This window comes from Gossypium hirsutum, chromosome A05 (genome assembly GCF_007990345.1).
Source record: "Gossypium hirsutum isolate 1008001.06 chromosome A05, Gossypium_hirsutum_v2.1, whole genome shotgun sequence".
NCBI classification, from domain to species: Eukaryota; Viridiplantae; Streptophyta; class Magnoliopsida; order Malvales; family Malvaceae; genus Gossypium; species Gossypium hirsutum.
Genome location: NC_053428.1, coordinates 40,849,835 through 40,921,923, shown reverse-complemented (window position 1 = coordinate 40,921,923; position 72,089 = coordinate 40,849,835). Strand labels below are relative to the sequence as shown.

Sequence of the window (72,089 nt, the reverse complement as noted above, 5' to 3'; positions counted from 1 at the left end):
ACAACACCCAATTAAAACCCTATTTTGATGAGATTGATAGTAGGATTGAGGAGTATAAACTCCTCAAACCACCCTGACCATTCACTAGAGAGGTAAGTCGAGCTTAGACTATAAATAAGCGCTTCTCGGGAGGCAACCCGAGTATTAACATATTTTGATTTCTTTATTTTAAAATTATAACACTTTAAATCATAAATTTTATCTTTGAATTGCAAAGTTTTTCATCACACACTGTAACACCCCGTACCCGAGACCGTTTCCGGAGTCGAACACGAGGTGCTAACCGACTTAATTCATTTACTTTCACAGTCCATTTTAAAAATTTCCAGGCAGTTGGCTAACTGCGTCACTGTCACCTCAAAAATCATATCTTGAGTTCCAAAGCTCGAAAATCAGTTTCGTAATTTTTCCATGAAACTAAACTCATATGTCCATCTACATATTTTTTTCTATAATTTTTGGTCAGGCTAATTAGTACAGTTTATTAGTTAAAATCTCCCCTGTTACAGGGTGTGACTACACTGACCTTCATGCATTGCGACTTGGATATCTCCCTGTACAGGGTTTCAATACTGATGCTGTTTGTTTCTATTGAAACTAAACTCGAAAAGGAATCTATACATATATGGCATGACTTCTAATTATCTCTGGTTAATTTATAATGAATTTCCAAAGTCGGAACAGGGAATCCAGAAACCGTTCTGGCCCTGTCTCACGAAAACTTTAACATCTCATAATATACTATTCATATGAACGTTTCGTTTCCTTCCTATGAAAATAGATTCATCAAGGTTCGATCACATAATTTATCCACTATTTAATTCCATTCCTACTATTTTTAGTGATTTTTCACATCCACATCACTGCTGCTGCCAGCATCTATTTTTAAGGTAAACTTTACCTATTTCATGATCCTCCATGGATCAACTAGAGTTTGTCATACATATGCCAAAAGTGATCATGAATAACCATTCCCATGGCTAACCGTTACCAACATTTCCATACCTCTCGACGGACAACATACAAAACGATTATAATGCTATGATCAAAGTATATTTAAGCCATTTTCGCATGGCTATCCAAATTTACACAAAACCAAAGGGTCAATGACCAACAACAAAACGGGTAGTCCTATACATGCCATTTCAAAGTTCAACCAAAAGTATACCAAAAGGAGCTTTGATAGTGTGGGCGACTTCGACTTCAAAATCCTGAGTTCGATAGCTGAAGAACCAAAATCTATAAAACAGAGATTCAAAGAAACGGAGTAAGCATTTAATGCTTAGTAAGTTTTGAGCAAAGAATTTAAGCACAACTGAAGTATAGCATTCATATAACTAAACGGATAATTCCATATATACATATTCTCAAATCATTCCTACTTCACATTCCAACCCCTATATTCATACATAAGGGATCATCTTAGCCAAATACCGGAAGCTCATTGCTCGACTGAGCGAATATTATTCGAAGGGAATCAACTATTCCAATGCACATACGAAACATACCTCATTGTTGGGATTTTACAAGCGTATTAACTGAAATTTTTACAGCAAGATCGCTCATTCCCGAATCACGTACCTTCGAAATTTAACCGGATATAGCTACTCGTTCAAATGCCTTCGGGACATAGCCCGGTTATAGTAACTCGCACAAATGCCTTCAGGACTTAACCCGGATTTAGTAACTCGCACCAATGCCTTCGGGCTTAGCCCGAAATTAGTAACTCGCACAAATGCCTTCGGATCTTAGTCCGGATATAGTCACTTAGCACAAAGCCTTCGGGACTTAGCCCGGACATCATTCGAATAACCATGCACATTTATCAATAAATCATGACACATCCGTATTTCATTTTCATTACCAAAGCTCAAACACAAGACACTTATCACACTTGCAATTTCGGCTCAATAGCCACATACAAAGAGCATGATTTTGATTTGCTTAAAACATGATCTAATCAAATCATAATCTAAGTTCCATTACTCGAAAACTTACCTCGGATGTTGTCGAACGGCTTCAACGGCTATTCAATCACTTTTTCCTTCCCTTTATCCAGCTTTGTTCCTCTAGGCTCTTGAGCTAATTCAAACAAATTTAACTTATTAAAGTCTCATTATGCTAGCTTATGACCGAATATGACAAGGAGTTTAATAGGTCATATGGCCACCCTTTAGCTCAAATACACAATGGTCATGCGCATTTTTAATCACATTAAGCAATTTAACACAATTCATTTGAACATCAAAAGAGGACCTCAAGGTACTTAGCCCATATATACATTAGGCATTAGAGTCACATATATATGGAATCATGAATCAAACTCAACATTTTAGCCCACACTCTCTTTTAGCCGATTATCTAAGCCAAGATAAAAGCATCAATATGCTTGCCTCTAACCGAACACATACAACACAAATCTATTTCATGTGGCCGAATATACATGTCTAGGTTGAGGCCGATTGCAACACTTAATACATTCTACAAGTATGGTCACTTGTATTGACTAAACACCATTTTGTTTCAAGTTCAAAACTTGGCCAATACACATATATACACTAGTAAATCAAACACTAACATTTGCACTTCACCTTACTACCATTTTTCATCCAAATAACGTGAACAACAACCATATTTCTCTTCTACTTCCTACCATGGCCGAATGCATCACAACACCATACCATTTCAATTTTGGTCATGGTTAAACAAAGAACTTAATGTCTCACTCAAAAATGCTAAAAAGAAGATTCAAGAATCATCAATCCACCATCACATGCATCATTACAAAGCTTCACTTTTAGCATGCAAATGATATCAACACAAATCCACCTTAGCCGAATATCATCTCCATGACATAGTAAAGATTTGAACCATGGGCTAGTTAGAACTCAAGCTAGCTACTAAAAACATGCAAGAATCTCATGGCACAACATCAAACATACCTTAGTCTAGCAATCTACCATAGCCGAATTTTCTCAAGCTCTTCCCCCTTCTTCTCTTTCTTCTATTCGGCCAAGAACAACCAAAGAATGAAGCCTTTTTTTTCTTTTTTTTTCTTCTAGTTTCGGCAAAATGGGGGGGCATGGATGAGACCATTTTTTTTCATCACTCCTCCCTTTCATTATTTAATTACCATGCTCCTTATTTTATTTTTCCTAACATACATCACTAACATAAACATGTTTGTGACATGTTTCCACCCATAGCATGGCCGGCCACTATGCTTTAATTTGGCTAATTTGACATGCAAGGATAAGCACTTTCCCACATATATTAATAGGCCACTTGAACACTTGCCTAGCATATTTCTAAATTGTCTCACATAAGTCCCTACTAATAAATTTCACATACACTGACCAAATTAAAGTATGGAACTATCACACAAGCATTTACGCACATCATAAACACAGAATATAACCTTTAATTATTTATAAGACTCGGTTTCGTGGTCCCGAAACTACTTTTCGACTAGGGTCAATTTAGGGCTGTCACACACACGGCCAGGAATACGGGCATGCCTAAAGTTGTGGCCAAACAGGGGAAGAGACACGACCGTGCGATATGACCGTATGGAAGCAGGACATGATTTCCCGAAAACACGGGATGCAATAAATCCCCATGGCCGTGGGTGAACTTGATAGGTGAACACGGGCGTGGGAATATAAAAACACGAGTGTGCCAGGGGCAAGGCTCGATTATGTTTCTTTGACACGGGCGTGAGACACGTCTGTGCCGTTAAGCCATGGACAACAGTACACGGGCATGATACCCTAACACACAGGCATTGGAGAAGCGAACAAAGCTAGGCACGACCATGCAACATGGCCGTGTGGCACACACGCCCAAGACACACGGGCATAGGATAGTAGCCGGGCACGACCTAAACCATAAAATTCAAAAAACACAGGCTCGCCTTCAGAGTACACGGGCGTGGCCATAAGCCGTGTGGCCCTTCCCTATATAAGCAAACCATTATTCATCTTCTTCCCCCTTTCAAAACCCTAGCCGAAATCTCTCCCTCTCCACCCCTTAATCCCTATTCCGGCCACTATTACCCAGATTCTCATTTCCCCAACCCTCAAACTATCCTAAAATCCACTCCCCCTACTTTAATCATCACTTTCCCATCTTTTTTTCCCTCTATTTTCCCTCCACACGGCTGTACCCCCACGCAACACGCCCGTGCTCGCCTCCAACACGCTCGTGCGCCACCTTACAACAGCTTTTGGTTCTCTTTCTCACCCTTGTTTTTCCAATCTGTGTTGCTACATTGGTATTCTTTATGTCTTACACAGATATTGTTACTGTTACCAATTTGTTCTGAATAATTTAGGAATTTGCTTTAGTATTTTCTATATTTGAACTGTTTTTAGGATTCTTGCTTAACTACTGATGCATCTTTGATTCCAGTAAATGTTTCTGAATAGTCATAAAAAATTTTCACCTCTCGCTTGATATCGTTAAATGTTAACACATCTTGGAACTACTGTCATAAGATTATATCAATGCTTATATATTTTCAGATACATTATGTCATCATCGAGAGGCAAAAAGGCTGCGGTCCCATTCTCAAAAAGACGTAAGGGACTGGGTTCTTCCTCGGTACATGCTACAGCCGAAGTTCGGCACCCGTTCATTGAGTTTCCGCAAGCTTTGCAGGAGGAGCTATTTCAGATATTACGCGCGTGACCCCTCACTACAGGTCGTTACATCGATTGAGCTGTCGTGGAGCAAGTCCAGCTAGCTGATGCCATCCGCGCCCTCCTGTCCACAGACCCATGGGAACGGTTCTTCGCTATTACTGAACCCACTTATTTAGAACTAACTTTAGAATTATGCTCTACTTTTCATCTACAGGTAGTGATGACGAACAATGATGACCCCGGCACCATTCAATTTTGATTAGGCAATCTAGTTCACGCGATGAGTGTCCCAGAGTTTGGAGTCACTCTGGGACTTTACACCGATGAGTTTATGGAGGAGGAGGACATGAATGCACTACCACACAATATCCATATTTCTCCCTCCTTGTGCTGGAAGGCTTTGGCATCACTCTCTTCCACTTACGACCCCAGCCGCTTGAAGGCCTCAGCTCTCGCCCTTTCCCTACGCTATCTCCATGCTATATTGGCACACACCTTAACTGGAAGGAGAGATAGCACCGGCGTCGTCAACATCCACGACTCCTAATATTTATGGTGTATGGCGAATGCACACGTGACTGACTTGGCATACTTCATCACTTTTGCCATTCGTCATCAGACTGAGCGACATCGGATGGGAGTAATCTCTATCGGCCCCTACGTGACGCACCTCGCTAGACATTTCGGCCTCCCCAACACCGTGGCCCAGTCATCAGCGCTTACACTGATAGGTCAGATGTCCCCACAAGGTATCACAACTATGTTACACATGAAGATGATCTAGCGCCAACGTGGGACTGATCCTCCTCAGTACCGTCTCACTCATTCCATTGACAAGGAGGATCATAAGGATGTTCCTGATGATGTCCCCCCACAGAACGAGGAGCCTTCTAACACACCACTTAGGGAGCGACCAGTTCACGCGGCTGCTTCATTAGCACACCTTTCTGACTGACTCGCTCACTTCGAGCAGTATTGCACTACACAGTTCGAGATGATTCACGAGCGAGATCGGCGACGTGATAGACAGATGGACGACATGCAAGCCATGATGCAGCAGCTGTGCCAGCACTTTCACATCGCCACTCCAGCGCCACCACCTGAGGGCCCCACTAACGAGGATCATTGAATCCTCCTATCTTTTTTATTTTTATTTTTTTTATTTTCATTTCAATTTTATTATTTTCTTTTGAAAGACATATCTATATTAGTAAATTTTACTTTCTTCATTTTTCTGGTATTTCTAACAAGTAATCCCACTACGCTCTCTTCCACACCCACTCTTAATAAAGCTCTTCATGATTCTACAGACTTTCAAGCAAAGCTGCTAGGAATATCTTACGAAATGAGGAAATAAATAGGGAACAATACCTCACGAGTGTCATGTTCAACGACCTAATTTCTTCATCCAGCAACGAACAGTGGCATCTACCACTTTCCCCAAACACTCCAGCTTCAGAATCGAGCTCTGCATTCATATAACAGGGAGTTTCACCTCTTTCCCTCTTATGATTTTTTTTTATTTTATAATACCTATTTTGTACATTGAGGGCAATGTACATCTTAAGTGTGGGGAGTATTTATTAATGATTGTCTTGTTCTCTTGAAAAGCTTTCATATCGTATTTAGGATAAATTTTGATTGGTTTATGATTTTGATTGATATATCTTGAATTAAAACATAGGGATTTATTCATTGATTGTTTAAACTTTAAGACATTAGAAAATCAAGCATGATAAGTTGATTTTTAAGAATTTAAAATTATAGGTTGTTTTCCCCAAGTCTAGGTATTACTTTGAATTGGAATTCACGAGTCTAAACATCAAAAGCCATAATTTTTGTGAGATTTTTGAGCCTTTTGAGCATCTATTCATCCTTTCATGCTCACTTTTATTATTGCTTTGAGTGCGTCAGTACTGAACTGTTATTTTAGAACTTGCTTGATTATGCATCTCGAGACCATACCATTTGATTTGATATATCAAAATGATTAAGGCACTTAGGATTAACCCACTCATGCCATGAAAAGCCTACCTCCACAATTAACCCCTAGTAAACCCCCATTGAGCCTAACAAGCCATTCCTTGTATTAACCTCAATATTAACCTTTAACCCATTATTGTTGAAATCCCCTAAATTAATCCCTATTTTTGTCAAGATTTGAGTTGAATGGACTGCCTAGCTATGTTTTGTTCTTAATAGTTAGTCTATATTATTTAACTTGTTTAAAAAAACTATGTATGCATATCTGTAATTTCATATTATGAGAGAAGCTCTGTTGTACACAAGTGAAGATTAACTCTTTTTCTAGTTAGGCAACTTTTCAATTCAATCTTGATTCTAACCTTTTCTTTCAGCTTGTGACCGCACCTCCTAACCAAGTCTCATTACAACCCTCTAAAGACCTTTTGATTGATGTATCATCTTAAATTATAGTGGTGGAGATTTGATTTTCAGCAAGCCTATGGTAATAACTTTTTATTATTAACAATTGAGTGCTTCATTTATTGGCCTTGAACACCTCGAGTGATTTGAGTGAATCTTCAGTGAGGATGTGAAACTCTGTGATGTTCTGAATCAAAGGTAATTACTTAGATGCGGAGAGACACCTATGTTTGCATGATTAAATACTCAACTTGGAATGATTGAAACTTTTATGTTCTTTTAGTTAAATTCTCAATGTATGATTACCTATGGATTAATTTGAGATATTATTGATAGAAATTATAAGTTGAGAAGAATTTATTTTGATTATGAGTGAAGGATTTTGCTTGAGGACAAGCAAATGCTTAAGTGTGGGGTTATTTGATAAACCGTAATTTATACATATTTTTCCCCATGTTTAACGCATTTTATGGATGATTTTCCATTAGAATTGCTAAATTTGATGCTCCTAATGCTTTAATTTCATGTTTTACACTTAGGAGAGCATAGGAGAGCGAAAGGAACGAGAAACGAGACAAAAACGGAGAAAATCAAAGTACAAAATCAACACAGGCTGAACCTCTTTACACGGGAAGACCACACGGCCGTGTCAATCTGGTAGAATTGGAGCACTACTCACACGGGTATAGCACACGGTCGTACCATTCTAACAGGCTCGAACATGGCCTGAAGTAATCGCACACGGGCGTGTCCCTGCCGAGCCCAAGTTAAGTCCAATTCAGAAAAGGCCACTTTTGAGGACTTCTAGGCATTCCAAAGCCTATAAATACACCCGAGAAGAGGAGAAAAATGGAGACAAAGAAGGGGGAGTAAGGAATTACTCCAAGGAAGCTGATTGATCCATCTCAGAAGCCGAATTCATCATCAAGAATGAAGATCTCTCCTCAATTTCCCTTCAAGAATTTTGGGTTTTCTTTATGTTTTGTATTCTTTATTCTTCTAAGATGTTTTCTTATTTAGTTATGAACTAAACCCCTAAATACCTAAGGGGAATGAAACCTAAGACGAATCTTGTTATTATTTTCTAAATCGTATGATAAATATTTAACTTGTTCTTAATTATGTATTCTTATTTCTTGTTTTGATATCCCAGGATATTGTTTCAAGATATGCTCTTATTCAGAGGAGGAATAGACCCTGTCTAAGAGTACATTTGCCATAATTAAGCGGAGTTGATTGCGCGCCTAGAAATAGGGTGACAAGATTTTGTCAAATTAGGGTGAAACCTAATAAGGGAATCCATAGATCGAGTTAATACAACCCTAGAGTGTTAATTAGAGAAAAGTCCTGGTTATTCAAACTAGGGATTAGACGTTATTAGTCTTGAATAGGGATAATAACATAACTTAGGGATCTCTATAGAACGAGTTGAATGAATAAATCGTCCGGTTTGGAGCCAAAATAACAAGTCTAGGTGGATTTTCCCTTAAGTATTGTTTTAAGTCAATCGATTTTTCCCAAAAGCAATTCCCCAATTCTTTTCTCTGTGCGTTCTTAGTTTAGATAATTAGTTAATTAAAACAAAACCCCATTATTCTTAGGCTAGATAATAAAAAGACAATCATTACTAGTACTTTTAGTTCCTTTGGGTTCGACAATCTGGTCTTGCTAAAACTATACTACTGTTCGATAGGTACACTTGCTTACATCGTGATAATAGTTAGTTCAAGAACGAGTAATTATAAATATTTAAAACCTATCACGAAATCACGCGATCAGTGTGCCATCCATACTCGTGTAACCTAGGTATAAATGTTAATTTTACACAAAATAATCAACATTTATTCTATTTTTACTCACCCTAGCCGTTCCTCCCCCTATTCTCCGCCTTGATCTTCAATTTTTTTCTTTTTTCCTCCATTGTTGTCGTCACCTACACCTAGTTTTGCTATCTCTTTCTTTTTCCTTTTGTCTCAAGATTTGTTAACATCTTCTCCACTGTCTTGCTGATATTTTTCCTCATTAAAATTAGCCCCAAATCTGAAATCTTGAACTTTAAGATTTGCTATTTTTTCTCAACTAGTTTAGGTAAGATCTCTTTTCTCTTCAACTTCTTGGCTAATCTTGTCAATTAAAAACCAAAATTTCCAGATTTGGAATTTGGGAGGTTTTAAATGTTTTTAAAAGGTATTTTTCTAAATTTTAATTATAACACCCTTTAACCCTAATCCGTTGCTGGAATAGGTTTACAAAGCATTACCAGATATTTCAGAACAAATACGAACAATCATATAATATTATAACATACACATCATGATTTAATCATAATGTCCCTTTATTGAGCCCTTGAGACCCAATTCATGTGTTAGAAACAAATCAGAACTCAATCAAAAACTCAGAGAATTTTTCACGAAATTTCATAATTTTCCTTAAATGAAGGGATCACACGTCCGTATAGTCAAGGGACATGCCGTGTGACCCTATTACATGCCCGTCCTTTAGGCCATGTCCTAACCCGTTAATGCATGATATTCGTGACAGGTTTTAAAAATTTATAAATGAATCGTTCTTGAGACTAACTTATTATCACGATTAAGGCAAGTGTACCTATCAAACAGTAGTATAGTTCAGCAAGATCGGATTGACGAGCCCAAAGGAACTACGAGTACTAGTATTTACTTCCTTTTTATTATCTAGCCTAAAAATCAAGAGGTTTGGTTATCTAAACTAATTACTAACTAAGAATGCACAGAAAGAAAACTTGGGAAAATACTTTTGGGAAAATTCGATTGATTGAGACAATACCTAAGGACAATTCCACCTAGACTTCACTTGTTATTTGACTCTGAATCAGACGATTTATTCATTTGACTTGATTCGTGGAAATCCCTAAGTTATATTATTATCTCTCTCGAGACTAATAACGTCTAACCCTAGGTTGAATAAAAGAAATCTCTTTCTAATTAACACCTTAGAATTGCATTAACTCGATCTATAGATTCCCTTATTAGGCTTCACCCTAATCCGGTAAAATCTTGTCACACAATCTCTAGGCGCGCAATCAACTCCGCTTAATTATGACATTTTTACTCTTAGACAAGATCTATTCCTCCTCTGAATAAGAGCGTTAACTTGAATCACTATCCTGAAATATTAAAACAAGAATTAAGAACACATAATTAAGAACAAGTCAAATATTTATCATACAATTCAGATAATAATAACAAGATCTGTCTTAGGTTTCATTCCCCTTAGGTATTTAGGGGGTTTAGTTCATGATTATAAAAGAGAACATCTCAAAAGCATAAAGATAACAAAACATAAGAAAACCCAAAACTCTTGAAGGTACTTGAAGGGAGATCTTCAGTCTTGATGGTGAACCCGGCTTCTGAGATGGATCAATTGGCTTTCCTTGAATAATTCCTTGCTTCCTACTCTACGTCCCCCCTTCTCCTCCTCCTCTAGGGTGTTTTTATAGGCTTTAGGATGCTTAGAAACCCTCAAAAGTGCCCTTTTCTGAATTGGACTAAACTTGGGCTCAGCAGGGACAAGCCCGTGTGTGATTACTTAAGCCCGTGGTTAAGGCTGTTAAATAGGCACGGGCGTGTAATCTACCTGTGTAAGTCGTGCTTCGATCTTACCAATTTGACACGACTGTGTAGTCAACTTATGTGAAGAGGTTCAGGCCGTGCTAGAGCCTATTGAACCTACACGGGCGTGTGGTATACCCGTATGGTGAACTCTAGGCCGTGTTGATTTTCCATGTTGGCCCATTTTCTCCGTTTCTGGCCTATTTCTCAGTCCTTTTACTCTCCTATGCTCACCTAAGTATAAAACATGAAATTAAAAGATTAGGAGCATCGAATTCCCCAAATTTAAAGAGAAATCATCCATAACATGTGTTAAGCATGGGGTAAAAATATGTATAAATTACGGTTTATCACCCATGTAACTCCTAGACTTACCTCACACGACCAAACCACATGCCCGTGTGCTAGGCCGTGTGCTTCACACAGCTGAGACACATGCCTGTGTCTCTACCCATATGGTAATACTTGAGCATTCTGTTTTAAATTTTAAGATGCAAGAGACACACGACCTAACCATACGCCTACGTGTAAGCTGTGTGTCTCACATGGTTTGGTCACACACCCGTGTGCCAGGCCATGTGGAGTCAAAATGAGCATTTTTCATCAAGTTTTACCAACCCTGCAAACTTAAACCACAAGCAATTCAGCAACCAATTTTTCAACCGAACTAAGACACAATCAAATACATCCAAATCATGCTAAATAATCAACCTATTCATTCATAAATACTTCACATATATTATCCAAATCAATCTAATAGTATACTATTTAAACCAATTCTATTTTCACACTAATTCAAACCAAAACATACCATTTGATAATATTAAAACATAACAAATAAATCCATATGTATTCAACAATTTCATATTATAACATCATTTACAATCATTTTCCAATATGACTTACACAAAAAACCTAGGTACATGTCATATACCAAAAAGAAAAGTACTTCACCACAATGAGTTCGAGATCAACCTTGGACGCTGATTCAACATTCGAACTTTAACCTAACCTGTGCACGGACACAAACCGTACGCTAAGTATAAACTCAGTGGTATTTCTACAATCTGAATACTTAATAAACAAGACTTTATGATATTATATGTTTAAATTCACATAACGAAAATTATTCAACTAATAATCAATTTCATAAACAATCATTTATAACATTTTCAATACCCATCTCTTACTACTTCAATCTCATAATTACTATTCAATAGCATTTCTCAATGGAATACACATATCATCTCACTATATCAGTAACCATTTCATGAACTCATAATTCATGCATTTCATGTGCATATTTCAATTCACTTTCTCATTTCAAATCACATATAATATCATCCAATATCAATCATAATGTCATTTCATTTAATTACCCCTATTAATAAAACTCGAACTTTGACGGATACACGGATCCAACCAAAACACACAAGTATGGCACCTGGTGCCTCATTGGATAATTAGAAGTAATAGATTGACACCCAGTGTCTTATTAGCCATACCGAAGTAAATTGGTACCAAGTACCTCATCGATTTTTTTTGAAGTAATAATATGACACCTAGTGTCTCATCGACTCGAAGTCGAAGTATTCCTGAACACTTCCAATCCTATGGCATGCCAACTATATCCGACTCAGCCCAATACAGTTAATAGGGTTTCAATTTCAATTTCTCAATTTTCAATCAATACATATTTCAATTCAAATAATTACATATATTCATAATTCAATTCAATTCAACTCAATTCAATTTAATTTAATTCAATTCAATACCATAATACTCACCTCAATTTCACTTACATAAATATAATAATAAATACAACAATTAATAATTAGCTTCGGATTATAGAAATACAAACCGTAATTTCCAAATCACTCTTCGTCGACTTTCTCTTTTCCTTTCTTATCCGAGGTCTCCAGCACAACGTTAGCTACGAAAATCGAAACAATTGAAATTTATCAATACACACAATTTCACATTGAATATTTAAATTATACTCGACTTTTATTTAAATTCCAATTTAGACCTTAATTTAAACTAACTCTTTTTCTTACAAAACTAATTTCATATTTCATTCAATTTCTACTTTAATCTAATTTCAACTCTCTACTTTCACCATAAAACCTTAGTTTCAAAATTCTCTCAATTTAGTCCTTATTTCTCAAAACTAATGATTTATTTTACAATTCAATCCTTTTCTCAATTCTAACTTAATTCTATCAATTTAACCTCTAATTCTTCAATTTATTCAACATGAGCAACATCTAGAAATTCACTAATTTTCAAATTTTCAACTTAAATCAAGTAGCATTTTATTCTAGGATTCCAAAAACATAAAATTCTGAAGAAAAAGAGGCTAAATTGACTTACCAATTAACTTTTGAACTTGAAACCCTAAATTTCCCTTTTTTTTTCTTTTCTTTCCCTTTTTCCCCTATTTCGTTTGCTATTTTGTTTCTTTTTCATTCTTTTTGTTTTGTTTCTTTTATTTTATGTTATTATATTATTTTATTATATTTTTATAATTATTATTACTTAAATAATAAGTAAATACACATATGTATTGCAAATGTATGTATATATTTATCACACATATATTTTACAATTACCATACAATTGTATTTGCTTTTTAGTATACAAGTGTTTCATATGGTTTATTCACTAATTTAGTCCCTTCACTTTTCTTTTAATCTATAATTAAACTTCCACACTTTATTCAATTTAATCCTTATACCTAATTAACCTTAATTCAAACTAATTCACCTAACCAAAACCTAATTAACCACACAACTAACTTCGTAAATATTTTTAATAATTATTTACGAATCTGTTTTATTAAAACAGTGACCTGAAAATACACTTTTCTGATACCCGTAAATTTTGGGTCGTTACATTAATGAGGTCTCAAACCATTTTAAAATTCAGCCCTAATTTTGGCCACCATGGGTGGTGGAGCGTGCATATATGTGTAGAATAAGGGGCGGTTTTGTTTCTTGAATGTTGCCCATTAAATTCTAGCCATAATTTGAGTTTATGAACCCTACTAATCATCTATTAAACCTATTTCAATTAGGGGAAAATGTTCTAGATCGTTTGGGCATTCAAATTTCACAAATCGGGAAGCATAAGTGTAATTAAGCATAAAATTAATTGTTGTTTTGACATAATTGTAGGGTAAAGGTTATGGATTGATTAAATGAAGGAACTTAATCATTATTATCTACTGATATTATAGTATATTATTGAATTAGGTGCTGACCCAAATGCCCTGAATCAACTGTAAAGCTGAAGAACGATCGTACATACGGTTCACATCGATACAGGGTAATGAATTAAACTAGTTGAATTCGTAAAATAATTATTAATTTGACGATTGGTTTGAACCCGTAAGTGGGTAATTGGGAGTTGGTTAAAGGGTAAATTGATTGAATTTATACTAAATTTTATTTAGGATCATATAAAGGATTATTAAGGAAAATTGGAAGGTTCATTAGGGTGCTGCGAGAAAGTGAAAAATAAGGTGCGAGTCCTAAACTCAAAAACTTAATTAAAAATGATAATTTTTTTATATACTTTATGATTTAGATTGCTGATTGGATTGGCTTAATAGCCAAATAATTAATTTTGTAAGTGGTCGAACCACGAATGTTTTGAGCCCTAAAATATTGATATGTTAACAAAGTTGCTAGTTTGACAGTGTGACTGTGTATGTAACAGCCCATTTTTAGTCAAGTTAGAACAGTGGTTTTGGGACCACAAATCTCAAGTCAAAATATTTATTTTATTCTTATTTTGAGGTCTACAACATGATAGTATGATTGATTGAAAATTCCGTTAAGAAATTTTATTGTTTGAATGCTCAATTTGACAAAAAAGACTAAATCGCATAAAGTGTAAAACTTGAGTTCTAATAGCTAAAGGTTTCTAATAGCCATGGAACCTTAAAGTAGAGGTCCTTATGTTGTAATTAGACCATTAATAGTATGATTGGACATATATGGACATATTATTAATTGTTTTAAAGGCTGTTTATTAAGGTTAAAATTGTAATATAAATAATAAACATAGTAAAATAATAAAAGCAAAAGTGTTGTCTTCCTAATATCATCCATCCACCAAAATTTTAAGCTTAGAAACCTCCATGGAAGCTAGTTAAATTTGACAAAGAAAAACTTGGTGCATGGTGAATATTTTTCAATTTATTTTTAATAATTTATAAGTTTTTAAGATCATTGTAACTTAATCTAGCTAGCCCAAGGACTAATTTGCAAATATGTTAAAAGTCCAGGGTTTTACCATTGATGAATATGTCTGTATTTTGATGTTTGATGATAGAAATGAATGGTTGTTGTTAGATAAACAACATTTGTTAAGTGATTTTTGATAAAACTATCAATTAGGGATTAAATTGAGATATATGAAAATTATATGGTAAATGTGTGAAATAAATGGAATATAGGGCTTGCTAGGGACTTAATTGATATTCGTCTAGCATGGGTATAAATTGAATTGCATGAATTTGCATTTTTATGAGTTAAAAACTAATTTGTAAATATGTTAAAATATTAGGGGCAAAAGTGTAATTTTGTCGTAATGTAATTTTTGGGCTAAATTGAATAGAATGATAATTAGATAAGTTAAATTTCTTATTATATAGATCAAGAAAAATGAAAGTTTGGATCTAGATCAGGGGAAAAACAAAGTGTTGGATTAGTTGATCCATTTCATTGTTTTTGTGAAACGAGGTAAGTTCGTATGTTAATAAACATTAATATAATTGTGTTTTAAATGCTTTATTATTGAAATAATTGTGAGTACAACCTTACGGATATATTCAAAAAAGATTCAGCAATGAGAAATCTCGGTTGAACTTTAAGAGTAGATTAGGATACGAATAACATGTCATTAGGGGTTATGTGTTTTAGGTGTTGGTTTGTACATCCTACCGGTGGCTGAGTTATCCAGCATGTGTTGCGGATTCTCGTCAACTTGTGTGAGCAGCACTATGTAGTTACATCTTCACAGTCAGCTTCTGCGAGCAGACCCATTGATAGCTCAAGAGTGAGCATTATGTGAGATATAAGGTTGAGATAGCTTCGACTATGTATTGGCACTTAGGGTGTGAAATTCCCGAGTATCTGATATTATTCCAAATGGTTCAACAAGTATATCAAGGATATGGATAAGTATGTGATTGATACAAGTTGATACAGGTATGTACATGAACCATACAAGTATTGAATCAAAGAAACTTGTGAATTTCATTTCTAACCTTGTGAATGAATACGTGATAGGTTTGTGGATCAATATAAGTTATATTATGATATGTTTAATTTCTTGAATTGTGTATATATGGTAAGTTGAGTTTATTACTATACAAACTTACTAAGCTTTATAGCTTACTTTGTTTACTTTTCCGTGTTTTATAGTGAATATTGAAGCTTGCTTGGATTTGGGAGTCTTTGGAGATCTCATCACACTATCAAGCTAGCATTTTAGTACTTTTTAACTTATTTTTTAATTATATGACATGTATAGGAGTTTTGGTCAATATGATCTTTATGTTAGTAATGGATTTAGTCATTTGATTTGGTATTGTAATGACAAGTGTTTGGTTATGTGTATAGCCATGTGATTTGACTTATTCTGGTATATTTGGTGATGTGTATATATGTGGAAATATTATTTTATTATGTGGTTGGTATTAGCTATATGAATGCTTATTGGTAATTGGTATTTGGAGTACCAAATGGTTGAAATTTTGAGATTGATATGCTTGTGGTTTTAGGTAATGTGATGTATAGTTGAAAGTGATCGTATTGATGATTTGGGAATGTGAATTTGGTATGAATTGAATGGCTTATTGTGAATACTTGTGTGTCATGTGGTTAATGGAATGGAATTAGCATGAATTAGGCTCAGTTGAGATTGGTTTGAATGCCTATTTATGCCATGTTATATGCCATTTGGTTGGAGTAGGTGAATGCAATTTGGGTGAGAAAGATGGCTTGGAAAATAGCTTATTTTTGTCCACACGGGTATAGACACAGGTGTGTATTGCAACCGTGTGTGACACACGGTCAGGTGACACAACCGTGTGTCCCCTAGTCTTTATTTGGAAACCAAGTCAGTATGTTCCAAATGGCTTAACACATGGGCATGTAACTTGGCCGTCTGGTATAAGTTAGTATACCCTAAAGATTTCACACGGCCTAGCACACAACCTGACACACCGGCTAGCCACACGGGCATGTGTGTTGGCTGTGTGACCTAAGTCAAAGAGTTACACGGGGTCAGACACGGGCTGGGACATGGCCATGTGATCTCATTTCGAATGTCCATATGGCCTGTGACATGGGCGTGTGTCCCCTGTATTTTGAAAATTTTTCTAAGTTTTCCAAAAATTCTCCTGAGTTATCAGTTTGGTTCCAAACCACTTCTAATGTATGTTTTTAGCCTCGAGGGCTCGTATTAGGGTTTATATTATTGATTGTGATGATCTTTATTTGAAATTGGAAAATGAATGTGAAATGTATGATTATTTATGAAATAAGTACGATGATACTCTGCAACCCTATTTCGGCGACAGATACGGGTTAGAGGTGTTACATTTATTAGTGTCAAAGCTACGGTTTAGTCAATTCTAAGACTAACGTAGCGATTGAGAGTCTAGTTATACATCCTATATATAACATGTGATAGTGTGATATCTTCTAATAGTTTTAAATTGTGTTTTCATATAGTAATGGATCCCAGTCGAGCAGTGGCTGATGATGTTGAGAGTAATGCGCCAGCCTCCATTCACGGAGTAGCACAATCTGAGTCAAGACCTGTACTAGGTAATCATGGAGGAAAGTCCAAGAAAGCCTTTTTCCAAATGATGAACGAATGGTTCACTGAGTTTGTCTGAACTAATCCAGCTGGTCAGCAACCTCCACCTCCACCTTCACCTATTCCTCAACTGACCCCCGTAGCTGGAACCTTTATGCTTAAGTAAGCCACCTGTTGATAAAATTTGGAAAAATGGGGCTGAAGAGTTTAGAGCTACAGTTGATTGCAATTCAGAGAGAGCCGAGTTTTGGCTTGAGAATACAATTTGGGTATTTGATGAATTGTCTTGTATGCCAGCTGAATGTGTTAAATGTGTTGTATCACTTCTGAAGGATACTACATATCAGTGGTGGAACACTTTGATATCAGTGGTGTCAAGAGAAAAAGTCATGTGGGAATTCTTTCAAACTGAGTTCAGAAAGAAATATATAAGCCAGCGGTTCATCGACCAAAAGTGCAAAGAATTTCTAAAACTGAAACAAGGTCAAATGTTTGTAACTGATACGAGAGAGAATTTGTAAGACTCAGTAAATATGCTCGATAATGTGTCTCCACTGAGGCACAATTGAGGAACTTGGCAAAGAAAAGAGAAAAGCTAATTTTGAGGCTAGAGATTCGATAAAGAGATTGATGAATAAACCTTTTCACTCTTCGTCAAAGAAATCACTGGATTCATATACTCATTCGAGTGCTTCAGTGGGGTACTCTAATAGAGATTGTGGAAAGCAATACACGAGTCCTAAAGCTCAAGGCACTTCAGTATCGAGCGCTGGTAGTGTTAGAACCAAGAGACTCAAGTGTCAATAGTGTGGAAGACAGCATTTTGGAGATTGCTGGATGAATAACAAAGCTTGTTTCAAATGTGGCTCGCAAGATCACTTTATTCGAGATTGTCCTGAGTTAACCGAGAAAGACAAATTTTAGAATGCAAGACTGAGTAACACAGCTGCTAGAAAGAGACCTCCTAGAAATACGGGAAATGTGACTAGTAGTAAAGGTGCGAAAAAAGAATCTACTGTAAGACCTGAGGCTCGAGCACCAACTAGAGCTTATGCTATTCGCGCTCGCGAATATGCATTATCACCAGATGTTATCACCGGTACATTTTCTCTCTATGACACTAATATAATTGCCTTGATTGATCCTGGATAGACTCATTCATATGTTTGTATGAATTTAGTGTCTAGTAACAGTTTACCTATTGAGTCTACCAAATTTGTGATGAAAGTATCGAACCCCTTAGGCAAGTATGTCCTAGTTGATAAAGTTTGCTAGAATTGTCCTTTATAATTCAGGGTTACTCTTTTTTGGCAAATTTGATACTTTTATCGTTTGATGAATTCAATGAAATTTTGGGTATGGATTGATTGACTCTACATGATGCTGTTGTGAATTGTAGACGAAAGAATATTGAATTGAAATGTCAGAATATTGAAATTCTTTGTATTAAATCCGATGATTCTAGTGGATTGCCTGTTGTGATATCGTCAATGTTAGCTCAGAAATATGTGAGAAAAGGTTGTGATGCTTACCTTGCGTATGTGCTAGACACAAAAGTGTCTGAATCGAAGATTGAATCAGTGCTAGTGGTTTGTGAGTATCCAAATGTGTTTCTAAACGAGTTACCTGGGTTGCCACCGGTCAGAGAAGTTGAGTCTGCTATTGAATTAGTACAGGGAACATCTCCGATATTGATAGCTCTGTACAAAATGGCTCCAACAGAATTGAAAGAATTGAAAGCTTAGTTGCAAGAGTTAACCAATAGAGGTTTCGCATGACCTAGTTTTTCACCCTGGGGCGCACCAGTTCTGTTCGTAAAGAAGAAAGATGGATCGATGAGACTGTATATTGACTATCGTCAACTCAATAGGTTACGATTAAGAATAAGTATCATTTGCCAAGAATTGATGATTTGTTTGATCAGTTGAAAGGAGCAACTGTATTTTTGAAAATTGATTTGAGATCTGGCTATTATCAGTTGAGAGTTAAAGATTCAGATGTGCCAAAAACTGCATTCAGAACAAGGTACATACATTATAAATTTCTTGTTATGTCATTCGGATTAAGTAATGCTCCTGCAGTTTTTATAGATTTGATAAATCGAATTTTTAGACCGTATTTGGACAGATTTGTTTTTGAATTCATTAACGACATTCTGATCTATTCCTGAAATGAATCTGAGTATGCTAAACATTTTAGGAATGTGTTACAAACATTGAGAGATAAGCAACTGTTTGCTAAATTTAACTAATGCGAGTTTTGGCTCCAAGTTGATCCGAGTATGATTTCAGCAGTTGTTGACTGGAAACCACCAAGAAACGTGTCCAAAGTCAAAATTTTTTTAAGATTAACTGGCTACTATCGGTGTTTTGTAAAAGGGTTCTCGCTGATTGCTACACCGATAACTCGATTGTTACAGAAAGATGTGAAGTTTGAGTGGTCCGAGAAATGCCAACAGAGTTTTGAATAGTTGAAAGCACTATTAACTGAAACACTAGTTTTAGTTCAACCTGAGTCAGATAAAGAGTTTGTAACTTTTAGTGACGCATCATTGAACGGTTTGGGATGTGTTTTGATGCAAGAAGGCAAAGTGATAACTTATGCTTCCAAACAATTGAAGCCGTATGAAAAGAATTATCCGACGCATGATTTAGAGTTGGCTGTTATTGTTTTCGCATTGAAAATTTGGCGATATTTGGTGAGAAGTGTCATATTTTTACTGATCACAAGAGCTTGACGTATTTACTGTCTCAAAAAGATTTGAATTTACGATAACGAAAATGACTCGAGTTGTTGAAAAACTATGAATTAGTGATTGATTATCATCTAAGGAAAGCGAATGTAGTTGTGGATGCTCTGAGTAGAAAATCTTTATTTGCTTTGTGAGCAATGAACACATAATTAACTTTGTTTAATGATGGTTTGATTTTAGCTGAGTTAAAAGCTAAATTGTTATTTCTTCAGCAAATTTACAAGGCTTAGAAGTGTGATAATGAATTGCAAGCTAAAAGAGTACAGTGTGAGCCGATTACTGATTCAGACTATCAGATCGGATCCGATGATTGTTTACTGTTTCGAGGTAGAATTTGTGTACCGTGAAACTCCGAGCTTATTCAGAAAATTCTACACGAAGCATATAATGGTTGTTTAAATGTTCATCCGAGGAGTATTAAGATGAATAATGATTTGAAACAATTGTACTAGTGGTCGAGCATGAAATAAGACATTTCAGAATTTGTATCAAAGCCAAACATCAAGTGCCTTCGGGACTATTACAGCCGGTGATGATACCTGGATGGAAATGGATAGAGTTACGATGGATTTCATATCGGGATTTCCCTATCTCTGAAAAAGAAAGATGCTAACTAGATTGTTATTGATCATTTGACGAAATCGACACATTTCATTCTGGTACGTACAAACTTTTTGCTTGATAGGTTAGCTGAATTGTACATCTCTGAGATTTTCAGATTGCACGGGATGACAGTTTCTATTATTTCAGATAGAGATCCGAGGTTTACGTTGTGACCTTAGAAGAATTTGCAAGAAGCTTTGGGTACATGGTTGAACTTTAATATTGCTTTTCATCCTTAAACAGATGGTCAATCCAAGAGAATTATATAGATTTTCGAAGATATGTTTTGTTGTTGTGTTCTAGAATTTGAAAGCTACTAGGAAAAATATTTATCGTTGGTTGAATTCGCGTATAACAATAGTTTTCAATCGAGTATAAACATGGCACTGTATGAAGCATTATATGGTCATAAATGATGAACTCTACTATAAACATGGCACTGTATGAAGCATTGTATGGTCATAAATGATGAACTCTATTATACTAGACCAAGCTTAGTAAGAAAAAGATACACGGGGTAACTGAAGAGAAAGTAAAAGTAATTCGCGACACTTTGAAAGCAACTCAGATGGACAGAAATCATATGTGGATTTGAAACGTAAAGATATCAAATTCCAAATCGATGACAGAGTATTTTTTAAAGTATCTCCGTGGAAGAAGATTCTTTGTTTTGGTCGTAAAGGAAAATCGAGTCCGCTATTTATCGGGCCATATGAGATTATTAAAAGAATAGGACTAGTAGCATATCGACTAGCTTTACCGTCAGAGTTAGAAAAGATTCACAATGTATTTCATGTGTCAATGTTACGATGGTATCAATCAGATCCATCACATATCATTTTTCCGGCAAAGATTGAAATTCAGTTTGATATGTCAAATAGTGAAAAACCGATCAGAATTTTAACTCGAGAGATTAAAGAGTTGAGAAATAAAAGCATAGCTTTAGAAAAATTTCTATGGAAACGTCATGGTGTTGAAGAGACTATGTGGGAACCCAAGGAAGCTATGAGAAAACAGTACCCTAACCTATTTTCTGGTAAAATTTTCGGGGACGAAAATTCCTAGAGGGAGAGTTGTAACAGCCCGTTTTTAGTCAAATCAGAATAGTAGTTTTGGGACCACAAACTCAAGATTCAAATATTTATTTTATTATTATTTTGAGGTCTACAACATGATAGTATGATTGTATGAAAATTTTATTAAGAAATTTTATTGTTTGAATGCTCAATTTGATAAAAAGGACTAAATCGTGTAAAGTGTAAAACTTGAGTTCTAATAGCTAAAGGTGTCTAATAGCTATGGAACCTTAAAGTAGATGTCCTTATGTTGTAATTAGACCATTAATAGTATGAGCGGACATATATGGACACATTATTAAGTGTTTTAAAGGTTATTTATTAAGGTTAAAATTGTAATTTAAATAATAAACATAGTAAAATAATAAAAATAAAAGTGTTGTCTTCCTAATATCATCCATCCACTGAAATTTTAAGCTTAAAAACCTCCATGGAAGCTAGTTAAATTCGGCTAAGCAAAACTTGGTGCATAGTGAGTATTTTTCAATTCATTTTTAATGGTTTCATGTTTTTGAAATAGTTGTAACTTAATCTAGCTAGCCCAAGGACTAATTTGCAAAACTGTTAAAAGTATAGGGTTTTACCATTGATGAATGTTTTTGTATTTTGATGTTTGATAAGAGAAAATGAATGGTTGTTGTTAGATAAACAAAACTTGTTAAGTGATTTTTGATAAAATTGTCAATTAAGGATTAAATTGAGAAATATAAAAATTATGTGCTAAATGTGTGAAATAAGTGGAATACAGCGCTTGCTAGGGACTTAATTGATATTCAGCTAGCATGGGTATAAGTTGAACTGCATGAATTTGCATTTTAATTAGCTAAGTTCTAATTTGTAAAGATGTTGAAATATTAGGGGCAAAAGTGTAATTTTACCATAATGTGATTGTTTGGCTAAATTGAATAGAATGATAATTGAACAAGTTAAATTTGTTATTATATAAATCAAGAAAAATGAAGTTCGAATCTAGATCGGGGGAAAAAAACAAATGTTGGACTAGTTGATACATTTTGTTGTTTTAGTGAAACGAGGTAAGTTTGTATGTTAATAAGCTGATAATATTCTAGAACGTCATATTTTTATGTGCTAATTATATATTTATTTTGAGTATGATGCTACTAATTTGGGCTATTTATGGTCTTTTATCTTTTAGGGACTAAATTGGAGGCAAGAGGAAATTGAAGGGTAAAAAGTGCCAATTTGAAGATATAATGGGCCAACATGCAAAGAAAGAGAGAAGCAGTGCCAAAAATGCAAACATGGAAGACCTAAGGACTACAATGCAAAAGAAGAGATTTTATAGGACAAGACTCTATTTTAATTTCAATTATATTAGGATAATTATTAAGGATTTTTATTTAGATTTAAATTTTAAGATTTATTTTCATTTATCTTTATTTATCTTTAATTATATTTATTTATTTGTATTTATCTTTTAGAATTTCATTAGGAATAGACTAGGTTTTCTAGTACTATAAATAGGGAATGGAATGGCACATATTTGACATCTTTGTTTTCCTGTAAACACTCCCTCTCCCAAAAACTGTCTTTTTGTTCTCTCCATATTTCCTTCAATAAAAATCCCATTTATATTATATTTATTTTTTTCCCAAAAATCATGAGCCACTAAACCAATCTAGCCGAAGGTTGTCAAAATTCCCCAAAAAGGTTCATGCGGATTAAAACCCGCGTTTAGCCTTCTCAACAAGTATTCATTGCTTCTCCGCATTACGGGGCTGACGCTTCCGTCCATGTCCCTTAATAGGTGATCTTTTCAACTTGTGCAAGGAACGACTGGTTTGTACGTTTTGGGAAAATTACACAGTCGGTTCGTTTGCTTTTTACGTTAAAGATTGGCAAATCTAAGAGAAAAAACGGAGTGGTATTCGCCGTTGGGAAGTGATGATCTAGCAGGAGATAGTCCCACAAAAGCGATTATTGGCTAGAGTCAGGCTCCACCAAATTTTAAGTCTAAATTCTTGGAGCTGGTGGTCGTAGGCATCCTCTTCCACTATAACTAGCTTATCCTGCTTGAAAAGGGTCACTTAAAAGTCAAGGATTGAACCCAAGGCGGAACGAGATAATCGGAGGCTAAAATTTCGCCACATAAGAAACTTTTTTTATTTTCAAACTTTTTTTATTATTTTTCCTTTTTAATTTCTGCAGTCTATTTAATTTCACAATTTCAATTCACTTTAAATTCTGTTTTTTATTTTTTCCAGATTCTTAATTCTATTTTTTTATTTTTCAGGAACACGGGTTTTCTTGGCCAAGAAATTATCCATGATTTCAAGAAACGAGCATTCGTACAATCCGATCCCTGAGGATTCGACCCTACTTCCCCTTTACTATTATTTTTACTATTATTTTTACTATTTTACAGAGAATAGGATATTTTTTGTGCTCTCAACGACACATCATAAGCATTAATATAATTGTGTTTTAAATGCTTTATTATTGAAATAATTGTGAGTACGACCTTACATATATATTCGAAAAAGATTCGGCAATGAGAAATCCCGGTTGAACTTTAAGAATAGATTAGGATACGAATGACATGTCATTAGGGGTTATGTGTTTTAGGTGTTGGTTTGTACATCCTACCGGTAGCTAAGTTATCCAGCATGTGTTGTGAATTCTCGTCAACTTGTGTGAGCAACACTATGTAGTTACGTCTTCACCGTCAGCTTGTGTGAGCAGACCCGTTGATAGCTCAAGAGTGAGCATTATGTGAGATATAAGGTTGAGATAGCTTCGGCTATGTATAGGCACTTAGGGTGCGAGATTCCCAAGTACCTGATATTATTCCAAATGGTTCAACAAGTATAACAAGAATATGGCCACGTGGTATTTCGTAGGGCACACGAGCGTGTGTGTTGGCTGTGTGACCCCAAGTCAAAGAGTTACACGGCGTCGAACACGGGCTGGGACATGGCCACGTGATCCCATTTCAAATGTCCATATAGCCTGTGGCACGGGCTTGTCTTTGGCCCTATATTTTGAAAAATTTTCTAAGTTTTCTAAAAATTTTCCTGAGTTATCAGTTTGGTTCTGAACAACTTCTAATGTATGTTTTTAGTCTCGAGGGCTTGTATTAGGGTTTATATTATTGATTGTGAATGATGTTTATTTGGAATTGGAAAATGTATGTGAAACGTATGATTATTTATGAAATAAGTCTGGTGATACTCCGTAACCCTATTCTGCGACGAATGCAGGTTAATGGTGTAACAGTGTGAATGGTATTATGATGCATGATTATGTTATTTGGTATGAGATTAATTGTGTATATAACATGATTTGTAGAGACATGAGTTTATGTATGATATAATTGCATGGATAGTTTGCTATGTTATATTGGAAAGGTTGCTATACATGCACATTGGAAAATGGTAAAAGTATGTGAAATTGTGTAGTGTTGAATGATATCATATTAATGGTAATTTGATAGTTGGAACACTATTTCCATTTATTGAAAGTATGTGATTATTGAGGGCATGTTGAACATGTCAAATAAATTTGAAAAGTATTGAGATATGATTATGTATGAGTTTGTGTGACATATTGCATTTGCATTGGGATAGGATACCTTGTGGTTGACGAAGGAGTTCCGTGGAGTACTGGCGGTATATTAGTCTACATTTAAATGTAGTCAGTGCACTGCACCTGGAGTACCGAGGGGATTGGTGATTTTATCACATATTATATGTTATTGGCGATTGTAACGCACTATTTGATATCCAACAAATTTTCTACATTATTGATTATTTAGTGGTTTTACCACATCGATCTATGCTCACATTTGTTAAAGTCTAGCTGACGGGTTATGGGGAACCCGTGGTGTGCAGTGGATGGTATGGATAGGAACCTTTTTGCATTTCATCTTGCTCACGACATATTCAAATCACTACATGAGAATAAACTTTTAGCGGCGTTTTTTTTTACCATTAGCGGCGCTTAAAAGCGCCACTAGAACTATTTGTGGCGCTTTCACAAGCACCACAAAAAACGCCGCTATAGTAAATGCCACAAAAATTTGCAGCGTTTATTTAAAAAAAACGCCGCTAAAGACCATAACATTTAACGGCGCTTTTTCCTCAAACACCGTTAAAGACCATGACCTTTAACAGCGCTTTTTCTTCAAACGCCACTAAAAACCATAACATTTAACGGCACTTTTCCCCAAAACGCCGCTAAAAACCATGACATTTAGCGGCACTTTTTTTGAAAATGCCGCTAAAGACCATGACCTTTAGCGACTCTTTTCTCACAAACGCTGCTAAAGAATATAATCTTTAAAATATATTTTTTAGTTAAATAATATTTATTTTCCATGATAAATATTATATTATGTTTTATTCTTGAAATTTAAACTTTAAACTATATACTTCTAAGGATAAATAAAAAAATATTAATTAAATTAAATTTTCTATTAAAATTTTAACTTTAAAACTAAATATAAAAATTAATGAATTTAAATTTAGAATTTAAAATAATAAATTAATAACACAATTAAAATCCAAAAGTTAGAACTCAAGTTATCGTAAATATTAAAATAAAAATAAAAATTGATTAAGCTGCTAATGAATATTCTCTTTTCCAAGTCAAAATTGCAATTCGTGTTTTTCTTCTTTCAACTCAAATAAAAACAAAATATTGAAAACAAAATAATTAAAAAAAATAATTAGTTGACACGAAATTATTATTAAGTATATGCAAATAGACGATTACAAAACTGGGTGTAGTTTTTGATCAACTAATTAATTGATCCTACTGCAAGTTCTATCTATAATCTGCTTAACTAACATACAAACATAAAACACTCTAATATTTTTTTGCACATAAAATATCTGAAACTCACACCTGAATTTGGATTCAGAGCACATACAGTGTCAACTGCATGTTGATCAATCCCATTCTTATTCGCTACTGCAATGCCTCCCACAAGCATTCGTAAAGGTAGGAGCCAGTCATTATGTGCCTTCTGCAAATTGTTCTTAGATCTCAATCTAGTGTAGTTGGTTTTTCCTGTTCCATTTGCCACCCAAGATTCTTTAGAATAAACTTGTTATGTCATAAAAAGCAATGAATAGCCAAGGTAGAATAGAGATAGGACAGTTAAGTGTAAAGTCCAAAAGATAGATTGGGGGCAAATTAAGAAACAAAGACTAACATTCAGAAGCATTGAACCAAGTCGTATGGCAACAAATGAATCAAGGGTCCAGAGAAAGTTTGAGGGCAAATTAAGAAACAGATACTAACATTTAGATGCATTTAGCCAGATAAGACACTGTAAAGAGATACTGCATATTTTAAACGTTAATGGAGGCTTTACCTCAAAGCTAAACGGTACTTTTGGCCCAATTTTTCAAGCTCAGCCATCACACAATCTGTGATGCAAGGTGCGCCTTCAAATGCAAAAGAACAGATTAGATTCACCAATAAAAAGGACCGGGATTGCAACTAAAAAAGACAAATTTAGCAATTAAGAAAAATGCACAATGTATTCAAAGTGTCATTATAAAAATAAATTAATATTACCATATTTTTTTCATTTAAATTTCATAATATTATATTATTTTACAAAAAATAAATAAATTGCTAGCTTTTTTTAATATTGTTTCAATAAAGAAAAGGTAAATTGGCAGCAGTCCAGTAAAGCTATTTGATTGCCCATTTTATGATTCTTCAAAACCATAAGCCTATCATTTTAACGAGAGAAAAATCTAAAACATAAGTTTAGTAGATTGATTGAATTTAAAAGAAAAAAAAATTGGAAATTAATTTTTCAAGATTTGGATTTAGATTTTTAAAATAATGTAAATTGAGTAATATCTGTATGGGCATACATACAAGCATATACCTAACATTTTCCATGATAAAATGTGACAGCCCAAAATTGACCCTAGTCGGGAAGTGGTTTTGGGACCGTTAAACCGAGTCATAAAAATAATTAGCTGTCATATTTGATGCTTATTGTATGTATATATGCATGTGTGAAAATTTCATATTTGAATTTTGTTTAATTGTAGGTGAATTTTAGTAAATGGGACTTATGTGAAAGAATTTAGAAATGTGCTAGGCAAATGTAAAGTGGCTTATTAATGCATGTTATAGAAATGGTGGGTTTGCATGTCAAATTGCCCAATATTTGAGCTAGTGGCCGGCCATGCTATGAGTGGAAACATGTCACAAACATGTTATGTTAGTGATGTATGTTAGGAACAATAAAATAAGGAGTATGGGTAATAAAGAAATGGAAAAAAGGAAAGAATGTGTATAATTGTTCTTCCCCTCTCTATTGCCGTGAATGTAAGAAAGAAAACAAAAAAAAAGTGTCCATCTTTCTTCATTTCTCTTGGCCGAATGTTCTAAGGAAGAAAGAAAAAAAAACAAGTTGTGTTCTTTGGTTCTTCTTGGCCGAATTGAAAGGAAGAAGAAGGGAGTGAAGCAATCGGTCATCTTAGGTCACTATTAAGGTAAGGAAGTTGTACTAGCTTTTGAAATTTTAGTTGATATTGAGTGAGTTATCAAGTGATTTTTGTAAACCATGTTAAAATTTTGATTTTGGAGGTGAGTATGGTTTTCGGCTATAAAAGATTAATAAGGGTGATGATTGTGTTTCATGCAAAACTTAGATTAATAATGGTAGTTGCTTACATCTTGATATCTATGAGTTCCTTTCTTGGCTCTACCATAGACCCACGAAGTATATGTTTAGTTGGTGTTGTTGGAGGTTTATGATAGAAGCTAATGAGTGAGAGTTTGATAGGTACTATGAGGTTAAACTTCATGAGATTGTAAGCTTGTAAGTTGGATGATGAAATTCATGCTTTGTGAAGGTAAATGGTGTAGAAGGAGCATTCGGCCATGAAAACAAAAAAAAAGGGGAAATTTATGATGAATTAAGTTGGAAGCTATTATAATGTACTTGTGCATTCGGGTATGGGATGAAAAAAAATATATATGAGATGGCTATAATCAGCCTTGTGATTCGGCTTTTGCATATATATATATAATTGCACATGGTGTATTGGTATGATACATATATATGTCATCCCAAGGTATATGTTTATATATGGTGATGGTTTAGTTATGGAGTGAATGATGGATGCATATTGAGTTGTAATATGTAATGCATTAGTTAGTAAAATGTATGTCATTTATATGTGGTACTAAGTATATAATTGACCTCAACGTAGACATGCATATTCGGCCACATGAGATGGATTGGCGTTGCATGTATTCGGTTAGAGGCAAGCATATTAATGCTTATATCTTGGCTTAGACAATCGGCTAAAAGGAGTGTGGGATAATATGTTGAGTTGATGCATGATTTCACATGTATGTGACTTTAATGTCTAATGTATAAATATGGGCTAAGTGCCTTGTGTTCCTCTTTTCGATGCTCAAATGATTAAATCAATTTATTTGTCTAATTAAGCTCAAGAGCAAAGGGGATCTAAATTCGATAAAGGGAAGGAAAAAGTGGTCGACTAGCTATCGGAATCATTCGACAACATCCGAGGTAAGTTCTTGAGTAAAAGAGCTTAAATTATGATTTGATTAGATCATGTTTTAAGCAAATTAAAATCATGCTCTTTGTGTGTGGCTATTGAGCCGAAATTGCCAGAATGATAAGTGTCTTGTGTTTGAGTTTTGTTAACGAAAATGAAATACGAATGTGCCATGATTTACTGTTAAATGTGCATGGTTATTTAAATGATGTCCGGGCTAAGTCCCGAAGGCTTTGTGCTAAGTGACCATATCCAGACTAAGATCCGAAGGCATTTGTGCGAGATACTAATTCCGGGCTAAGCCCGAAGGCATTTGTGCGAGTTACTAAATCCGGGTTAAGTCCCGAAGGCAATTGTGCGAGTTACTATAACCGGGCTATGTCCCGAAGGCGTTTGAACGAGTAGCTATATCCGGTTAAATTCCGAAGCTACGTGATTTGAGAATGAATGATCTTGCTGTAGAAATTTCAGTAAATACTCTAGAAACATCCCAACATTGAGGTATGTTTCGTATGTGCTTGAATTCAGTTGAGCCCTTACAAATAAGTATTCGCTCAGTTGATAAACGAGCTACCGGCCTTTGGCTAAGTTGATCTTTTGTGTATGTACATAAGGGTTGGTAATGTGAAGCAAGTATGATATCGAAAATTTGTGCATATGAAATTATCCGTTTAGCTATATGAATGATATACTTTTGCTGTGCTGGAATTCCTTGCTCAAAACTTACTAAGCATAAATTGCTTACTCTGTTTCTTTGATCCTCTGTTTTATAGATTTTGGTTCTCCAGCTATCGAACTCGGGATTTTGAAGTCGAAGTCGCCCACACTATCAAAGCCCCCCCTTTTTGGTACAATTTTGGTTGAACTTCGAAATGACATGTATAGGACTACCCGTTTGTTGTGGGTCATGGACCCTTTGGACTTGTATAATTTTGGATAGCCATGCGAAAATGGCTTATATATGTTTGAGTATAATGTTATAATTATTTGGTATGGATATGGTTATTGAGAGGTGTGGATATGCTTAACAAGGATTGGCCATGGGAATGGTTAATCACTATCATAAATTGTGCTATTTATGCTAAAAGGGCTAGTTGAATCATGGAAACTATGAAATAGGTAAAGTCTACCTTAAAGGCAGATGCTGACAGCAGCAGTGATGTAGATTTGGAAAATCACTAAAAATAGTAGGAATGGAATTAAATAGTGAATAAATTATGTAAACGAACCTTGATGAATCTATTTTCATAGAAAAGTAACGAAACAATCATACGGACAGTATGTTAAGAGATATTCAGGTTCTTGTGAGACAGGTCCAGAACGGTTTCTGGATTTCCTGTTTCAAATTTAAAAATTCATTATAAATTAACCAGAGACAATTAGGAGTCAAGCCATATATGTATAGATTCCTCTCTGAGTCTAGTTTCTATAGAAACAAACGGCATCAGTATTGAATCCCCGTACAGGGAGATATCCAAGTCGTAATGCGCAAAGGTCAGTGTAGTCGATCCCTGTAACATGGGAGACTTTGACTAATAAACTGTACTAATTGGCCCAACCAAAAATTCTAGAAAAAAATATGTAGATGGGCATATGAGTCTAGTTTCAGGGAAAATTTACGGAACTGGATTCCGAGTTTCTGAACTCAAGATATGATTTTTAAAACGACTAGTACGCAGATTGGCAGTGTCTGGGAAATTATTTTTAAAGCCTGTTAACACCTCGTGTTCGACTCCGGTGTCGGTCTCGGGTTCGGGGTGTTACATAAAAAGTCACTATCACTGTACTCACCTTGTTGCCTATCATAAAGGTAATTATTTAATATAACATAAAATATTTTATATAATTTTAGTTGAGGCAATTATCAAACAATAAAAATTGCTAGCAAACTACTAAGCCTTAACAGAGGGATATAATTAAAAGTCACTATCCAGGTTATGTAGCATAGTGAAGTCGAGACTATGTAAGTATAATAAACAAACTCTCACAATTATAAGTTGCACTAAATTACATTCAAAGGAAAAAATCATTCTTTTAACTTTAAGGGAAGAGATTGGAAAGGCGTAATTTCCATTAAAAGAGTTGGAGACACATGCAATGTGGTTATTAGTAAGACCTCAAACAAATCAAAATCAAGAGCAATATAGAATGCATCAAATTTGGAAACAAGCACTAAGAAACTGATAATGGCGTAATTTCGTTTTAATGTGTAATTGTAAACGTGAAATTCTAATTGTGGTTTAAATTTATAGTTGAAACATTAATTTTGATTTAATCATACACATTTTAAAAAATAAATACATCAATATATTTTTATATTGGATAAATATAAATATTTATGTATGCAATATATAAATATAAAATGATATTTTATCAATAATTGTGTCAATAATTTACAAGAACTGGATCAAATTAAAGTTCATGTATACAATTGCACACTATACCATTGTTAGAAAAAGAAACATTTACCAGGGATTTTGGATTTCGAATTGGGGAAAAAGGAGTGATTATTTTAAGGATTCGGATTAGGGAAAAGGGGGAAATTATCTCTTACATAATTTAAACTATAATCTTAATTTTAATATATTAAAATTAATATTATCTCTTTTACAAATATATAATAAATTATTTAATATATAAATTACAAAAACATTAATTAATCTAAACCTTAAACCCTTAACCCCTACCCCTAAACCTTAAATCATAAACATAATCTATAAACCCTAAAAACCTAACACTTAACCCTTAACCCTTAAGACTTAAACGCCAACCCTTAAATCATAAATGATAATCCCTAAACCCATAATCCATAAACCATAAAATAGTAACTCATACATTTTAAACCCTAAACCATATACCCTAAACCATAAACTCCAAACTATAATGATAATCAATTCAATATTTTAAAATTAATACTATCTCTTTTATAATTATATAAGAAAATATTTATCATATAAATTAAAAAAACACTAATTAATCTAAACCCTAAACTCTTAATCACTAAACCCTAAACCATAAATCCTAAAACATAAACCCTAAACTATGAACCCTTACCCCTAACCCCTAACACCTAAACCTTAAACCCCAACCCTTAAACCACCCTTAAACCATAATCCATAAACCTTAAAATAGTAACTCATAAACATTAAACCCTTAATCATATATCGTAAACCCTAAACTATAATGATAATTAATTCAATATTTTAAAATTAATACTATCTCTTTTACAATTATAAAAGAAAATATTTAACATATAAATTTAAAAAAAAATTAGTCATATACCAAAAATCTTTAAAATTATTTTAAATAATAGTATTTTAATTTTTTTCATTTTTTGTAGCGTTTTTCAAAAAGCGCCGCTAGAGCTACTAAAAGCTCAATACGTAAAATTCTTTTGCGGCGTTTTTTGAAAAACGCTGCTAAAGATCGAGCATTAGCGGCGTTTCTTAAAAAGCGCCGCTAATACTCAATCTTTAGCGAGCTTTTTAAAAAACGTCGCTAAAGATCAAGCATTAGCGGCGTTTTTTGAAAAGCGCTGCTAATGGTGTACATATAGCGGCGTTTTTTAAAAAGCGCCGCTAAAGCCACTAAAGGCTCACATTGTGTTAATTTTTTTGCGTGATCAAGCATTAGCAACGTTTTTAAAAAAAGCGCCGCTAATACTTGATTTTTAGCGACGTTTTTAAAAAGTGCTGCTAATACTCATTCTTTAGCGGCGTTTAAATGAAAAACGCCGCTAAAAACCTGTTTTGCTGTAGTGAATGTTATTGATTTATGTTACGTATTGTATTATGTTGTATTGAATGATATCGAAATGACGACCAATGCTCATACACCGTTTGACATCAATTTGATAATGGCTCTGTAATGATAAAAAATTCCAATGATGGTTATGTGTTCTTCTATTAAAGCTAATGTGTTTCACTAAATTTGATATTTATGTCTATTTAAAAAAAATTCCACTCACATTGAGCTTTCATATGCTCACCTCCAATAGTGTTTAACTTTTTAGGTAAACCTTGAAATTAGGATCGAACTCGGCATTCGGAGAACCACCTTGGACCTCGGACTATTCTTAATAAGTATTATTAAGTCTTTATTGGTTTTGGTTTGTAATTTTTAATTATTTTTGGTTGTGGCTTGATAACTTTTCTTTTGGGGATTTTTGCATGCATGAATTACCTAAGCATAATAACCAAAAATTCCATGGTATTAGGCTTAAGTAAAATTTGACATTGTTCCCTAATTTTTGCTACATTGCAAATGAACCATTTTTGAAAAACAAATCGATAAGAACTAAGTTTCCAGAATAACTTGAAAAATAGTTTAGATTATCTAATAAATGAACTCTTTTAAACTAACTCAAAGTGCAAATACGGTTTTTCTATAAAATAAGTTTATTTAAAGTCTTCAAAAGTAACGTAAGTTAGCTTAGCCATTTTGGTGGCTAATGTAGCCTTCTTAATCTAGCCATTACGTCTTGGTCGGGCTAAAGAGGTTATAATGTCAGCTTGTGTGAGCAAATATGTTAGCTTGTATGAGCAACCATAATCATTGTCAACTTGTGTAAGCACTATTGTCCCGTGTACCTGACTTTGGTTTACTATGGTTCCCTCTGGCAAGGAAATGGTAACTAAATAGAAATGAAATGGTTGAAATGATTGGATATAAATTGAATTGCATATGTTGCAAATTGTGTATTACTTGAATATTACATGTTGTAAGATGTAATGTTTGAAGATGCATATGATTTGAATTATAAGTTCTTGTGATACAAATGAACTAACATATTAGTTGAATTGTTGAATTGTATATGAAAGTATAAAGATGCCAAAGGATGTCATGTTATATACCAAAGTGATTTAATTATTAAATTGTTGAAATGTCAAGGTAAGTTAGGTAATTTTCATATGGAATTACTAAGCATTCGATATGCTAACTCCGTTGCCTCCTTTTTCCTTGTAGATTGCCAATTTGTGAAACTAGTCTAGCAAATTGAGGAGAAGCTCAAACTCTATCATTTTTTATTCGGTAGTCTTTTGAACGTATTATAGTCTGGTTATGTGGTATGTACATACCCGTTCATATGTGTTAGCTTGGAATGTTAACTTAATTTGAACATTATTTAATGCTCATATTGTAACACCCCTTATCCGTGTTCGACACCGGAACAGGGTACTAGGCATTACACGACTTAGTCGTTCACAAACATGCAAAAACTGGGCTATAAAATTTTGTTTAGATCAAAACTTTTCATACACATGCATAACGCCTCATACATGGGCCTACGAAGCCCTAAACATGCATTGAATGTAGTTAGGGACTAAACTGAGAACCTTAGAAAATTTTGGGAAAACTTAGAAAATTTTTCCATGACACAAGGTCACACGCCTGTGTGGACACAGGGACACGCCCGTGTGCCTAGGACACACCCGTGTCCTCAAGCCGTGTAACTCTCTGATTATGACGTCAGTGAATAATCTGAACTACACGACCAAGCCACACGCCCATGTGTTAAGGCCTTGTTCCCCCACACAGTTGAGACACACGGTCATGTCTCAGCCCCTGTGGCCAACACTTAGGCTATTTTCCAAGCCTTTATGTTAGTCTTAATCCTTCACACATTTCACATACTCATATAATATCAAGTCGAGACACAACGATACCTATTCATTAGCCTTGTCATTTAATGACCTTTCAAAATCGTTATCTTATTTCCATATTACACATTTAATTCATGGCCATGACCATTTCAATTGGTTATAAAGCATTCATTATGCACCTAATTCATAACACCAACCATATATGTCCAACAAGTATAATCACATCATCACATCACAAGTATTAGAATTAGCATAGATAGATAAGTTCACAAACCATAATCAATATGAGCCACACATCATGGCCATATATAAGTGACATAATGTAAGCCAATATCTTTGGCTAATCATAATAATAGCTAACATAAAAACTAAATACCTATACATGCCACTCACACGAAAACGCTAAACAAATATGGGTAAATACTTCAAAGGCAATGGCTTGATAGTGTGATGCTGCGTCCGACGATCTCCAACCCCGAGCTAACCTGTCAACACTAAAAAAAAGGAAAGGAAGGGAGTAAGCTTTATAGCTTAGTAAGACCGTATGAAAATAATAAGCAATTTATCAACTTGCTTCTCATGGTAATACACCCATATTTGCACTTTTATTTATGTTCAGGTCAAGTTATTTTCTCCAGTCATAGTCGGTAAATTATTTATATCTGGAGCTATGGAACTCCAAATTAAGTTATTCTAATTTTCTTTGAAACTACACTCATATATGTTCTTACCATAAAATATTAAGAATTTTTTGTCAAGGCAATAAGTACAATTTATTCCTTTAATTTACCCCTTTTTTGTTATCTGACAGTTCCTACACCTCTTCACTAAAAATTTATTATCTCATGATACGAGACTCGGATGGTGTTCCCATCTATTTCCTTTGAAAATAGACTCATTAAGAATTCTAAGCATATAGATTATGACCCATAAATATTTTTCTACAACTTTCAATGATTTTCTCAAATCAGAACAGGGAATTTTGAAATCATTCTGACTCTGTCCCACGACAATTTAAATATCTCATAACATGAAACTCTTTGCTTATATCGTTTCTTCTATGTGAAACTAGATTCATTAATATTTAATTTTATATTTTATTCAGCCTCTAACTAAATTTCCACAATTTTTGGTGGATTTCCAAAGTCGGACTATTGCTGCTGTCCAAAACTGTTTTAGTGTAAATTAATGATACTAAGTTTATCACACCTTATTAATTCATTTTCGCCACATTGGTAAAGATACATATTTATAAATCATAAGTATAGACCTATAATCACAAGGTCATCATAATATCATTCTCATAGGCATGAATTACTTATTTACATCTTCACCAAATGTGCATCATAAATCGAAATAATTTCTCATGAGCTTGGCATACATAATTGTGTTACTCAACATGCTCATATTCATTCCTCACTAATCATACAACATGAATTGAGTTCACATCTCATCAATATCATGTAAGTACCTGTGCCACTCACAACATAGCCATAATCTTTATCATTGTGACTTAAACCATAAATTTCCCGTTGAACCATTTGGAACACTACAGGATATTCACTAAGCCTCAAACATAAGGTAAGATGCCGACGCCATGTTCCAAACATGGTCTTACACTGGCTAGCACATCAAAGTCGATGCCATGTCCCAGACAGGTCTTACACTGAATTTCATATATCAAGGCCAATGTCATGTCCCAGATAGGTCTTACACTGGCTCTCATCTATCGGTGTCGATGCCATGTCCCAGACAGGTCTTACACTGACACACAACAAGCTAATGCCATGTCCTAGACAGGTCTTACACTAGCTTGTATATTTCGAGGCTGATGCATGTCCCAGACATGTCTTACACTGGCTTGTATATCTCAGGGCCGATGCATGTCCCAGACATGTCTTACACTGGCTTGTATATATCTCGAGGCCGATGCATGTCCCAAACATGTCTTATACTGGCTCTCATAATGTGGCCAATGCATGTCCCAGACATGTCTTACACTAGCACACATATCATCCAATGTCATGGCATGATTATCCAAATCTATTCCTAATGTTCAACCGGGAGTCTTTATTTCATTAATTTCTCAACGTGCATCCTTATATTCACAATCAAAGTAATTTATACAATATCAATTCAATCACACATCATAACAATGTAGTTGCATTATTAACATACAACTTACTTGTTTCAATGGAATGTCATATTCCATCAACATATAATTAAATACAATCATAAAAAAATGGATTTCAAGTAAATTAACAATAACATGGATAACAAGTTTATTTAGTCACACGGACTTACCTCAAATGCAATTTCGGCTAATTATTCTTTTTTGTCCTTAATCACGTACTTTCTCGATTTAAGCCCAAATCTCAATTTTTCTTGATCTAACATGATGAAATTCACTAATTTAATCACTAAATAAATTTTGACAATCAAAATTCACATTTTGGGATAAATGACCATTTTGCCCCTAGACTTTCACAAAATGACCATTTTACCCCTAGGCCCAGAAATCGATTTTTATCGAATTTTCTTATTAGCCAACCCTAACTGACCATTTATTAATCTTTTGAAAACCCTAAATTTCCACTATTTCAGACAATTACAACCTATTTTATAACTTTTACAAAAATGACCCTTTTAGGTGTTTTCCATGAAAATCACTTTACAAAAGTTGTTTATTTCACAACCATAACTCATATTCTTCCATAAAATTTTAGTTAACAAGACATATGCTTTCATGAAAAAACCTTAGACTCTCAATCATTTTGCAAAATAGTCCACTCAATAGTTAGATTAAGTTTTAGGGTCCTAAAAATGTAAAAATCATCAAGAAAGACCATCAAAATCACTTACTTGCATGGGTGAAGAGTGGCTGAAAATTTAAAGCTTTCAAAACCCCTATTTTGGTGGTATTTTTGGTTGAGATAATGAAGGTGAAAAGATGATATCACTTTCTCTTTAGTTTATTTTATTTCTAGTCAAAACAAGTCACCAACTTCACCAACTTTTGACTTTTCTACTCATCTTTGTCTCTATGGCCGGCCTAGCCTTTCTTAAGGGTCCATTTGCTCTTTAAACAGCCCAAATTTTGGTTCTCTAGCTATTTAACATATTTATCTAGCAAAACAAAACTTTTTCCCTTTATGCGATTTAGTCCTTTTTCTTAATTAAGCTAGCAATCGCTAAAATTACTTCACCAAAATTTTTGTGCACTCATATAATGATTCTATAACACATAAAATAACATTAAAAATAATTTCTCTTACCCCAGAATAGTGGTTCCGAAACCACTGTTCCGATTAGGCCCAAAATCGGGCTGTTACACATGTATATTTGTTTGTTTTGGTATATGTTGTGCATGACTTTGCTTAATAGTAGTGCTTGTTAATTGGTATGCTTTTGATGGATAGATGGAATTGTATTTATGGTAGTTGATATGATACTTTTGGATGTGAATTGACATTGTTAAAGATGGTATTTGAAAAATGGTTGACATGTATACCTTGATTATATGTTTAAAGTTTGTTTAGTTGTTATAAAAGGATGTGAGAATGTATGGGATCAATTGTATTTAATTTGGCATGTGTGAAGGTTATATAGTAGTCTTGAAATTGGTACCAAAGTTGTGTAGAAGGAAATTACTGGATTGTTTTTGGTATCGCGATACTACACCCTAGATATCGTGATACCCAGTTGTTGTATATTTTGTAAATTTTGCAAGTTGATCCTCAGGCCAACTTCTTAGTGTTACAACTCTTCTATTATTTTCCTCTTATTCCTTTCCATTCCAAATCCTATATGTACATGTATATACATATGAGAATATTTGGTTTTTAATATAGCATGATTATATGTAATATTAATTATTCTTTCACTAATTACACATATACTTTTACTAAGATTGTTTACTTGAATAGCAGTCACTAAATTATTTATATCATGGCCTACAAAATTCAAAATTAAAATTCGCTTGTCGTTTTTGAAACTAGACTCAAAGAAATTTTTACCATAATAATTTCAAAATTTTCACATAAGCAAATTAATACTATTTTTTTCTTCATTTCTTCCATAGTTCTACTGCTAGGCAGCTCTAACCTTTTTTCGCTAAAATTTATCTATCTTTCAGTGCATGATTAGTATAATGTTTCCTTTTTTTCTCTTTCAAATTCACTCATTAATATTTTATAAATATAAATTTCATATCCTAAATATTTTTTTATAAATATAAATTTCATACCCTAAACCCTAAATATTTTTTTACAATTTTTAATAATTTTTAAAAGTCAAAACAATGGAACTCGAAATAAATTTGACATTGTCTCACTTAAATTTATCTATCTAATGATTTACAGCTCAATTGCTTATATCGTTTCTTCTATACAAAATTAGACTCAATAAGATTTAATTTAATATTTGGTTCAACCTCTAAATCAATTTCTACAAATTTTGGTTAATTTTCAAAGTTGAGCTACTCTTGCTATTTGGAAACTATTTTAGTGAAAATATTTACTTTTCCATGCTTTGCATTAACTTTCAATTGGATGTAGATAATCATTATACTTTTGATTATTGTTCAATTTAGTCAAATAAATTCATATGTTAGGAACATATTCATTTCTTTACCTTAACATTTCTCATGATACAAATCATATCTTTATTTTCTCATAAAAACTTAATGTCTTTATATATGATTCATTCTAAAAAGACTTTCTATCTCCACTATTTGATTAAATTCTTATATCATACATTCCAACACAACATACCTAACTTAATTCTTTGAAATAAAAATAAAGTTAATATGAAAACTTACCTCTTTTATCAATAGTTTTCTCTATTTGCTTCTCTTCCATTTTCTTCCTTAACTTCATGACTATTATTCTATTTTGTTCTAATTTTTTTCACTTCCACCTAGTAGTTTCTTTCTTTTAAATTGATGAACATACGTCTTTACTTCATTTTTCCTCTTTAGTGCTTATGAAAATTTCCAAAAAAATTGGGAGAAATAGTGGGATTACATGAAAAAGGACCCAATTGTAAGAAATGAGAACTTCACCATTTTAATGGTGATGGTGTTGGAGCATGGAGAAGTGTGAAGAACTTTCTTCATATTTCTATACAAATTCTTATAATAAAATATTATGATAAAATATTAATAAAATATTCTAACCAATCATGTTTTAACACCATTTGTCACTGATTATTATCACGATAAATATCTTGATGAGAAAATGATCATTTTTCCTTTGTAATATCTTAATATAAATTTTTTTGTCATTCTTAATTTTGGTAAGAATTTTAATTTAGCCCCTCTAAATTTTCACTTATTCAGTTTGGTCCTTATTCACTAATTTATTTTATTCTTTAATCTTTTCCTCCTCTAGGGTATTTGCACTGTTGGTCCTTTAAATTTTCCATATTTATATTTAGACCTCATGAATTTTAAATATTTTCACTAATTTCATAACACTTTTTACATTTTTATGAGTTAGTCCCATCATAAATTAATACGTCATGTCATACTTCTTCGTTCATCTTCCTTGGGTATCCAACGGCCTTCATGTTTGTTGATGTTATACCTTACTTCACTAAAAATTTATCTCATATTATTTACAACCAAAGGGTTTTTGGGATGTTACACTTTGAAAATAGCAAAGGTTAATAAATGAGGGGTATTAATTTCAACTGGTTAACAAAGAAGAATCGTTAATACCATTATTGTCAAGTGCAACAACATTAGAACTTTGGTTCATGTTTTTGAAATAAATTGGGATTTTAAATTTGGGTTCAAAGAAGAAATATAGATTGATTCTCATTTATCTTCATCGGCCACTTCAGCAATGGGTGAGGGTAAAAATGAATCATCTTTGGTCAGGGTTATAGTGATGGTTCTCGAGAATTCTTCCCAACATTGGAAAATTTTGTTAGTGTTGGAACTATGAGATCTTTGAATCCCAATGAGATAGTGGAGTGTTCTGTGGCTAACTTATTGACAGCTGTAAATGAAGTATAAATTAATGAGGAGTTAAGTGTTTTACCTGTGAAGGGTATTTTTGATGTGACTAATAGTGGGCCTCATTCTATTAGTGATTAATATGGGCTAGCCCAAGTTAATGAGAATGGTAGAATTCCTTATTCCCCTAAAATGTATAGTATTTCATGTTGCAATATTGACAATTCAGGTGCAACTCAAAACAATGATGATGCTAATTATGATTCTGAGGAGTGTATTGAGTCTTTATGAGAGAGGTGAAGATTTAGAACCTTATGTTGCTGGGGATCTAGTTCAAGTGGGAAAGGGCAGAAAAATTAGAAGTGTGTATGAGTTTGATGAAGAAAAATATGTTATTGACAAAAAAGAAAGAATGATTGCTAAATAAAAGGAGGCGAGGTAGAACGAAAAAGGACTAAGTTGGATTGTCAACAACTGCTTCTTCAATTGAGAAATTTGTTAATGAATCGCTATCCAGTTCAGTTTTAGAAATAGAAAAAGAGCTATTATGAAAGAGCAACAAAAGCTTGGAATTAGGAAAGCTTCTAAGTTTTTGGGCTGATGGTAATAATGCTGAAGTAATTGAAGAGCTAGCTCAAATCAAGTTAAGAAGGTTGTATGGTGATAAGTGAGTTTGATTTCTTTAGCCTTCTAGTAAATTTTCTTATCTGATGCTTAAATCTTCAGATTGTTTATTGTCTTTATGTCATTGTTGATTAGGATTTTGGGTTCAATTTTGGTTTTGGATTGCGCCATGTGGTTTCTAGATGGAAATGGAATCTTTTTGTTTGATGATACGATTATGATGTTGCAATCAAGAGAATTTTTTTGTGCTACTGGTCTTGGAAGATTTGATATTCCATGCTTATTCTGTTCATTGATATCGCTTTTAGGGGATTTTTGTTCTTTCTTTTATTTTCAAGTTCCATGGAAAATTTTCTTGTGATGATCTCTAAACAGAGTCTTGAGGTGTTATTATATGGTTCAATTATTAGGATTCTTATTTTTGGAATTCCTTAGAGTTATTTAAATTGTTGGGTCATTTTTGTCTTGAGTTTGTTTTTTTCGATATATGAGAGCTTTATTGCTCAACTTTATTATCTGCCATGGGATCTTGGTGTTTTTTTTAGATGGTGGTTGTTTGGGTATTTAATTTCTCAGCTTGTTAAGTTGTAAATTTGTTTCATTGTCTCAAAAAGTGTTTGTTGGGCTATGGCTTTAAATGGCTAATTTAGAGCGTTTTTAAGGATTTCGATTTCGACGATCAGTTGTAAGGGTTGTGGTCTAAGGGAAGATGATTTGTAAGGGTTTTTGATGTTTTTCTCTTATTTTTTTGGAATGAATCTTTAAATATTTTAACCTAAGCTAGTTAATTGTGAGATGAGCTATGGGCAATTAACTGGTCATAGGGGTTCGTTTTCATGTTTTTAGCATGGAATCAATCAAATTTGATGTGGTTCTTCTAGGATGGGACATTGAATCGAAGGTTGATTTGAAGTTTTGAAGATTATGATTCGATGATGAATTTTGATTTCTTCCTTTTGTATTTAGTGAGGGATTGGACGAGATATTTGATGTAGGGTATCATTTTTAATATGGTGCCAAAACGTAGGTGAGGTTGTTCTTTTAGATGAGTCTTCATATGTTCCAATAGTGGAGAGAATGGTGTTGTGTTTTTATATTTATTTTTGGTGCTTCTTTCTGGTTGTTTATGATCTTAAGTGTTTCCTTTTGACTTTGGGGCTGTATCTTTTTTATATGTCAATGTCATTGCATTTTTTTTCTCTTAATTGATATATATTATTGTTGAGAAAAAAAAAAGGAATGGATTTTTTAGTGTTATGTGATACATGTTGTTTGTTTTTTTGTTAGTATCATGAGAATTATAAATGATATGTGCTAAAATATTATTTGACTTTGGATTTACCCTATTAAACAAATGAGTTAATATTGAGAAATAGTTATTATGATGTATGAGTTGAGCATGATTAATGTTGTATCATGAAATGGTAAGTTCCTAATTGAGTTATTACTTTGAGCAACATGAATGTTACTATGTCATAATGATTTGAGCTAGATTTATAAGATATAATGAAATGATATGATTATTGGTAAATGTCATAATGTTATATGATTAGAATGCACTCTATTAAATGATGCCAGGTATAGTTTGGTAGTTGGCATGCTAATTAGGGCCTATATTATGTTTGGAGATTTGACAGAGTTATATGCCTTCGGGTCTTGCACTTACGTTCCTTGGTATGTTAGAGGGATATGATATGATGCCTTTGGGTCTTGCATTTATGTGCCTTGGTGTGTTGGATGGATATACTCTTATGAGCTATTGGTGTGTTGGTTGGATATGTTGTTATAAGCCACTAGTGTGTTGGTTGAATATGTTGTTACAAGTCACCAATTTGTTGCATTAGGTTAATAGAGGTTAACAAGTATGATAACGAAAATGTGGCAAAAATATAAAAAAGGGAAATGTAGTAAAAATATGATAACGAGATGTTGTTAAAATATTATACGAAAATGTGACTTGTCTAATTTGTGAAATTGAATGAAAACCCAAAGGTGTTATGATATGTAATACATGGAAAATATGTTGATAATGGATAAATAATTAATGATTCAGTATAGTGATATGTGACATATGAATTATGATTCAATGAAATATTATTATGTGCTTTATGTGTTATTATAATCACTAATTGGGAAATGTGATATATGGATACCTAATGAAATGTTGTTATGTGTTCGGAAACAAATCGGTATAATGGTTTCTATTAATATATTAAAGAGTTAGGTTTAATTTATTGAAATGTTATAATATTTTGATAGTATGCTTTATTACTTAATGCTTTTATGTTTGGAAATCAAATAATATTAGCACTATTGAGCTTTCAATGCTCAATGTGTGAATTTGTTTGTTTTTGTGCGCAACTATTAATTAGAGCTTTATTTTGATCAAGAATTTGCAATAGCGTCAAAGACTTGGATCTCAGCTCAACCCAACATTTGTAATGTCCCTTTAGTTTTGAGTTGTAAATGGCATGTACCTAGGTAGTTAGGGAGTTTATTTGGTCTTAATGATGTTATAAGTTGTTGGTATATTTTGGGACTTATTTTGGTTATTTTGGTGAACTTCGGTTCTTGATTTCTAATTATTTATGCTTTGGTGTTAGTAAGTAATTGATCTTTATGTCTTAGCATGATGCATTAGCCATTATGATTCTAGGTGTTTAAATGTGTTTTTTATATGTCAATTTGATACATGGTAAAATGTTGGCCTAGATTAGACATGTTTAGGAGTTCATTTGATTGGTATATAATGTGCATTATAGGTGAAATTTCCATTTGGTCTTGAGACATAAAAAAACATGTCTTGAGACCTCAAGAACAAAAATGATCAAATTGTGCATTTCTGGGTATTGGTTGCGAAATATGTTGAGTATGTCTCAAGAAATTATTTGTGTAGTCTCAAGACATGAGGTTTATTGTCTCGAGTCAAGAAATATCATACCTAAAGATCCAAAATATGGGAATTATGTCTCAAAATGTCATTGTCTTGAGACAATAAACTTTGAAGTTAGAGGTCTAAAACATGGGAGCTATGTTTAGAGACATGGTTTCACTATCATGAGACATACTAACTCAATTTTTTAGGATTCATATTTTGACATCATGGCTGACCTTGTATAATCTTAAATCATTATGAGTGGGACTATTTGGTTTCGTATTAGAGTATTTCACTATATGACCTGAATTATATGAATTATGCCTTATTTATTAATTTGACTTTAACGGTAATGAATAAAAATAGTCTGCATTGCTTTAGTAATGTAATGTGACATTATAAATTTGGGTTCGACGAATGAATTAGGTGTGGAGTGTCATAGATTAAAACATTATATGCTTCAATCCAATTGATAAATGATGCTTGTTGTCCTCATTTATTAAAAAGCCACAGTTACTTCAAAGAACACATTTGTTACATTCTTGCAAGGAACACATGACTTTTCAATTCACTGATATAACTATAGGCACGTATTATTAACTTGAAAAACATTACCCAGACCACAAAAGCTTATAACTTTTCCCTCGACAAGGGAACAGTTATTTCTCATAAGTCCTAGCCAAAAGTTCCTTGCCAAATGCTACCTCACCAAGTAGGTATATCCTACTAAGTAGACCCTGCCAAGAAGACAACATTGGCTTCTACTTGTATAGAATGTAACCCATTACCATGTAGAGTGGAAAACTCTGTAAAGATGACATTCATCTTATAAGTCATATCTAGAAAGATGTTCAAGAGATCCTCCATAAGTACTACACCTCCTTAACTGGACACCTATCTCTAGATAGATTCCCTAAGGGTATAAGAACCCCTATTCTTGCTAAGGTAAAGGCATCTAAACCTATCAACATCTTGTTCGACTTTCTCCACAACCCACAACCTTCAACGACTTTTTGCACAAACATCGTATGAACTTACATGCATCAATATAGCCTAAACCTTCCTTCAACAAAATCTAATTTTGTTTTTACCTAAACCATCCAAGCTTGAGCAGATAATCTAACCCTTGGACACGTTTAACAATAATAATATTTAAGGTGGTAGCCAACATTGTCTTGTATGTTTAAACTATAAAGATTGTAACTTGTAAGCCATTGCAATTTTACTAGTATAAAGTTGTTGGATTGAAGAAATAGATCGAAAACAAAGCTGAGTCTTGAGAAACAAGCTTCAATGACTTGTAGAAAAAATAACAAAAGATCAGGCTGTAAACTTGAGAAAAAATGATTAGCAAGTATCAAAAATCAAGAGAAAGGAATGTTAAAAGATTCATCATATTGAGAGTTGAAGTTTTACAACCATTTAAACAAGTAAACAGCTTGAATGAAAGCAAAATTGCCACCAAACATACCTAACACCACTAAATTGTCTTGAAACTAATAAAACTTAACTTGTACACTTAGATAAGCTGATTTAATCAAGTCAATCAACACCTAATCAAAACAAATACATTGTCAACTTAGTTCATATGTAACTAAGTAGAAAAATACAAAATACAAAGATTAGCAGCATGCTGTCCTGCAACAACATGCATGCAACGATACAACAGGTTGTATGAAAGCCATTTCTTAACACTCATTGGCTTCCATGCCGCAAACTCCTAATTTGGCTCTTAAATTCTGAAACCTTGCTGTACCAAGAGGTTTTGTCAATATGTTTGCCAATTAATCTTCAGAACTGCAATGAATCATTTTAATCTCATGTAATCGCTCCATTTCTCAGACAAGATGAAATTTAATCTTTAAGTTCTTTGTTTTGCCATGAAACACTAGATTATTTGCAATTGCGACAGTAGATTGATTGTCACATTTGATCTTTGTTGCTTCTTTTTGGTGCAATTTCAGATTTATTAAGAGTTTCCTTAGCCAAATTGCTTGACTAACAACTGCAGAAGCTGCAACAAATTCAGCCTCAACTATTGATTGAGCTACAATGGACTGTTTCTTTGAACTCTAACAGAAAACAACTGATCCAAGGTTAAACAAAAACCCTGGGGTGCTTTTCATATCATCAATAGATCCAGCCCAATCACTATCTGTAAATCCAAGAAGCTTCATGTTATCAGCCTTGGTAAACATGACTCCAAAGCTCAGAGTCCCTTTGATGTACCTTAGAACCCTTTTTGCTGCTTGAAAGTGGGTTACATTACAATAGTGCATGAATCTAGATAAGAGACTAACTACAAACATTATATCAAGCCTTAAGGCTGTCAAGTCAAGCAAACATCCCACTAGGCTTCTATAAATTAATTTATTTACCTTTTCAAAAACACCTTCGCTCGTAAGTTTTTCACCAACAGCAACTGGAGTACTAGTAGCTTTGTAGTTTTACATGCAAATTTTTTCAAAATCTTCAAGGAAAATGTCTTTTGACTTATGAAAATTCCCTGCCAAGTTTGAGACACCTCTATGCCAAGAAAGTAGGGCATTTCACCCAAATCATACATTTCAAGTACACTTTCCATTTTTCCTTTGAATTCTGCTAGCATATCATCACTTTCACCAGTCACTAACAAGTCATCCACATATAAGGAGACTATCAGAAGTGTTTCATAACCTTTTTTCTTCACATATAATTTTGGCTCACTAATGCTTCTCTCAAAGCCCAAGCTTGATAGATAGTTGTCAATTCTATCATACCAGGCCCTTGGTGCTTGTTTTAAGCCATACAAGGCCTTTCTTAGCTTGTACACCTTTCTTTCTTCACTAGCCACTTTGAAACCATCAGGCTTCTCAACATGTATTTCCTCATTGAGGAATCCATTTAGGAAGACATATTTTACATCAAGTTGATGTATTTTCCACTGCTTTTGAGTTGCTAATGCAAGCAAAAGTCTGATAGTGTCTAGTCTTGCCATTGGTGAAAATGTTTCAAATTAGTCAACACCATACTTTTGGCTAAAACCCTTCACAACTAACCTTGCCTTTAGCTTGTTCAAAGTTCTATCAGAATTATATTTGGCTCTAAACAACCATTTCACTTCTATGACTTTCTTGTGGGCTGGTATTTCAACTAACTCCCAAGTCTAATTCTTATGAATCATGCCCATTTCATTTAACATGGTTTGCCTCCAGTCTTCTTGTGTTTTTACTTCTTCAAACCAACTGGCTCAATAGTAGCTATAGTAGCCTCTTATACATGTCACTTATCAATCTGGTTCCTCTAATAGACACATCATCAAAAGTCATCCCTTGATCAGTCTGCTCAACTTCGTTTGACCTTATTACTAAATCTTCAGTAACACATTTTGGCTCAGCCTTGTCCAGTTCCATATTAACTTCTCATCAAACACCACATCTTTGCTTATAGAGACCCTGTAAGTTGTAGGATCAAGGATTCTATAACTCTTTTTAACACTACTATAGCCCTCAAGGATGCCATGTTGAGTCTTCTTTTCCAATTTGTCCCTTTTTATAGTAGGAACATGTGCATAACAGATGCAACCAAAGACTCTCAAATGTGTAATTGATGGTTTGAATCCAAACTAGACTTCAAATGGAGTTTTCTCCAATAGGGCTTTGGTTGGTAGCCTATTTTGAAGATAAACTACAGTATTCACTACCTCATCCAAAAAACTTTTAGGCAAACTTCTTTCAAACATTAGACTACTGGCCATATCCATTAGGGTTTGATTATTCATTTCACTAACACTATTTTGTTGAGGTCTGTAGGTGTTGGTGAACTGGTGTTCAACCCTTGACTCTTCACAAAACCTTTGAAACAGTTCAAAAGTGTACTTTGTCTTGTCATCTGACCTTATAGTTCTGAGCTTGCAACCTGGTTGAGTTTCAACTACTGCTTTAAAATTCTAAAATACTAAGGCAACTTCTAACTTGAACTTGAGAAAATAAACCCAGCAGAACTTAGAATAATAATTGATGGAAAGGATGAAGTACCTACTACCATTCAAAGATTGAGACGTCATAGGACTACATGCATTAGTATGAACCAACTGCAATGTTGTTCAACCACTTTTATAAAGTTTTCAACTAAATCTCCCTTAGATAACTGAAGTAGTGATCTATAATTGACATGGCCTATCATTCTTTACCACAATTTGGACTCATCTAAGGCAGTTGTATAGACACTAACAAACTCCTTATTCTAGTCAACAACAAAGCTTCTATCAGTCATGGCTACTAACATAAGCTTAGATCCACTTGGATCACTAATCAAATATTCTTTTCCCTTAAATACAACAAAATACTCTTTTTCAAGCAATTGTGCAATACTTAGTAGATTTCTATCAATTTCAGGTACTAAAATGACATTTGAAACATGTTTGGCACTTGAATGAGTCATGATGTTGAAGTTTATATCTATCCACTTGAAGATAGTAGCATTAGGAGTCATGATGTTGGTACATCCACTGTCAATCAACCATTTTTTTTGTGTTTTTTTTATCCTGGTTACTGAATAAGAAACAATAAACACTTGCTCCTCTTGAGTAGGCTTTCTTCAGCCACTTGAACTTGAGTGTTAGGTTGCTGTGATTGCTATTGTTTTTATTAATCCCTATTCTTGCAAACCTTTTCAACATGTCCTAACTACTTACAAACCTTGCATTGCACATTAGGTCTGTACTAGCAGTATGCTTCTAGATGACTAATCCTTTTACAATGAGAGCATGGTGGATATTTTCTCCTTCCTCTATCTCTTTTAGACTTGTCTGACCAAGTTTTCTTCCCTTTGTAACTAGAGGAGCTCGAGGTTGGTTTGCTCTTGGCTTGAAATGCACCTTCATGATGCTCCTTCTATCTGCTAGCTCTTCTTTGTTCCTGAGCATAAAGAACATTGATTAGCTCAGTCAAAGAGATTGTTGACAAATTTCTTGAGTCTTTTAGGGAAGAAATTTTGGCTTCATATCTCTTAAGTAAGGTTGCAATAACCTTTTCCACTATTTTGCTTTCATTGAATTGGTCCCCAAACAGTCTTATATTGTTTACAACAACCATAATCCTGTCTGATTATTGCTTAATTGTCTCTGTCTCCTTCATCATCAAGTTTTCAATGTCCCTCCTTAAATTGATGAGTTGTTGCTATCTTGGTTTTTCAGTGCCTTGAAACTCTTCTTTAAGCTTGTCCCAAGCCTGCTTTGGAGTATCACAGGCCATAATCCTTGTGAAAAATACACTGTTTTGGAGGCAAGACATTGCCTTGTATCTCTTGGCTCTATCATTAGAGTGTTGCCTAATTTGCGCTACCGTGGGGTTAACTCTCAAGGGTGGTAGTTCAAGATCAGAATTTAAAGCCTCTCATAAATCAAATGCTTGCAAGTAGGTCTTCATTTTTACTACCCAAATGTTGTAGCTTTGACCATTAAATACAGGTGGTAGAGTTGGAAAGAAACTGGATGAGGACATGTTGTTTCTGAGAACATGAAAGAGAAAAGGTCGTCTCAGAAGTTGACTCTAGATGCCAATTGTTGGTGTTAAGAAATAGAATTGAAAACAAAGCTAAGTCTTGAGTAACAAGTTTTAATAACTTGTAGCAAAAAATAACAAAAGATCAGGTTATGAACTTGAAAAAAATGCTTAGCAAGGATAAAAAATCAAGAGAAGGGAATGCAGAAAGATTCATCATATTGATAGCTGAAGTTTTACAACCATTTAAACTAGTAAACAGCTTGACTGAAAGCAAAACTGTCACCTAAACATACCTAACACCATTAAATTGTCTTGAAACTAATAAAACTTAACTGTACACTTAGAAAAGCTGATTTAATCAAGTCAATTAGCACTTATTAAAAAAAATACATTGTCAACTTAGTTCAAATGTAACTAAGTAGCAAAATACAAAATACAAACATTAACAGCATGTTGTCCTACTGCAACATGCATGCAACGATACAACAGGCTGCATGAAAGCCATTTCTTAACAAAATTTTATGAGATCTAGTTTATATATAATTGAGGTGTTAGCGTTTCAAGACTATTTTTAAAAAAAATAAGACTAAGTCTTAGGGGATTTGTTAGCTTGTTAGTAGTAGTAGGAGTTGTTAGCTTGTTAGTAGCAATTTGAATTTATTTTTTTGAGGTTGTTTCTTGGGACTTGTATATAAGGGCTACTTTGTTAATCAATTAAATCATCCCTTCATTCATATACTTCAATTAGTTCTTTATTAAACCAATAGTGGTATTGGGAGCCATTTTTCTTAAGGGACTTTTGAGAAAAGTTTTGTGAAAGTTCTGAAAGAAAATTTGAGAGATACACTTGTGAGGTTTTTGAGGAAAATGAAATCAGCCCCACATGTGTTTGATGGAGAGAATTATCAAGCATGGGCCATCAGAATACAAGCATACATCGAAGGTTATGATTATTGGGAAGCTGCTGACGAAGAATATGATGTGACTCCACTTCCCGACAATCCAACTATGAACCAGATCAAAATGCACGATGAGAGAACCACCAGGAAGGCTAAGGCAAAGTCTTGTCTTTATGCTTCAGTTTCACCAGCCATATTCAGTAGAATTATGGCTTTTGGATCAGCGAAGGAGATATAGGACTACCTCAAAGCTCAGTATCAAGGAGATGAGAGGATCAAGAGCATGAAGGTGTTGATCTCGATTAGAGAATTCGAGAGGCTACAAATGAAGGAGTCTGAGTCAATCAAAGAATACTCAGACAAGATGATAGATATTTCCGACAAGGTAAGAGTTCTTGGGACTGATTTCTCTGATTCTAGATTGGTGCATAAGATACTTGTCTCTATGCCTAAGAAATATGAAGCAACTATTGCCTCTTTTGACAACACTAAGGACTTGACTCAATTCAGAGTAGTAGAGTTGATCAGTGGTTTACAAGCATAAGAGCATAGGAGAGTAATAAGGTAGGAAGGAAGCATAGAAGGAGCTTTGAAGGCTAAGATGCAACAAAGTGAAAGAAGAAATGACCAAAAGTGGAATGGGAAGAGCAGTGGTGGGGATAGTGGTTTAGAAATTGCTGCAAAAGGTAATGGTATTGGAAATTTTCACAAGTATTCTTCATGTAAGTTTTGTGGAAAATAGAATCATCCCTATTTCAGGTGTTGGAGAAGGCCAGATGTAAAGTGCAGAAAGTGTAACTTGATAGGGCACATTGAGAGGTTCTATAAGGAATCAAAAAATCAGCAGCAAAGTGGAGCACATGCTACAGTTAAAGAAAAAGAGGAAAAACTATTTGTTGTCTCTTGTTGTACTCCATGTGAAAATTGGTTAGTTGATAGTGGTTGCACCAATCACATGATTTGTGATAAGAAGCTGTTTAAATATCTTGACAGGTTGTTGAAATCAAGAGTAATGATAGGAAATGGAGAATACTTAGAAGTGCAAGGAAAAGGCACAGTGGCAATAGAGAGCTGTGCTGGAACTAAATTGATTTTAAATGTTTTGTTCGTACCTGAGATTGAGCAAAACTTGTTAAGTGTGGGGCAATTAGTAGAAAAGGGATTCAAGGTAATGTTTGAAGAAGGAATGTGTCTAATCCTTGGCTCTTTTAGTAATGTATTTTTTAGGATTAAGATGCAAAAGAAGAGTTCCTCATTGAATTTACTGGAGGAAGAGCAAGTGGCATTCAAGTTTCAGGCCAGTGACTCTGTATTGTGGCATAAGAGGTTAAGACACTTTCATCACAAAGGTTTGCAGTTCATGCAGAAAAATGAAATGGCATTTGGGCTACCAATTTTAGAGTTAACTTCAAGATGCAAAGCTTGCTTGACTAGCAAACAAACAAGGTTTCCTTTTAAAACTCAACTTGGAGAGCTAAAGAGAGGTTGTAGTTGATTCACACTGATTTGTATGGTTCACAAGCAACTCCTTCATTGCATGGTAGTAGGTATTTCATTATATTTATTGATTATTTTACCAGAATGTGTTGGTTTATTTTATCAAGCAAAAATCTGATGTTGCTGATGTATTTTTAAAAAATAAAAGATGGCTAAGAATTAAAGTGCTTGTAAGATTCAGGTTGTCAGATCTAATAATGGGACATAATATACCTCACAAAGGTTCAATACTTTTTGTGAGGAGGTTGAGATAGAGCACCAGCTCACTGCTCACTGCTTCTTACTATCCACAACAGAACGAAGTTACTGGGAGGAAAAACAGGACTATTATGGAAATGACTAGGTGAATGCTGCATGAGAAGTTCCTACATAAGGAGTTTTGGGCAGAGGCAGCTAATACAACTATATTTTTGCTAAATAGATTGCCTACAAGGGTATTAGACAAAAAAACACCATATGAAGCTTGGTTTGAAATGAAGCCAACTCTGAAGAATTTGAAGTTATTTGGTTGTTTATGTTTCTATCATGTTCCATAGGTTAAAAGGGACAAGTTGGGAGAAAAATCTGAGCATGGAATATTTGTTGGTTATAGTTTGGTGTCAAAATCCTATAGAATCTATCAACCTTAGACAGGAAAGATAATTGTGAGTAGAGATGTTCAGTTCCTATAAGATGAGCAATGGGATTGGACAAGTGATGCAAAAGAACGAAAATAAGAGTTCTCTCTTAATCTTAATGAACTGGTTGATTCAAGAAGTACATGAAGGAGATTCTGAAGAGGTTCTATATAGAAGAGTGCAAGAGTGTGAACACTCTAATGAATCAGAAAGAAAAACTTCAAAAGATGGATAGGGCAAATCTTGCAGATGAAAAGGTTTATAGGAGTCTTGTTGGGTGTCTTATGTACCTCATATCCATTAGGCTAGACATCATGTACACTGTAAGTGTTTTGTCTAGATTTCTCCATTATGCAAGTGAAATTCATATGATTGTTGTAAAGAGGGTATTAAAATATTTGAAAGGGACGCTTTCATATGGAATCAATTTTAGCAGAGTTGAGAAGTTCAAGCTACAGGGTTATTTTGATAGTGATTGCACCGGATCACTAGATGATATGAGAAGCACGTTAGGCTATTGCTTCACGTTTGGCTCAAGTTGTTTCTCTTGGTGCTCAATAAAGTAAGAGATGGTGGCTCAATCAACTGCGGAAGCTGAATTCATTGCAGCTACAACTGTTGTAAACCAAGCCTTGTGGCTAAAAAAGCTAATGGATGATCTATATATGAAGCAATAGGGGAGTATAGAAGTGTTTATGGATAATGAAGCTACTCTAGCTATTTCACTTAATCCTGTATTTCATGGGAGAACAAAACATTTTAAAGTAAAGTATTATATGCTAAGGGAAGTGCAGAAGACAGGTCAAGTAAAGCTGGTTTATTGCATATTAGAAGACCAGGTGGCAGATATTTTTACTAAGTCTTTCCATGTTAGTCGATTTGAGTTTCTTAGGAACAGACTTGGTGTTTGCAACACTTGAGTCAGGAGGAGAATGTTAGTGTTTTAAGGCTGCAACTATTTTTTAAAAATAAGACTAAGTCTTAGGGGATTTGTTAGCTTGTTAGTAGGAGTAGAGTTGTTAGCTTGTTAGTAGCAATTTGAATTTATTTTTGTTGAGGTTGTTACTTGGGACTTGTATATAAGGGCTGCTTCATTAATCAATTAAATCATTCCTTCATTCATATTTTGTTTTATACTTCAATTAGTTCTTTGCTAAACCAACATGAGGTCATAAAAGAAATTACGTCTTAGCTTGCCAAATATAAAGATTTTGATTTCAAATTACAAGGACACTGATTAACATATCAACTAGTAATCTAAAGAAAAATGAACCTTGGACTCAACCCAAATAGTTCATGCAACGATGAGGTAGGACGATTCGTACATGATTGGAATTTTGAATCAACTGTTCAAACCTGCGGGGTAACTATGTCCAGATATCATGACAGTTTCCTGGAGAAACTTAAATAATATGTAAGTGATTACTCAGATTAAATTAAAGGTTCATATGAATATGATCTAGAATTTTTTCATCAACATTTTCAACCATTTTGAACTTGTAAGAATACGTTGCTTTGTTCTCCAACTTGTCTACTTTCACCAGATGCTTCAAACTTTTCCCATATGATTTTGATATGATTACTGGATTATTCTCTCCGAATAATGGTACCAATCGCCTTGCCACGAAAGTCTCCATTTGCTCCCCGAAAAATCCCTCTAGTTTCACAACCTTGAGACCATTGAGATTTTCAGGAGCACCAACTATGGCTAAGAAATTTTCAGGGATACTGCTAGTTAAATTATAACATTTAGGATCCATCTGCAAGTTTTCATCAACCACTGAAGCATATTTAGTTTCTGAGCAAACAAAACCAAAATTAATTCAAACTTACCTATATTATTCAGTTCTTTATTTTTCAAAAGTATTTGTATTCGACATCGTATCTGACACATATCTGGGTCTCAATAACATAACTACTTAGTATTATAAAGGTCAAAGTAGATAAAGGGAATGGGAAGACATACAGTGACATAGAGTCTTTCCACGTTAGGACAAAGCTTTAGAAAGCAGAGTAAGACATCGATATTGTGTCTCGTCATTGAACAATCAATCCACCACAAATCCTTCAGTTGGCTAAAATAAGATTCAGGGCCTTTACTTGAAGAAATTAAGTTCTTGCAAATTGTTTTCTAAAGAAAGAAAAGAAAAAAAACTGATCAAAGATTAGTAGTACTACAACCACAAAAATGAATGTTTGTTTACCTCAAAAAACCATCTGCATATTGTTAGAGAAGTAACCCAATCTATGGTTCTTAAAATTGATTTGAAGCATTTATCCTTGGTGGTGCATCCGCAATGGTAGCTTCCTTGGGAAGGAAAATAAGGATGATCGGTGTTGGTTTCAAAGTCCCATGTCCATTGTGTTAGAAGACCTTGTCTGAGATCAAGCATGACATCTTCCAGGTATATTCCACATTCGCATGTATACTGAGAATATATGTCAATGTCAGAGCATCCGCAGCATCCTTTCAACCGAAAGGAGACTAAGTTGCCTCTATATTGGAAGCACCCTAAATGAGGACCCTGAAAACTAAGAGTTTGTAATTGGGGGCAGTCCAAGACTATTAACTTCTGAAGAACACCAGCATCTTGTACAACTAACGATTGTACTCCATTACACTTTTCAATGATCAAGCTCTCAAGAAATGGGAGATTTGACACCAGACAAGTAACTGCTTTGCTAGAGAGATGGCTTACTGAAATTAGATAAAGGGTTTTTATTTTGATTTGTGCATATAAAGACAATGGGGGATTTAACTTCATTATCATCTCATCAGGCTTATAAGCTGATGGAAGTCTCAATGGCAAAAGCCAATCAAATGAAGCTGGAAATTCTTGTTCAGCAGGGGAGAAATCAAGATGAAGTGTTCTATTAGGTGTAATGGAAACAAAGAGAAGCCTATCTTGGACAAGGTTAAATTGTAATCCCCACTTGTTTTTTGATGGATGAAGTTCAGAAAAATCATAAACAAGATTGAGTATAGTAACAACAATATCTTCCATGGTTGTATTAAGTATCAAATTCTTTTTCCAAAGGTCTTTCCATTGTTTCGAAAGGAAAGTGGTGTGTACAGCTGATTCAAAAGGGAGGAAGCTAATGATTCGGAAAAGAATGTCATCCGGAAAACAACTGATGTGATCTTGAGGTTCAGAGTTCCTGTTAGGAAAAATAAAGATCTATCTGAAAATGAATTTAAAGAGAACAGTATGATCTCAGTAAAAACGAAGTGCATCAGCGTTATATAGTTTAATCATAACAAAGAGATAGGCAACTGAATCTTGAATATGAGATAGGCAACTGAATCTTGAACGTAGTTTAGTTAGTTGATGGACTCATTCATAAGAATTGGTACTCGTTGACAAAGAGCAAATCCAGTTTTGATAATATATATAAATAAACAAAATTAAGTAACAATTGAAGAGGAAATACTAACAGTTGTTCCATTGCAGAGCGATCCTGTTTTCTCTCTCGATTCTTCTTCTTAATCTTGCTTTTGGTCCCTATTTTTTCTCCAATTGTAGAGGTTCTTTCAGTTACATACATATAAATGGGGCCTGCAGACGTTTTTCAAATAAAATTTCCTGCAGGCGTTTTTTTGTTTGTTCTTTTAATTACTTTTCCTGCAGACATTTGTCGCCCTATCTAAACACTACACAAATGAATATCTAATAAAATCGTATAGATCTGGTTTTCGGGACTGCTAAAATGCAAGTAGTGACTAATGACTATTAATTATTGACTTTGAATTTTTTTAAATATATCTACATAGATTTATATATATATATCTATATATAAACATCTGCTTTAACGTGTGAAATATTCAAATCATTAATGCATAATAAAACAATTATTTTCTTTCCGACTTCTTTGAATATGGATATTTTAAGAAAGAGTTTTTCAAGCAAATTGTGTAGGGACGTGTCAATAAAACCCCTTTAAGGGAAATGAAATTTATAATTATGAAATTATTTTCAAGAATTAAAATATTTGGAATTCAAGATTTTAAATTATTTAAATTTAAAATTGGATTTTATTTAATTTTAAATTTTAAAAATATTTATTCCTTTTGAAAGTCTTAAACATACGTATAAAATAATTTAACTTAAATCACTTTAAAAATATTCTTAAAAGCATATTTTTATATTTGAATTTAAATCTTTTAAAAAATAATAAATTAATTATTATTTGTTAAAAAAGTTTAAACGTCACTGTTAATACTTATATTTTGTTATCCCAAGACATAAATTTATTATTAGTTATAACTAAAAACTTTGTGCAGTAATCAATAGTAATTCGTTCGGTTGCTTTGAGAGGAGCATTTGAATTTGATAAGTGCGACGGCGGAAAATGTATCGAAAGGGTGTGGTGTGAAATCAATGAGAATGAACGATAAAAAAGCTTGTGTTTTAGTACATAGTCCTCAACCGATATTTAGCAATCTAAGTTTCGTTTCAGTTAAGATTTTGTTGTAGTGTGTTTTAGTTCATTTCAATCAATACTAATTTGTTTTAACCCGTACCCGTTAGTACAAATTTTTGTTATTTTAAATTTAATTTTTAATTTTTATTATTATATTTAAAATTAAACTATAATTATTAAATTAAGTTATTGAATATAATTAATTATTTCCACTAAATTAACTAATAAATTGACTGCTATAATAGACATTGATAATAACAATAGAATGATCGCAAAATAAGAAAAATAAGAACACATAAATTTTACGTGAAAACCCTTTTGGGAAAAAACCACAGGCAGAGGAGAAAAAATTCTCTAATGTTGAAAAACGAATAATACAATATCAGTTTCAACTACATTTATTTGAAGGTTGAAAAACCTTAATTTAATCAATGTCAAATAGAAGAAGTGTAGTTCTATACGGATTCTATTTGTGCGTCATGGTCCATACCGCGGAGGCCAACCCAGTCCAGTATTATACTTAATTGGGATCTATGGCGGACTTTCACCCCCACAAATCCCCTTATTTTGCCACTTTTTTTTTCTTTAGCAAGTGGTAGGATTCAGGTCACACAACTCTAACATTGACTAAAACAATTGCTCCTATCAATTAATAATATAGCTATGGTGATCACAAATATCATTTCCTCCAGAACTACAATTACTAGTAATTATCACATTTCTGCTATTTAACCTAATAATTCAAAAAATTGATTAAAATTAAATCAAACTAGCTAAATTAACTAATGGATGCACCAAAGAATGAAACACAAAAACAATCAAGTATTAACCAAGTAACAAAGCAATACCTAGGTAAGAATCCACCTAGATATCATCTATAATTCTCAATCTAATTTATGCAATTTATTTTCTTAGCTCTTTCTTCTATAGAAATCCCCAACTTATACTAATATCTCTTTCAAGTATAAGAACAACTAACTCTAGGTTGATTAATTAAAATTTATTTTCAATTAAAACCCCTATTATTGCATTAATTTCCTGTATGGATCCCATTAATAGATTTGACTCTAATCTACCAGATTTATATCGTCCTCTTTCTAGGATTTCATGCAACTCCATTCAATTATGCAAGATTTAATCACAAGAAGGTTATATTCAACCTCAGACTTATGCACATCAAACATGAATTAACACTCTAGATTTGTTAATCCAAGAATAATAAAACATTCATAATTGAAAACAAAGAGACTAAGATTTTATTGCATAAAAATAAAAATCAAACAATAAATCCATCGCTTAGGGTTCATCTTCCCTAGGTATTAAGAGAATTAATTTATAATGGCAAGAGTGAACATAAAAAATATAATATAATCACTAGAATAAACGAAATCCATGATAACTCCTATGAAAATCAACTTGGACTCTTGAATCTTGGTGGAATATTGCTTGGAATTTAGCTTCAATTGTGTTTTCAAGGTAATTTCGTGCTTTTCCTAGGTGACTGCCTCTTTTTCCCTTTTATTTCCTTATTTATATCATCTTAAAGTGCTAAAAAACCTAAAAATTGTATCTTCTAGCCGTTAACGCACACAGTTGTCAAGATCAACACAGTCTGAACACACGGTCGTGTGAATTACTTGTGTGAAAATCTGTTGCATGTGTATAGCTTCCGGAATGCTTGAATGTTCTAATTTTCATTGTTTGTCACTTCTATTGCTCTCAAGTATCTTATTAAGCATTGAAACATGAATATAAAGGATTAGGAGGATATAATTCATAATTAATACCACATAATCACCCAAAAATACACTAAGAATGAAACTTAAATATGTTACTTTTGACACTAATCAATTAATAATTTTATATTTTATATTTGTTTATAAATATATTTATATGCATATAAATGAGACATATTTACATTTATATAACATACAATTTATTAAGAAAGAAAAAAGTTTATATATGTGAAAAATATTTACGATAAACTCAAAATTGTACCTTGAAACACATAGGTACCAATATGTGTCAATACCTAAAAAAACATGATATGCCCACCGATACATTACTTACTACATTGTTTTGAACGCAGAGTGGATTAAGAGAGAAAAAATATTGGATTTTGAAAATTCCATTTTGGAAATCCAAAATTTATCTCTTAAGTAGCATACGAGAACTAAAATACAAATTAATGATTTCTAAATTCTTTGTTTGGAAATTAAGATTATTGACAATCAAGGTTTTGAATCAATTCAAATTTGAAGTTTGAATAATTTAAGTTTAGATTGAATTTTAACTAGTTTTAAGTTTAAAAACATTTTTATTAATATAGATACATATAAAATTATCTGACCTAAATCACTTCAAAATTATTTTCTTAAAAGGACATTTTTTAGATGTGAACTTAAACCCCATTAAAAATTTTTTAAAAATAAATTAATTATAATTTAAAATATAAAATTTACTAAAGAATAGAAGAATATTAATCGACTTACAATTTTAGTATCTAATAAGATTATTTTAGTTATAAAAAAATTCTGCAAAGCCACTGCATGAACTTATGTAAAGACATAAAATTATTATTCATTAAAAAGATTGTTGGTAATATTTTTTTTTTGGACGCCATTGTATTAACTTATCTCTTGTTATTTGAAGGCATAAAATTATTATTAATTAAAAGAAAATTTAACAAAGCCTTTGTATAATTAAAATTTTCAATATCTACTCAGAAAGGTGTTTGATAAGTTCAGCGACGACAACGACAACAAATACATGAGAGGGGTGGGTTGGGTGAAGCAAATAAGAATAAATGGAAAAAAAGCTTGTGTTTTTGAATCATGGTAGTTGGTGTTGTACTGCTATTAATATTGGTCCCACCATTTGGTACATATTGTTACAATTCTCAACCAATACCAAGTAGCCTAGTTGTTCTAGTTAAGATTTTGGTTTGTTTTGGCCGTAAATACATTATATTAAGAATACAAAATGCATTATAATTATTTATCATGTTGTCATAAGTTATGTATAATATAATTAAAAGGAAAACATTATATGAAAATGAAGTTTTTGTTTAGTGGTGAAGCTAAAATTTTATTAATGTAAATAATATGACTTTAAATTCAATCACATGCAATTTTTTACTTTTAATAAAAAAACTATAATATTCTCAAATAATATAATTTATTTTAATTACAGGATGACAATTTCATAATTTTTCTAATCGATTTGGTGTCCGATTGACTCATGACATTAACCATGTTAGTCTCACGAGGCTAGAGCTTAAGTCTGGCAAAACTCGCGGCCTTATGTGATTTCTTTACTTTGAATATGCCTAAGTCAGTCTAGCTCTTGAAAGATTAAGAATTCTCCCAGAAATTCTCTAAGGTACTAAAGAATATAGGAGAAGCAACTTGAACCGAAAAGAGTAACAAGAGAGTAGAAAAGCCACAAGAAGCAATGCACACAAGATGTTTGAGTAAATGCTCTCAATATGTTTTTTAAATAAGAAAGAATGAAGTGATTACAAATGAAGAGGGAGGCCTCTTTTTATAGTTGAGCTCCCCTAGATTCATCGGTACAGATTAAATCACATCAATGGTTAAGATTAGTTCTCATCTACACTAAGAGAGTCCTAATGGATTTAAATTCTATACATGTTTATCCTTTAATATTTACAATAAATATAGCAGAAATAAAACATAAAAACATGCTAGCTAGTTGTCCTTATATAGGAGAGACAACTAGGAACAAAACTTAGTGGAAATTCAGAGGATTCCACGATTGCTCTAGAACTTGGAAAAGAAAATAATTAGGAATCTAATCATCTTTCACTGTGTCGCCTTAAAGAATTAGTAAACCCCTTTCGAGGTGTCACCTCATAGGAACTGTATATTGTTTACACCGTGTCGCTTTGAAGGACCAGTAGATAACAGTTCCACGATGCTACCAAACTCCCTTGAATCCCCAATCAGGCGGCCCATTCCTCTATTGCGCCAAATTTCCTATCTTCAACTAACCTGCCAAAGTAACTCCCTCCATTCTTCGTATTTTATAAACATATTTTTCACACACAAAAATTCACTTCTTCCTATAACATACAATACGCCATATTTTAATACGTCAATACACAAACACATCCTGCATTCAGAGAGAACACTTGCAATCATCCATATATGTCTTCGGCATTATGCATGCATAATTTTCTCATTCATCATAATAATATACAACCTTGGATTTCAGACTGAACTCAGAACAGACACACGAGCAGAACATTCCAGTGGCACAACAACAAACAAACTCCCAAAGTAGAGTACAGAAACTCACATTAAATCCTTCGTCCTTGCCAACTTAGCTTGTCCAAACTCCAGAGCCTCCTTTTTCCTTGCAGTTAAGCATGACAATCTATACACCAAATAAATTGAAGGTATTTAACTTAGAAACCTAGAATCTAGTCTCATATAGGAGCTTTATCAAAGATTTCAAAAATCTTACTTCTCTTTTGTTAATTTCACGAATAAGAGAAAAATAGAAAAGCTTACCATTTCCCCAAATTTTCTACTTCCTAGTCTCAAACCTCACGATCACTGCTCCATGCAGGACTCTCCTTACCTTTCTATTCTTCAAAGCAACTAAAGAACACGATGTAGATGAGAAGAAAATTATAAACAAAATTGAGAAAAATTCCCTTGCAGAAATATCCTTTTTCCCACATATATATACCCCTATTTCGTACGATCTCCATAGTCCAAAATAATCTTCCCTCGTTAATCATTTTGTCTCCCACTAAGGAACTAGCCGATTCCAACTTAACCAAACCAAAATTGAAACTCAAATAATTACCAATCAGCCATAAAATTTCCAGGTTTTCCAGTTAATCCCACCGACTTTCTATTTAATTCAATTAACTTCTAAATCCTCCCGAACTCCAGACTTATAGGAAATCGGGTGTGACATTTTGTGTTTTGATTCAATTGGTTTGAGCCCACACTCAAAGCAATTTATGGTACGAGAATAGCGGAGAAGATTGTTTGGTTAAAATCTGAAAAATGTAAAGGATTAACTTATCCGAAAACACATGTTTGATTTTGGTTCAAGGTTTGTTGTTATAAATATCACAAACCGAGTTGGTTTTCAAACTTTTAATTATCTGTTGTACAAGAAAATAATTTTCAAATTGGATTTTTTCCAACATATATTTCATTTATATATGCACCTAACCATATACGAAAAATCCACCATATCTATAAATTACTACTAGAGTATAATATATAACATTTGATTATAACATCATTCAACTACCACAAAACCTAACCTATTAAGTACATGCAAAATATAAGTAATGTTGAAAACTAAAAAATATGATTAATGCTGACATTATGGATCGAATGTTGTGGTTGATACATGAAAATCTTGAATTAGATCTAACCTGTGTACAGAGAAAGCAATCTATATGCTGAGTAAAACATTCCATGGTTTTTCTATAATTTAAGTAGATATTATTAACATTAATAATTCTACCTAAATAAGCGCGTATATCTATATGCATATATCTACCATATACTTATAACTTGAAGTTACTGAGCTTAACATTCTCGATTATAATCTTGTTATGTGAACAAAACCAACAGTTCTTTCTGCTTCAATATAATTCATAGAGACAAATCATTATATTAATAATAATAATACAAAACTAATTTGTAACACCTCGTAATTCAACTTGATCGTCGAGTCCGATCACCGCCCAAGCTATGAAATATTACCACAAATATCATAATAAAACACTTACCATTTATAGCAATTAATTTCATTTATACATCAAATAATGTCATAACTCCATGAATAATGTGAAATACAATCAAAATTGAGTCTCAAACGAGTTTATGAAAGCTCTTAAGTTGACCCAATAACAAATAAGGACTAAACTGGAAACATTTTCAAAAATAATGGAAATTTTACAAAACGAGGGTCACACGGTCGTTTTCCCAAACCATTTAACTCACTGTGGTTGTGTGGACCAAAATCAATCAATTCTTTCAGTAGTCACACGGTCATATGGCCAAACCGAGTAACAAACGGGAACCGTGTGGTTCCAAAATCTCTTACTATAACACCCTAAATAATTTATTTATGTTTCTATAAATCCTAACATAAATGTGTATCTACTTTAGTTGTTAAGTGATATGGGTTTTTGTTTGAGGTATTGGGTTCAAGTCCCACTTTTGGCAAATTCTGTTATTTTTTATCCTAGCCTTATCCCTGCTAGGTAGGTTTGTGTTATATTGTTTGTAAATTCATATCAATATAACCATGCTAGTTTGAGTGGTGAGGAGTTAGCTTGTTGAAGGTCTTGTGTTTGAATCCTCATGCAAGTGTGGATGTTTATTTTTGTCTTGGTTGTCTGAGAAAGTTCAGATGGGTTTGAAAGTCTGTGTAAGTGGATGAAAGTGTGGGTAGTTGAGATTGGGCTAGTAGAAGGTCATGCCTAGATTGGAGGGAAAGGGATATTACTTGATTTTATTTTATTTTTTTATCAAAATTTTTTTCTCTTTCTTTCAAAAAAAAATTAACGTCAGTTGTGCTCCCCTTTTCTCTACACTTTCATTTTCCTTCTTTTTGCTACTTTCTCCTTTTCTGTTTAAAACCTGTCATCAATCTTTGCGTTTTGGTTCTGTGATCTCTGCTCAGATTATGATTGGTAAGTGTTCTTGAATTTTTTTGCATTTGTAGGTCATTTTCGGTTGCGTCAATGTTGTGCATTCTGGTGTTAACTTCTAATCAAGGGGATCGAAATTCATTGTCTATCGTGTAGAGTGTTAGAGATGTTGTAATTGTTCTGATAAGTGATCGAACTTTTTATTTGTGTACTATGTTCAAGCGTGTCGATTGGGGTTTTGATAATTGGTGTTTCAGTACTTGAAATTGATCGTTGGAATGTTGTTTTTAGGTTCTAGTGGGCTCAAGGTTGCAATAGCGTTAAAACTGAACCAGGTATGTACCCTAAAAAGGAAAATTAAGGTTTGCTGAAAGCCAAAAAAGGGCAATGTTGATGCCACACGGGTGTGTGTTAGGCTGTGTGGCTGGCCATGTGTGAGACATGGCCATGTGAATGTTGTAGGTGTGGTCGTGCGTGAAATATAGCCGTATGATGGCAAATGTGTGGCTGTGTGGGCCATACAAGCTAGGCCAAGTTAGGCATGTTGGCCCACAAGGGCGTACCACACTGGTGTATGGGTTTTGGGTTAGGTTGTGTAGGCAACATGGGTAAGGCCAATTTAGGCGTGTGGGCTCACATTATGAAATTTTCTCTAGGGTCGCACGGGTCATTTCGATTGACTGTGGGCCTACCGTAGGGTCAGTAAGGGCTAATCAAACCTTCTTTCATGTGATCTAATATTCTGATAGTCTAATTTGAGTAAATAATTGATATGTATGTCCGACCGTACTGTTTAAGTATGTATGATATTTGTATACGAGCATGTTAAGCATGTTAAATCTGTTATTTCTGGATTCGTATTCTATTTCTGTGTTTGGGGTAGGATTTGCGTATGTGGAGGAAGTGATCTGCAAGGCGACCTTTTGCCTATTATCTGGCAGCTTGGCTGCATGTTATTTGTTATGTGTTGCATCAAATATGGTGTGTAGGGTTGGGTGTGTGTTTCTAACCCCACATGGTGTGACAGGATGGACAAAGATGGTGTGTAGAGGATGGGATAGGATTCGTATATCTTTCTATACATCTGATTCTGATATTTGTATCTATTAAGGACTAAGGTCTGATTCTATTTTTGTCTGCATTTGAGATTTTGTGAGTGTTGCATGACTATATCTATTGGGTTACACACTGAGTTTACAAAAACTCACATCTGTTTGTCTGTACTGTTCAAGTAATCCACAGACTTAGGAGAGTCGGTGTGACAAAGGCTCAACGGTGGACACTCGACAGAGAACTATTTTTACATAGTAACAATGGTTTTATTTTTAAAATCTAGTTTTTCTTGAAAGTTTATAACTTTCGGGACTCTCTGAACTGTATGGTTTTCACTTTTCGATTTGGATTTTGTTTTGCTTTCTTTTCCGTAACTTTGACAAAAACACTTTATGCAAAAAAATGATTTTTGAAAACACAAGCTTGGTTTCGAATAAAACGATTTTCAAACTTTAGCTACAAAATTCTTGATAACTTAAAATGGTTTCAAATAAGATTATAAACACAAGTTTCTTTTTGGATATTAAGACTCTGATTGGTTAACTAATAAAATGATAAATTTTAACTTAAAAGATGTAAGTTAAAACCCTTCTTCGTAACACTCCCAGATTCGGCCATAACGTCTAGGTCGGGTTAAGGGTATTACACCTACATTCTAGTGGTCACACGGTTGTGTCACTGGCCCGTGTGTGTCACATGGTCGTGTGCAACCCGTATGGTACAAAAATGTACCACTTTGATCACTATTCAAGCCAACTATTCTAAAACCTCAAAAAATACATTTTTGTAAACTTAAAACCTGCACAAATCATCTTAAAACCAAGCCAAAATATATCATATATCATATATCATTCTCCTAAACATCTAACCAATATGCCACATTGGCACTAATACAAATCAAGGTATTATGTATCAATACAATCTTTTCAACTGCTTAAACTATTCAAGCTTAACCTACCATATTTCTATCATGTTTTCATGCCAATTCCTTATTTCTATTTACACCAAATTAGCTCAAACAAGCCCCATTCAACATTTGACACTTATACATACTTATAAGCATTATATGCAAGTTTCAAAAACTAGGCATCACATGTAGATCAACTTGTAAACTTTCAAAATAATTATATATGCAATACATCCCCTAAATACATGCCACATAACCCAGTTTGGAACAATAAAAATACTACTAAATCCAATTACGATCATAACACTTCATACTGTATTCAAGCCTATTCATAATTTACTTATACTTAACCAAATACATACACCATCATCATAGTACATAAATCATGTAGAACAAAGTTATACCAAGACTACGCAAAATTAAATTCATATCATAAGATCACTAATTTTCCATGCCAATAATGCATGCATCATCTAACAATCCACCATCAAGTTCATTCTTTCATATAAGTGTTACCCATCCAAATTTTCACATATATTAGTCCTATATACACACCATTTCTACATTGTAACATTACCATTTGTATAATAATTCCAAAACAACCAACTAAATAAGGCACAATTTAGCATTTATTATACCATTTCACTCTTCAAAGTTTCCAATTCACCTATCTAAGTATTTTAAACATGGTCAAAACATAAGTATTTTAAACATGGTCAAAACATACCTATACCAACAAGTCACTAATCATTTATGCCACATTGTCATTTCAACTTACATAATTCTAGCATATATAATCTATAAAAAATAAAGCATATAGTCAAATTATAACAACTTCCAAGTACCTATTCGTATTTACCATACAATAGTTTACGATTTAGTCCCTTTTAAGTAATTTCATCGAAATTATAATTAATCTATGAAAATATGTCATTTAAAAATCGAGTTACGGAAACGTAGTATTTAAAAACAGTTATAGTTTTAAGAAAACCATGTTCTACTTCTAGCAAATATAAAGCATAATAATAATAAATATAATCCTAATTTGAATAATAACTAGAGGAAAGGCCTTATTACATTCCGGACTGAAATAACTTTAGATACTAGAAATTATAGACTTAAGAAAACAAGTCCAAGTCGTCTTACTAGCTGGCCACCTCGGAGTCCCTCCAACCGTCGAACCACCTACTGAGGATCACCTGAAAAAAATAAAAGAGGGGGTGAGTTTTCGAAAAATCAGTGTGCACAACCCTCAGCAAATAGAAAAGCATGCAATAGCAAGTCTTTTTGGGCCTAAGCCCAATTCAATATCATAACAAATGTAAAGCAATCAAATATGCACGGATCCCACCCATCCAACCGCTACACACCATATCCATCCCCCGATACACACCATGTGGGGATATAAATATCGACCCACCCATCCGATACACTCCAATGGTAGCCTGGTTGCGGTACTACCTTCATTGCAGCAAGCTGATAATCAAATATGGGGCTTAATAGCCATCGGTGGAATCAAGGTCGTCAAGCAACCATGCGATCCTCATATACTTCCTCCATTCCATAATTCCCAACCCATATGCAACCTAAACAGAATATCATATGAATGCAGCAGGTATACATGTAACATCTATAAATCTTACATTCCACAATAGGGGTATTTTAGTCATTTTTGCCCTTAGGGGCATTTTTAGTAATTTCTCTTTATTATGGGTTTATTACTTACCTTGGCCCATTAACAAGTCCTCGTTGGCTTAAGTGAACAGATACTATGCACCAGGTAGGATTCCAAAGAAGAGGAGGTGAGTCATCAAGACCGTTTAAGTACCAAGCTTTCCCTAGACCTAATCTTAGACATGCATATACCCATTGCCACACCTTAACCTTATGACTCGTCCACAGTCGCAATTAATTAATTATTTAAGTTTTATGCCTGATTGAGTAGTTACCAAAAACTGGGTCCACAACCCCTTACTAAACACTAATAGATCCATACTTATTCATTTGGCCCTTTCAGGCCCAATCTCATTCGTATGGCCCATCGGGCCCAATCAAATTCATATGGCCCATTAGGCCCAATCACTTTCATATGGCCCGTCAGGCCCAATCACATTCATAGTCATGCAATCATATGATTTTGCATCACATAGTATCAAATTGCCAATTTTTCCTATTATGGGCCCTACAGCCCATCAGGCCCATTTAGCCCATACACGGCCCAAGTCCATGGAATCACTCATGGGGCCTCTGATAACCTATCAGTTTTCCCCTTACGAGTGTTCGAGCACTCGCAAGACTATTTTAGCCAAACTTTCGGCTTTTCGGTATTTCAGCTTTTCGGCATTTCAAAATTTACCGGTCTACTGTGTGTGTGTAGTGTATGTACACACTTGGTACTAAAACGTGCTGCGATCTCCCTAGCCACAAACCTACAGGTGATGTTACTCAACGATTAATCACACAATTATCAAATACGATCACCAAAAATCGAAAATCTCACATTTGCCTTATATTGAACGACAAGCCTTAACAGCCCTTCCTTGATCACTAATCACGAGTATTTCTTAAATCTGCATCAATCTTAATCATTAAGAACTAAACACAAGTGACTCACAAATCATCTTAAGTCACTCTTAAATCGTTCATGACCATTCGGCCAACCTTAACCAATAAAAGATGAATATTTACCCAAAACCCCAAAATGCCTAAGGAGCAATTTGACAAAGATCTGAAATCCGAGATTCGATACTAATCCCCTACAAAAATCGATTTAGAAAGAGTGAGGGAGAGAAGAAATCAATACTAGGAAGACCATCTAAAAGAAAGTAAAGCACTTACACAAGAATCGATTGGCCAATGTTGAAGAAAAAGTGGCGGCACAACAGGATTTTGGCCAAAAGATATTCGGCATTAGAGAAAGTAACTAGGAGCGAGAAAGAAAAGAGTTTGATGAGAAAGGAAGGGAAGAACTTGGCACAAACTAAAAGAGAAAGAATAAGGGATTTTGAATTTTAGATATTTGAAGAGAAAAGTGTTTTCGGTAAAAAGAAAGGAAGAATTCGGCATTAGCCTTGAATTCCCAAAATCAGCACCTATATATACTATAGCCCAATTTACCTATCCCTAAATTCCCAATTCGGCTCCACTTCTCTACACCCCTCATCTCCTAATTTTTCTCCCTAATAACTCCTTAATCCCTTCCTTAAATTTCTCCTCTGATCACTCCCTTCAAAGTTCACATCCAACGCCAGTACTGCCATTTATTGAGCAAAAATAAATCTTTCTTTTGAGCAAGGAGGGGTTCAAACCCCAAACCTCCTTGCCATGCATGTGACTCCACCTCTAAGGCCCACATGTGATGCTACTTGTCACTCCAACACAAGGCTCCTTGTGTCCAATTCCTCCTTCATTTATTTAAAAACCCAAACTACTTGCCATCAAGGTTCTTTTAATTATTAAACTATAATTTCCTTCACCCCAAAGTTTTAACTCATAGCTTAACCAAGGCCTATTATCACATAAATAAAACTTAACTAGGAATATTAAGCACACCTTTTTATCAAAACCGAAAAAAAGTTTAGGATTTTTGGGGCGTTACAACTCTACCCCTTGAAAGAAATTTCATCCTCGAAATTTTACCTGATCCAAACAGTTGAGGATATTGATGTCGTATCGGTTCCTTAGGTTCCCAAGTAGCCTCATCAGCCTTGTGATTACGCCAAATACTTTGACTAATGGGATAGACTTCCTTCTTAGTACCTTAACATCACGTCCAATTATTTGCATGGGTTCCTCGTCGAAAGTTAGGTCTAGCCTAACTTCAATCTCCTTAATCGAAATGACATTTGAAGGATCCAAGCGATACCATCTTAGCATGGAAATATGAAACATGTCGTGGATTTGGCTTAGTTCAGAAGGTAATTCTAGCTGATAAGCGACTGACCCAATCCGCCTCACAACCTGATATGGCCCAATGAAGCTTGGGCTTAGCTTCCCCTTCCGTCCAAACCTTAATACCTTCTTTCACGAAGAGGCCTTAAGAAAAACTAAGTCCCCCACTGCATACTCAATCTCTCGATGCTTAAGGTTAGCATATGACTTCTGCCTATCCAAGGCCTCCTTCAACCGATTCCGAATCAATCTTACCTTGCCCTCAATATCTGCTACTAACTCAGGGCCCAAAACTCTTCGTTCGCCCAATTCCGTCAAACATGTTGGAGTTCGACACCTTCGCCCATATAGTGCTTCATACGGAGCCATCCCAATACTTGCTTGATAACTATTATTGTACGCAAATTTGGCTAACGGCAAAAAGTCTTCCCAGCTACCTCAGAACTCAATTACACACCCCCTCAACATATCTTCCAAAACTTGGATCACCCTTTCGGACTGTCTATCAGTTTGAGGGTGGAATGCCGTACTAAAGTTTAACCTAGTACCCAACGCCTCGTGTAGCTTCTTCCAAAATCGCGAAGTGAAACGTGGGTCCCTATCAGATATTATTGAAACTGGCACTCCATGCAATCTTACAATCTCCGCCATATACGACCTAGCCAGCTTTTGTAACGAGTAATCGGTGCGGACCGGTACAAAATGGGCAGACTTGGTTAACTGATCCACTATAACCCATATCGAGTCTTTCTTAGTAGGCATCAAGGGTAGCCCACTGACAAAGTCCATAGTAATCCTTTCCCACTTCCAAAGTGGAATCTTTACTGGCTGAAGCAATCCTGAAGGCAACTGATGTTCCGCCTTCACCTTTTGACAAACCAAGCATTTACTTACGAACTCCATATCCTCGCGCTTAAGTCCAAGCCACCAATAAAGCTCACACAAATTCTGATACATTTTGTTTCCGCTAGGATGCATAGCATAGAGACTGCTATGTGCTTCCCGTAGAATAGACTGCCCTAGATCCTCGTCTTTTGGTATACACATTCTTCCACGAAAACACAACACTCCTTCACTATTTATCCCAAAGTCTGACGTTTCCCCATTTTCTACTTGTCTAAAACGAGCACCCAAAGTCTCATCCACTAACTGCTTATTCTTTATCTCCTCGACCTACACCAACTTTACTTGAAGCTCAGCTAACAAGCTACCATCATCCAACAAGCTTAAACGGGCGAAGATAGCCCTCAAGTCCGACTTAACCCTATGACTCAATGCATCAGCCACTACATTTGTTTTGCCAGGGTGGTATTTAATCGTACAATCATAATCCTTCAATAATTCCACCCACCTACACTTCCTAAGGTTTAGCTCCTTTTGGGTAAGAATGTACTTCAAACTCTTATGGTCTGAATAAATTATGCACTTCTCTCCGTATAAAGAATGCCTCCATATTTTTAGCACGAAAACTACCGCAGCTAGTTCCAAGTCATGGGTTGGGTAATTCACCTCATGAGTCTTAAGTTGACGTGACACATACGTAACCACCTTTCCTTCCTACATTAAATACACAGCCCAAACCCACATGCGACGCGTCACTATAAACCGTAAACTTCTTCTTAGGCTCTGGTTGAATCAACACAGGAGCCTCAGTTAAAACCTTCTTAAGCTTTCCAAAACTCTCTTGCTGCTTGTTCGTCCAATCAAACAGCACCCCCTTTCTCAAAATCTTAGTTAAAGGTGCAGTAATTAATGAAAAGGCCTCAACAAACTACCTATAGTACCCTGTGAAGCCCAGAAAACTTCAGATTTCCGACGCTGACTTAGGTGTTTTCCAGTCTAACACTGCTTCAATTTTCTGGAGATCCACCTTAATTCCCTCAGCTGACACCACATGTCCTAGAAAAGTAACCTCCCTTAGCCAAAATTTGTACTTACTGAATTTGGCATATAGCTGTTTCTCCCTCAAAATCTGCAACATAATCCCTAAGTGTGTATCATGCTCATCCTAATTTCTTGAGTACACTAAGATGTCATCTATAAAACCACCACGAACCGATCCAGGTAGGGTTGGAAGACCCGATTCATGAGATCCATGAAAGCGGCAGGTGGGTTCGTCAGCCCGAATGGCATTACCAAGAACTCATAGTGCCCATAACGAGTTTTAAAGGCTGTCTTATAAACATCTGCCTCCTTAACCCTCA

General features: G+C 34.1%; 2 protein-coding genes and 1 long non-coding RNA gene across 4 annotated transcripts; 1 reads left to right on the top strand and 2 right to left on the bottom strand.

Moving 5' to 3' along the window:
- Nucleotides 1-26,574: 26,574 nt before the first annotated feature.
- LOC121229118 (uncharacterized) lies at nucleotides 26,575-27,546 on the bottom strand. Its single transcript, XR_005926654.1, has 2 exons — nucleotides 27,222-27,546; nucleotides 26,575-26,914 (listed from the first exon to the last, which is right to left on the bottom strand). It is a non-coding gene; the product is annotated as an uncharacterized lncRNA (long non-coding RNA).
- Nucleotides 27,547-50,817: 23,271 nt separating this feature from the next.
- LOC107961039 (uncharacterized) lies at nucleotides 50,818-51,393 on the top strand. Its single transcript, XM_016897285.2, has 2 exons — nucleotides 50,818-51,006; nucleotides 51,088-51,393. The coding sequence occupies exons 1-2, from the start codon at nucleotides 50,818-50,820 to the stop codon at nucleotides 51,391-51,393; spliced, it is 495 nt and encodes a 164-aa protein (XP_016752774.2).
- Nucleotides 51,394-54,135: 2,742 nt separating this feature from the next.
- Nucleotides 54,136-56,667, bottom strand: LOC107960086 (F-box protein At2g39490). Of its 2 annotated transcripts, none has more exons than XM_041112410.1 (4): nucleotides 56,400-56,667; nucleotides 55,168-56,122; nucleotides 54,930-55,094; nucleotides 54,136-54,743 (listed from the first exon to the last, which is right to left on the bottom strand). In XM_041112410.1, exons 1-4 carry the CDS (start codon nucleotides 56,507-56,509, stop codon nucleotides 54,699-54,701), a joined length of 1,275 nt encoding a protein of 424 aa, XP_040968344.1. In that variant the 5' UTR covers nucleotides 56,510-56,667; the 3' UTR covers nucleotides 54,136-54,698. The 2 variants fall into 2 exon arrangements, with proteins under 2 accessions (XP_040968344.1, XP_016751785.2); XM_016896296.2 differs by having other exon boundaries at nucleotides 54,136-54,723; nucleotides 56,400-56,660.
- Between the last annotated feature and the right edge of the window lie 15,422 nt (nucleotides 56,668-72,089).

Bases quoted from the DNA above. Each gene is read 5' to 3' on its own strand.
- LOC107960086 (XM_016896296.2), bottom strand. From the start codon at position 56,509: ATGTATGTAACTGAAAGAACCTCTACAATTGGAGAAAAAATAGGGACC. The intron at 55,095-55,167 runs GTAAACAAACAT...TTCTTTCTTTAG, and splicing joins TATGCAGATGGTTTTTTGAG to AAAACAATTTGCAAGAACTT. The intron at 54,724-54,929 runs GTATGTCTTCCC...GAAAACTTGCAG, and splicing joins TGGAAAGACTCTATGTCACT to ATGGATCCTAAATGTTATAA.
- LOC107961039 (XM_016897285.2), top strand. From the start codon at position 50,818: ATGAAATCAGCCCCACATGTGTTTGATGGAGAGAATTATCAAGCATGG. The intron at 51,007-51,087 runs GCAAAGTCTTGT...AAGGAGATATAG, and splicing joins GAACCACCAGGAAGGCTAAG to GACTACCTCAAAGCTCAGTA.